A 72089-nucleotide genomic window follows, 5' to 3' on the forward strand; every position below is an offset into this window, starting at 1 on the left:
TAGCAAGGGCCAAGCGCCTGTATCTGATGAACCATGTGAATCATGAGATGTGGCATTATATCAAAAAAAGCAGGAGGTAAACACATCTCCAGTTGGTTTTGTGTCTCCACCATAAATTCATGTAGGTCACTCAGCTCTTCCTTGCCAATCGTCTTCTGTGAGATCTTCGAAAAGAAGTAGCACATGCGGGTGATGGCCATTTTTAAGAACTCTAGCTTTATAGCCCTGATTACAATAGGTAGAAACACTGTCAGCATCACATGGCAATCGTGAGCCTTGCAGTGTGTTATTGACAAGTCCTTCATCGACACTAGCTTCTTCACATTTGCTGAAAACCCAGTCGGGACTTTGATCCCCCTCAGGAAAGTGCATATAGCTCTCTTCTCGTCTGGTGTTAGGTTGAAGCACGCCGCAGGCAGAGTGTATTTTCCATTAGCCTCAAGTACCGGGTGAAGCTATGGCATCACGTTTAGCTGCACCATGTCTTTCCGTGCTTTCAGACCATCCTTTGACTTGTCTGTGTCCATCAAGGTAGCAATGAGACTCTCAAAGACATTCTTCTGCATGTGCATAGCATCAATGGCATGGGGGACCTCCAAGTCTGGCCAATAAGGCAGATACTGAAAGAAGATCGATTGTTTCTTGAAAGGTACGCCTTCGACAGGAGGTGTGCTTCTATCTCTATTGGTCCCATCCAGATTCTTCTTTCCATAGACGATGCGTATGTTTTTCACCATTCTGTACACATGTTCTCCGTTATGACGTCTCTCCGGAGGGGGTTCAATCTTCGGGGCGTTGTCATAAAATCTAAAGAACAATTTGCTGCGGTACTTGTGACTTGTCTTTAAGAAGCGTTGGTTCCTTAGGTAAACTATCTTCTTGGATGCATCCAGGTACATTTATGTAGTACCATCCAAGCAAACCAAGCATCCCATCTTCCCTTTGATCTATCCAGACAAAGCAAACAGCGTGGGGTAATCATTGGTAGTAACAAATATTATTGCTCTACATATGAAGTCCTCCTTTCAGAACGCATCGTACATCTGCTCCCCATGCCTCCATAGCCTCTCCATTTCTTGCATCAAAGGCTCGAGGAACACGTCTATATCAATGCCTGGTTGTTTAGGGTCAGAAATAAGAATAGTCAGGAGAAGGTACTTTCTCTTCTGACACAACCATGTTGGAATGTTGTACATGGTCAAGATCACTGGCCATGTGCTGTGGTTGCTCATCCTCTCATTGAAGGGATTCATTCCATCAGTGCTCAGGCCAAACCGTACATTCCTTAGGTCATCGCTGAATTCTTTATCCTTCTCATCAAACCTTTACCACTGACTACAATCAGCTAGGTGTGCAATCTTATCATCATCCACCTTGCGCTCATCATCCCATCATGTCATGAGTGCGGCTTCTTTAGGGTTTAGGAACATACGTCTCAAGCGGTCGGTCACTGGCAGGTACCACATTACCAGGGCAGGAATTCTTCTCTACTTTGCATCATTGCCTAATGGAGTGTCCTCTGGGGGCTGAGATTCTTGTACCATCTTTTTTGTACCCTTCTTATTCCTCTTTTCCCCCATGGATGGTTCGTCCCCACCGTAAAGGTCATTGTTCTTGTACCGGCTGGCCCCACACCGGGGACATTTATCTACTGACTTGAACGTTTCGCCACGAAAAAGTATACAGTGGTTGGGGCATGCATGTATTTTTTCAACCCCCATTGTCAATGGACTTATGACCTTCTTCGCTTGGTACGTGTTGGCGGGAACTGAGTTTGGTTGTGGCAGCACCCATGACAGGAGATGCAATAGATCATTGAAACTACAGTCTGACCAGCCGTACTTAGCCTTCAGGATGAGCAGCTCAAGCACAAAACGTAGTAATGTCCAATGTGTTGGACAACCCTTTTCAACACCATACACAGTCTCCTTCGATGCTTTTGTCACTCTTTCCAAATTTTCTAGACCTTTCGGGCTATTTAGTAAAATCTCTGGTCTAAGGGTTCGAATCATGTCATCTAAATCATCTTCAACTCCGACACGTGCTCCACCATCATTATTGGCACCACATTCGTCGTTACCATCCCAACCACCAGCATCACCACCTTGTTCATTGCCAAACTCAAAATCCATTCGTGCATCGAGCTCTGCTGAATATTGGGACAGGGATTCTATGGTTTCGTCGTCGTATTCCTCCTCATCCTCGTCGTTAACAATAACCGTTTCACCATGATGAATCCACACTGTGTAGTCCTCAACAAATCCTCGCATAATCAAATGTGATCTGATGATAGTCACATCTGTCCGTGCCATACGGTTCTTGCAATCTTTACAGGGGCAAATAATTGTATCCTTATTCTCTTTCAATGTCGTTGCATGCTTCGTTGCGGCTTCAATAAATTTATCCACCTCTTCACGGAAACCTGCCTTGAACCTTAACGAACCATACATCCAAGAGTTTCTGTACTCCATCTTTTACAACAACAACAAAACAAACATTAAATGACTACTTATTCAGATATATATAAAAATGAATCAAAGTAATAATTATTTGAGAATAATTATATATACCTCAGATATATATGAATATAAATCTAATATAATTACATGAAGCATACAAACACACCATGGTAGAGAAAAATTAATTAATGGCCCATTTATCCATAAATAATTAAAATACATATTTATTGATTACAATAAACCATTTCAAAGACAACAATTAACAATAATTATACTTTACCCAATATCTTTCATACAAACCCTAGTCCAATTTTATCAAACATAAATTTACAAAAACGAAATTAATAAAAAAACCAAACCCTAGATCTAGATCACATGCACATGAAACATCCATAAAACTAACTAATGGTTCACTAAAATCAAGAAACATGGACCAAATAAGGGTATGATCTTGTTCCCCTCCCTAATTTACCCTAGTACATTTAAAAGTTGGGTCTAATTTGCTCATAAATAGCTCAAGCACCATAGAAGAGAGAGAAAAACAAAACTCTAATTACTCATTAACCAACCATTAAAACTTCAAAAAAAGTTTGGAATAGCATTTTCTTACCTTCTACAGCCTCTCCATCAAAGAATTTGAGACCAAAACATTCTCCCCTTAGTAGAGCAATTTTTGGGAGGTGCCCAAGGCCTCCCCACCTTTTTTTCACGAGTTAGAGTGAGTGATCCGAGGAGGAAGAAGGAGCTGCATCTGTTTTATATGGGGGGCATTTGTAGGGGCGGCTGGTGATTGAGCCGCCCCTACAAATCGGTGCTATAAATACGGGGCCATTTATAGGGGCGGCTCAATCACCAGCCGTCCCTACAAATACTATTTCTAGGGGCGGCTGGTAATTGAGCCGCCCCTACAAATCAGACCCCATTTGTAGGGGCGGCTCGTAACACCAGCTGCCCCTGCTGTTCCGTTTGTAGGGGCGGCTGGTGTCTGGGCACCCTAGCACGCCACTATAGGGGCGGCTCCATCACCAGCCGCCCCTACAAAAAAATCGAACCGTTGCTAAAAATCGTTTTCTACGTAGTGTAACGAAAACAATCATTGTTTTACGGAAGTTCATCAAGAACCACAGGATGTAATTTCCGGAATTCCAACTTGATCTACTGAAATTTGTGATAACTGCACTGAAATGCATCGAAACATCAAAAACTCACATACCTAATCATGTCCAACCATACAGCCTAGCCGCAATCCAATCACGTATGCCAATATCGTTATCGGCAGTTGCCTCTAGCCAATCTGCTGCTTCACTATTTTGTTCATCTGCCCAACAAAGGTACGTGCCTCTAGTGGCCTCCATCTATATAGGTATTTATATATAGAATATCATATGATATGATAGGATAGGATGGGGTACTGCTTTAAATATATCATATGAGAAGTCTTTCCTCTCCCCCACATTCTCTCATGTCAATTTTAATTTTTTCTTCAATTTAAGGACCCTTGATTTTCATCCATTTAATAGTTTGATCTATTTAGAATTTCTCTTGGTGTTCGATTGCCTATGCAATTAACTTCTTGGTTCATCATCAAAACCAAGATTTTCTTTCATCCTTTAAAATTTTCTTCTTTAGTGATTCTTGAGGTGTTTTGACAATTACATTTTAAGAATTTTTATAGGTACTGAGTGTCATGCATAGTTAATTTGTATTATTTTCTTCGCTTTTTAATTTTAATATGTTTTAAGGGCATGTGTGATTCGAGGGCTAACAGTTAGCCCCTAACTTTAGATGCCAAATTGAAGAGCTAAATGTGGGCTAATTATGGGCTAATAAGAGCTAATGGGGACCAATTTGTGGTTAGATTCTATTAGCCTTTATTAGTCCATTTAATTTTTAGCCTTAGGATCCAAACAGACTCTAAATTTAAATTAAACTATGTAAATATCCTTTTACTTAAGAGAAATGTTTCTTTGACTAGCTAATTACTATTGACAAACATTGGGATTGCCCATAAAAAAGACATTGAGATAGCGTATAATCAACACAATGTTGTTTGTTTATCTACTTCTAGGTTAGCTTGGTAGAGCTCTTCCTACTTCAGATTTTCTTGGAAGCTAATTCTCGGTGACAAAGTGATTCTCTGATTGAAATTGATTTTCTATAATTCTCTACAATAAACTCTGTGCATATAGTGATTATGTGCGTGATCTGAATTAGGAGAAATTATTTTTCAGCTCTCAGCTCCTAGTTCATTTTAGAGAACCATCTCACAGAACCAACAAAGAATTACTTCACAGTAAAAATATGTTTGATAGAGCTTCTACTGAAATCAACCTGCAAGCTGCTCTTGGAGCTTTGCCAAACTAGCCCTCTGTACCTGAATCTACATGCCCCCACTGCTTTTGTAAATCGAAATCAAGGGTCGGATATCTGCAGCCTGATCTTTTTCTTAACAACCACATGATTAGTCTATCGTCACTTATCACTACCGGAGGCGGCTTCTTTGCCGAGTGCCTGAGGCATTCGGCAAAGGGCGCTCGGTAAACAGTTTATCGGTAAAGACCTCTTTGCCGAGTGTACTTTATCGGGCACTCGGCAAAGAAAAGTGGCCATGACGGCGGCTTTGCCGAGTGTCAAGGTCAAGCACTCGGCAAAGGTACCCACTTTGCCGAGCGCCGTTGAAAGCTCTAGTTTGGTTTTGGTGAATTGATGAAACCCTAAGTGCTAACCTAGTTTATCAAGTGATCATGAGATAGGTAGCACATTTCAAGTGTGGAATGTGCTACCTATCTAGCCATTAGGACCTTTCACCCCCTCTAGCCATTAGGACCTTTCAGCCGTTGACTTAGACACTCGGCAAAGGTGGCCACTGTGCCGAGTGCCGCCGACAAGACACTCGGCAAATAGGCGACCTTTGCCGAGTGCCTGGCCCGTGGCACTCGGCAAATCTGTGATGTTTGCCGAGTGCAATGGCCATTGCACTCGGCAAAGCATGTTCCCAGGTAGTTCCCAGGTAGTCACTTTACCGAGTGTCATGGCCATTGCACTCGGCAAAGTGACTGAAAACAGCCTTTTTATTTGTTTTTTACATCCCATCCAAACAAACAGAAGATATATATAACAAACATCACCAACATCACATATATATCATCAACAACACATATATATCACCAACACCACATATATATCACAAACGTCACATGTCTCACAATGTATCACAAATAAGTTCACAAGTAATCCAAGTGCTCCATCATCTTCAACCACAATTGCAAATAGAAGTACCATTAAGAACCACAAGTATCATCACTGATTTGGTGAAGGATTCGCTGAAGCATGAGGACCGTTCGATGCCACCGATTGATTCTGCACAAAGAAGAAGAGATTGCATGTGTGAGACAAGATAAATATATACCATACATGAATAAAACTTTCATACTCTACTAGGTTTGACCGTAAGCATGAACATACAAACTAAAACATTTATACTCATAGGAGTAGAATATTGAGGAGGTGGAGGTGGAGGTGGAGGTGGAGCGAATAGCGAAGGTGGCAGAACTACACCCGTAGCGGCGCCAAGACTTTGCATCTACTGAAGAATCTCCGCCATCCTCCGCTACTCGGCCTCCCGCTCGGCCTCCACCCTCTCCATCTTTGCCTGCATCTGCTCTCGTATCCTCCTCTCTTGTTCCAGCTGGGCCTACAATATATTCACCCCAATGTTACAATAATGCAAAGAAAAGGTATGAAAAAACCAATGAACGACGAATAAACTAGGAATAACCTCGAGTGCTTCCACCCAGTGGTGTGAAGTGTCCTACCGAGGTCATATGGCTGGGCTCCTGCTCGTGCTGCTTGCTTGAATATGGGAGAGACTGGGAGTAGCGGCCGAGTCGATTGCGCCGTCGCCAATAAAGTACCGCCCATGCTTCTTGCCTCCTCCCACCCTCATGATGACTTCTCCATCAAGGTCCTCGGTGCTTGGATCGTACTGTGGTCCATGGACCTCCCTTGCCATCGATGTGTACTCACTGAGGCGGTTGTGGATGGTCGCATTGCTGTACGCCTCGGGCCCGTCCTCCGGGTTGTAGTCGACATCGGACGTCGCCTTGCCCTTGTGGGCCATAGCAAATGCCTTGAAGATGGAGCAAGGCTGGCCACCATGTGACGCCGACTGTGAGAAAAACAGCAAGATGATTAGAAATCATGCAGAATTGAGCGTTAGAATAAATAAATAAATTCGCGTACCCATGTTTCTGCGTATCCGCTAAGGCTGCGGCTGCCTTGATGGTGTGCTACACCTGGCATCATTAAACGCCGCTTCCGGCACAAGTTGTGCGTCTCCTCCCACTCGCGTGAGCACCACTTGTCCACCATCTGTTCCTAGCACTGGGGATGCGCGGCGCACCAATAAGGAATCATCTATAGGCCATCAAGTACATGACATATCAGAAGATGAAATTAAGCCCACTTAATCTCAAAAGGAATCAGTATTAATGTTCTGTATTTACCTGCAGGTACTGGTCCTGGGTCAGCGTCATGCTCCTTGCGTCCCTTTTGGTGACCTTCGTTCCAAGGACGGTCCCATGGTAAGTTACGACGGCCTGGATGCGCGCCTCGTAATGCATGTCCACGACGAGTTTTTTACAGCATTTGGTAGCCACCGTATCCGCCCTGGCCTCATGTCCGTCCTAGCATCTAAAGAAATCCTGCATACAAACACGATATATCCATTCATTATTTCAAGAATGTCCAATGAATGCGATGTATTGAGTAATGTAGTGCAAGGAGGACTTACCCACAGCTCTTGCTTCACCCGCTCCGCCTTGTTGTTGAATACCCTACGAGCCCGATCTGCAGCATCGGAGGCGGCGGCGTAGTGGTCAAACGAGTAGGCCGGCACCGTCACTCTGGCGTACTCAACCAGGCCAGTGAAGTGCTCCTTGCACAGAAGACCGAGGATGCCATTGACTTGGCGTGTGTGCAGGCAGACCCGTAGTGGCGAGGAAGGCGATAGGGGTCACCGAGGTACTCTGGCTCCGCTCCGACGGGCTCTTCTCTATAAAAAAAGAAACATAAAACTGTCAATACAAAATTTCTGCAGTACCTCCCCTGCACGGTGAGGTTTCCAAAACCTACAAGAAAACCAATGGCACGATGACCGACATGCACATATATATGAACGGCACGATGGCCGACATGCACAAGATTATGTAAGGAACACCTAGCAACGTAATCAGGATAAGCAAGGATCAGGGATTACAAATTCAGGATCTGTATCCCATTACTAATATATTCCATAAGCTATATTAATTTATGACAAACATCAATCCATGCATCCAAAATTCCATCCATGCTAAACCTCAGATTTGCAACTATGCACCAAAACCAGCGTCCATGAAGGCATCCTAACCAGGACATCTTAATCTATTCATGCATCCACATCCATTAGGCGGAGACGGCATAGGGGCACACCACTGTAGAATGGCGACCGAGATGGACGGATGCGGGTTGCCGTTGCTGCGGGGCCGCGCCGCACCCCGACGACGTTGCTACGGCGCCGCTGCAGGAGCGTGCGAGGGCGAAGGCGATGTTGCTTCGGCGGCCTCCTTCTCTTCCTCCTTCTTCCTCCTCTCCTCCTCTCCTCCTCCTCCTCTCTTTCTCCTCCTCCTCCAGCGGCGCGGCGCGAGGGGCGGCGCTGGCGTGGGCGCGTGGGCTCGCGGGCAGCGGCGGCGCCAGCGCTGGCGGCGTGGGCGCGGGCGAGGGCGTGTGTGCGGGCCGGCCCTGCGGCGGGGTTAAATCTTCCTTTGCCAAGTGCCCCCGATTTGGCACTCGGCCAAAGTTTTTTAAATTTTTTTTACTTCTTTGCCGAGTGCCACCTGCCCTGGCACTCGGCAAAGAGGGTTTTTTTAAAAAAAAATCTTTGCCGAGTGGCCCCGATCTGGCACTCAACAAAGTATTTTTTAATTTTTTAAAATTGTTTGCCGAGTACCGACCGGACTGGCACTCGCAAAGATGGGGTTTTTTAAAAATTTTAAAAAATTTTGTCGAGTGCCAGCCGTCCTGACACTCGGCAAAGAGGCTCCTTTGCCGAGTGTCATTTTTTGACACTCGGCAAACCATATTTTTTTCACTTTTGACCTCCAAACTTTTTCTGTAGTCCTCATACAATACCTGATACGGAACAATGTGGCACATTTCTCTGACTTTTTCTATATTTCTTTACTTTATTTCATTTAATTGAATTTTCTTAGATAATTCAAATTATAACTGCTAGTCATTCGAATAATGAAAAAAATAAATGGAAAAATGATATTCATGTTATTTAGTATAATGTGAGGCCGTATTCAGGAATAGACCACCAATTTCGAACATCTTGTTCACGAAACATGACCATGAACTTGGGGTCGAGTTGTTTTTAAATTCTATAAAAAGCAAACAAAGTCCGAAAATCATGAAACTTGTCAAAATGTCAAGATATCAAATGTGGAGGCTGTGATAAAAAATTGAAGAGGTTTCACACAAGTTTATCACGTACGATGCTTAACACCTCATCGGCCTCTTTACGAAATCATGAAACTTCTTCGGAGATTCTTCGGTTTGCAAGCATCGTACGTCATAACTTGCGCGAAACCTTCTCAATTTTTTATCACAGCCTCCACATATTATATCATGACATCTTGACAAGTTTCATGATTTTCGGACTTCGTTTGCTTTTTATAGAATTTAAAAACAACTCGACCGCAAGTTCGTGGTCATGTTTCGTAAACAAGATGTTCAAAATTGGTGGTATGTTCCTAGATACGGCCTCACATTATACTAAATAACATTAATATCATTTTTCCATTCATTTTTTTTCATTATTCGAATGACTAGTAGTTATAATTTGAATTATCCAAGAAAATTCAATTAAATGAAATAAATTAAAGAAATATAGAAAAAAGTCCGAGAAATGTGCCACGTTAGAACATGGAGTACCAGGTATTGTATGAGGACCGTAGAAAAAGTTTGAAGGTCAAAAGTAAAAAAAAATGATTTGCCGAGTATAAAAAAATGACACTCGGCAAATGAGCCTCTTTGCCGAGTGTCAGGATAAGACACTCGGCAAATGATTAACGGCGCCTGCCGGCCGTTAACGGATGCGGCCCTTTGCCGAGTGTCAAGCCGTCCTGACACTCCAAACCACTCCTTTGCCGAGTGTTATTGTTTGCCAAGTGTTATTGTTTGCTGAGTGCTTGCTGGGCACTCGGCAAACCACCTCTTTGCCGAGTGCCAATTGTTTGCTGGGTGCTTTATCTCTGACACTTGGCAAACAGCCTCTTTGTCGAGTGCTCGATAAAAAGCGCTCGGTAAAGTTTGGGACACTCGGCAAAGAAGCCGTCTCCGGTAGTGTATATTAGGTATAAACTAGCTTGTAGAAGACTGGTGCAGGAGATATTTGAAGATATTTATGATAACTGTAACACATTGGAAGCCATCTTTCCCTGATCCGTAAAAAGGGAAAAACAGACAATACACAGCATGCATCAATCTCTGCTCAGAAACCCTATAAAAGCTAGTGGTTAGTGGGTTACAAATACAAATATAGCAGATGCGCCACCAACAACACAATTCACTTTATCTCATCTCAACAATGGCAATGTTCCTACTCCTCTCTGGAATTATTCTCCTTCCTCTCTTACTGCTGGTAACCACCTCCAAGAATCGCAAGCCATACTGCAATGGAAACTCGCTCCCTCCTTCACCATGGCCATGTCTCCCGCTCATAGGCAATCTCTTCTTCCACCCTCCCACTATCACCTCCCTCACTGAGGTTCTTCGTCGTCTCCACGCTGCTCATGGACCGGTCGTCTCCCTCTGGGTCGGCAGCAAGCCAGCCATATTCATCTCCTGCCATGATCTCGCGCACCGCGCCGTCGTGCACATGGGCACCACCTTCGCGCACCGCCCGACATCATGGTACAGCGGACTGAACAGCCATGGTGTGAACAGCGCCACCTACGGCAGCCGCTGGGGCCTCCTCCGCCGCCAGAACCTCAGCCCGTACCTCGGGGCAGCGCATGTCAAGGATGTGCTCCGGTCGTCCGGCGATAGGCTCGTCAAGGTCCTCGAGTCGGCAGCAGCAGGGGAGGACGGCGGCGGTGGTGTCGTTGTCCCATTGGAGACGTTCCGGCATGACGTCTTCGGCTTCTTCGCCACGCTTTGCTTCGGCGACGGGGTCGAGGAAGACATGGTCGGACGTCTGCGAGACCTGCATGCCGAGATCATACCGCTCATCGTTGAGCTAGACGCGTGCCTGCATTCCTCCAGGTCGTATGCTATTTTCCCAGGTGGCGGAAGCTCTTGAACGCTCAAAGGAGGCACCATGTTCTCGTGACCACTATCATCAGTGCTTGCCGAACAAGGAGAGAGGAGGCTGTTGGACATGACGCAGCAGACCCTCGATGCTACGTGGATACCCTTCTAGGGCGTGAACTAGGAGAAGATAAGATGGTGAGCCTGTGCTGGGAGTACATGAACGCCGCGGTAAAGACCACGACAACGGCACTCGAGTGAATCATGGCACGCCTTGTCCTCCATCAGGTAACAAAGTAACAAACGTCTACTGAAAAGATAGAAGATGTCATTTTGATTATGCATGATACAAGCATCTTCGTTCCAATAGGACATCCAGCAAAAGCTGCGAAACGACATCGCTAGGCGAGCCAGCGGCAACCACCACATGACATGTGGTGAGCAGCAGAGGCCATTCGTGGAGGCCGTAGTGCTCGAAGCCCTTCGTCTTCACCCGCCGGCGCACTACCTCTTGGCACACACCACGGACAAGGACGTCTCCCTTGACAGATGGCTATCATTGGGCGGGATGCAGCTTCGTGGACTGACCCCGACGTGTTCAGGCCTGAGCGGTTCATGGAAGGTGGAGAAGGCTCCGGCGTCCATTGTACCAGCGGTGGCAGCAGCAGACCGGAGACGATGAAGATGATACCCTTTGGTGCCGGGCGGAGGGCGTGTCCAGGCGCTGCGGTTGCTATGACGGTGTTGCAGTCGTTTGTTGAGGATCTGGTCATGCGGTTCGAGTGGAAACGGGCTACAGCTGGTGCCGTGGGAGAATCTCTCGACATGACAGAGAAACTCGGGAGATTATAACCGAGATGAAGGTGCCATTACAAACTCACTTGGTTGTCAGACAAAATTGGGTTGGCTCAAATATATAAACGAACAACGGTAGGTAGGCTACAAACCCGTGCACATACCACTGTTCGTTTATTATTATTTTTCTCTGTTGGTGTTCTTGAAAAAAAAGTGTTATGTGCATAGGTTGTAGACTGACAATAATTGTAATTGGGTTGTTAATTATTATGCACTTATATATGTTTTGGTTGTACTCTATAGTATCCCAAATGCTACCTACCTAGCAGGTGGAGCATGCACACTGTGCCCACTTTCCCATTAAGAGCCCGTTTGATAGAGCTCCAGCTCTTTAAAACAGCTTCACCTGCTATGACTTCTCGAATGATTTTTTTTTGCTTCAGCTTCTCTATTTGGAGAAACGATAGCTCCTCGTGCTAGATGAAAACGGTAAAATGTCTTCAGTACCCTTCTCACCTTATCTTTACCGAACGCCCATCCTCGGTCTCATCTCTTCTCTCGACGGCTCACCTCCCTCACCTGATCTCAGACTTGCCTCTGCGTCAAATGGACGACACCGTCTCGGGCTCGCCTATGCTCCGATGACGTCAACGCTCGGGCCCATCTTCTCCACTGTGCAAGCCATGCGGTCGGACACTGAACTTTGCGCACACATTGAGGCTTCTCCACTGCGCAAGTTCTGTTGCCGTGCCAAGGAACGGCGTCGTTCCACGTTGAGAGATGGACAACGCTCAGGCCAGCCTCCACCTCTCCCTCCGCCCATGTCGAGGGAAATTTCGCCCTAGGCCCACAGATCGAGGATGAAGCGAGGCGAAGCCACAATTTTTAGCTTCGCATCCCACCTGTTGCTTCTCTCTGCGCCTCTTGGGCCTCGGGCCTATTTCCTAAAACGCCCAGCTTCGTAAATCCATTTTAGGAGGCATGCATCTTTCGACCGCCTTTGTAAATAAGACGTCTGCCTCCAAAAATCCTAAGGTATTTAGGAGATGGTTGGATTTTTTGACCACCTGCATTAATCATTGGACAGTGTATCACGAAATCATTTATGTACTGGTGCTGATTTGGAGCTAACACTGCAAATAACCCGCTGTTTAGCTCTCTTCTTCCCATGTTGAGCATTAATGGAAAATCCACTCACCTTCTTCCTGAGCTCCGGACTTGGTGGATCCGTGCAGGGTGGAGTTCCACAACTTGAGGTGTTTAGATCCAGGGGCTAAAGTTTAGTCCGTGTCACATCGGATGTTCCAATGCTAACTAGGAAGACTAAATATGAACTAATTATGTGTCGGGTTCATAAACCCGGGATCCCTCGATTCCACGCTCGGGCTCGGCCCAGGAAAACAATATATATTTCATCGGCCGGCCCAAAAAACTAAAACACAGCAGGACAGAAGGGAAGACCGGTCGTCGACCGGAAGGTCTACCCTTAAGAACAGGCGCCCGCTCGTCAACTTCTTTGGCCCACCTCTCCGACCGGAGCACTCGCTTCAGGCACTAGCCGTCTCCAAGCAGTCTCTCCAATCGGAAGGCTTGGCCCAAAATGCTGCTTCCTACTCTGACCCCGCGACTCCGACCCCACGACCGGGGCTCGTGGGAAGCCTGCTCACCGCTCTTCTTCGACCGACGCACTGAGAGCCTACTGGAGTCATCCGACCGGGGGCATCGATCGCGGTATGGGCTCCAGGATTTGCCATACCGGGTGAACATAGCGTGGCTCCTCACATGCCACTAGGCATCCAAAAGTATTTGCAGGTACCGACGTCCATCCTTCCTGAAGAAGATAGCTCGACCCCCGTGCACATCTGACATCCTACAACGACATCGACAGTATTGGGGGCTTCAACCATTATCCAGTTTTTATCACCGTATCCCCGCCGGGCCCTCACGCGAAGACCCCCGAGCTCACACGTGAGCACGAGGAGGATCTACGACGACAGTGGCCGCATCAGCCACCAACTGCACCAACGCGCTCGGCGCACCACACTGCGCCCCGTGCGCATAGACCTGCGAGCGGCGCTCGGGGTCGCGCCCGTCAGCCCCAGCGCAATGCTCCGGTTCGGGGGACCGACCCCCCACAGTTCGCTCGGGCCAGTCAGAACGTTGCCGCTGGCCGGCAATGCTCCTGCGTGACCTGCCCGAGCCGAACGACCCTCGTGGACGGGCAATCCACCAGGACCTCCGGGCACTGTTGGAGACCGCCGTCGTTCAACAGACGGAGTACTCCATATCGCGACGCCGACTCACGACCTCGCTCCCTGTCCGGGGAACAGGGACGCAGCAGATGGGGCACTACACCCTGTCATCGTCTCAACCACCGATTGCGGCACAAGAAGCCACAACCGCTCCTCGTCTTGACTTGACGACCGCCCCGTGCCGACAGCCTATCTACGCGCGGCTCGGGCCGAACCAAGACGCGCGCAGCGTCGACCGGGGTCCCAGCCCTGACAGCCTGGAACCACGGACCTTTGTCCAACACCCCCAGCAAGCGCCTTTTCTGCCGCGCTTCAACGGGGGCTGCGACAAAGGTAAGGCCAAGCGCCAGGATCAAGACGAGGGCCCCTCCACGCAGAGGGGAAAAAGAACAGAAAGGATCGCCGCCAACCGGCTAACTTTGCGTCGGTCGCCGCGGCCGATCACATGGGCACGCAGCCCCAGCAAGACCCTCCGGGCCACTTCCACGATCTCATGGAGAGCCCGTGCACCAACCACAACTTTTCGAGATCTACACTTTTAGTTTAGGAAGTTTTTCCATCCGAGGTCGTTTACAGAATTTGAATTTTAAAATTTGGAAATTCAAACGCAGTTTTGCATGACAAGATGTTTTCAAATAAAAAAGTTGCCAACTACAATGTTTCATAACTTTTCGAGATCCACAGAGTTTATTTTGGTTGTTTTTCCATCCGAGGTCGTTTGAAAAGTTCGAATTTTAAAATTTTGAAAATCAAACACAGTTTTGCATGACAAGATGATTTCAAATCAAAAAGTTGCCAACTACAATGTTTCACAACATTTTGAGATCTACAAAGTTTATTTTGGTTGTTTGGTCATCTGTTCATCCGACATGGTCGTTCTAACATTGTTCACAAATCTTATATATCTCTCTTGTAGTTTCATAAACTACAATAGAGATATGTTAGATTTGTGAACAAATTTACTTTCACTTTGTCATATGAAGAAAAGACCAAAACAAACATTGTACATCTTGTTGAGTTGTACAACTTTGTAGTTGAAAACTTTTTCATTTGAATTAATTTACTGCTTCAAAATATGCTTTGAAATTTTCTTTGCCGAGTGTCAAAAAAAAATCACTCGGCAAAGAAGCGTCTTTGCCGAGTGTCAAAAAAAAACACTCGACAAAGAGCTTCTTTGCCGAGTGTCAAAAAAAACACTCGGCAAAGGCGTCTTTGTCGAGTGCCCGAAAAACAACACTCGGCAAACCACTTGGCACTCGGCAAAGAGCCGGTCTCCGGTAGTGACAATGCTGTTTGTTTATCTACTTCTAGGTTAGTTTGGTAGAGCTCTTCCTGCTTCAGATTTTCTTGGAAGCTAATTCTCGGTGACAAAGTGATTCTCTGATTGAAATTGATTTTCTATAATTCTCTACAATAAACTCTGTGCATATAGTGATTATGTGCGTGATCTGAATCAGGAGAAGTTATTTTTCAGCTCTCAGCTCCTAGTTTATTTTAGAGAACCACCTCATAGAACCAACAAAGAATTACTTCTCAGTAAAAATCTGTTTGATAGAGCTTCTACTGAAATCAACCTGCAAGCTGCTCTTGGAGCTTTGCCAAACTAGCCCTCTGTACCTGAATCTACATGCCCCCACTGCTTTTGTAAATCGAAATCAAGGGTGGGATATCTTCAGCCTGATCTTTTTCTTAACAACCACATGATTAGTCTATCGTCACTTATATTAGGTATAAACTAGCTTGTAGAAGACTGGTGCAGGAGATATTTGAAGATATTTATGATAACTGTAACACATTGGAAGCCATCTTTCCCTGATCCGTAAAAAGGGAAAAAACAGACAATACACAGCATGCATCAATCTCTGCTCAGAAACCCTATAAAAGCTAGTGGGTTACAAATACAAATATAGCAGATGCGCCACCAACAACACAATTCACTTTATCTCATCTCAACAATGGCAATGTTCCTACTCCTCTCTGGAATTATTCTCCTTCCTCTCTTACTGCTGGTAACCACCTCCAAGAATCGCAAGCCATACTGCAATGGAAACTCGCTCCCTCCTTCACCATGGCCATGTCTCCCGCTCATAGGCAATCTCTTCTTCCACCCTCCCACTATCACTTCTCTCACCGAGGTTCTTCGTCGTCTCCACGCTGCTCATGGACCGGTCGTCTCCCTCTGGGTCGGCAGCAAGCCAGCCATATTCATCTCCTGCCATGATCTCGCGCACCGCGCCCTCGTGCACATGGTGACATGGGCACCACCTTCGCGCACCGCCCGACATCATGGTACAGCGGACTGAACAGCCATGGTGTGAACAGCGCCACCTACGGGCAGCCGCTGGGGCCTCCTCCGCCAGAACCTCAGCCCGTACCTCGGGGCAGCGCATGTCAAGGATGTGCTCCGGTCGTCCGGCGATAGGCTCGTCATGGTCCTCGAGTCGGCAGCAGCAGGGGAGGACGGCGGCGGCGGTGTCGTTGTCCCATTGGAGACGTTCCGGCATGACGTCTTCGGCTTCTTCGCCACGCTTTGCTTCGGCGACGGGGTCGAGGAAGACATGCTCGGACGTCTGCGAGACCTGCATGCCGAGATCATACCGCTCATCGTTGAGCTAGACGCGTGCCTGCATTCCTCCAGGTCGTATGCTATTTTCCCAGGTGGCGGAAGCTCTTGAACGCTCAAAGGAGGCACCATGTTCTGGTGACCACTATCATCAGTGCTTGCCGAACAAGGAGAGAGGAGGTTGTTGGACATGACGCAGCAGACCCTCGATGCTACGTGGATACCCTTCTAGGGCTTGAACTAGGAGAAGATGAGATGGTGAGCCTGTGCTGGGAGTACATGAACGCCGCGGTAAAGACCACGACAACGGCACTCGAGTGAATCATGGCACGCCTTGTCCTCCATCAGGTAACAAAGTAACAAACGTCTACTGAAAAGATAGAAGATGTCATTTTGATTATGCATGATACAAGCATCTTCGTTCCAATAGGACATCCAGCAAAAGCTGCGAAACGACATCGCTGGGCGAGCCAGCAGCAACCACCACATGACATGTGGTGAGCAGCAGAAGCCATTCGTGGAGGCCGTAGTGCTCGAAGCCCTTCGTCTTCACCCGCCGGGCGCACTACCTCTTGGCACACACCACGGACAAGGACGTCTCCCTTGACAGATATGTGATACCCAAGGGGTCCGTTGTGAACTTCGGTGTGGCTATCATTGGGCGGGATGCAGCTTCGTGGACTGACCCCGACGTGTTCAGGCCTGAGCGGTTCATGGAAGGTGGAGAAGGCTCCGGCGTCCATTGTACCAGCGGTGGCAGCAGCAGACCGGAGACGATGAAGATTATACCCTTTGGTGCCGGGCGCAGGGCGTGTCCAGGCGCTGCGGTTGCTATGACGGTGTTGCAGTCGTTTGTTGAGGATCTGGTCATGCGGTTCGAGTGGAAACGGGCTACAGCTGGTGCCGTGGGAGAATCTCTCGACATGACAGAGAAACTCGGGAGATTATAACCGATATGAAGGTGCCATTACAAACTCACTTGGTTGTCAGACAAAATTCGGTTGGCTCAAATATATAAACGAACAACGGTAGGTAGGCTACAAACCCGTGCACATACCACTGTTCGTTTATTATTATTTTTCTCTGTTGGTGTTCTTGAAAAAAAAAAGTGTTATGTGCATAGGTTGTAGACTGACAATAATTGTAATTGCGTCGTTAATTGTCATGCACTTATATATGTTTTGGTTGTACTCTATAGTATCCCAAATGCTACCTACCTAGCAGGTGGAGCATGCACAGTGTGCCCACTATCCCATTGAGAGCACGTTTGATAGAGCTCCAACTCTTTAAAACAGCTTCATCTGCTATGACTTCTCGAATGAAATAATTTTTTTTTGCTTCAGCTTCTCTATTTGGAGAAATGATAGCTCCTCGTGCTAGATGAAAACGGTAAAATGTCTTCAGTACCCTTCTCTCTACCTTATCTTTACCGAACGCCCATCCTTGGTCTCATCTCTTCTCTCGACGGCTCACCTCCCTCACCTGATCTCAGACTTGCCTCTGCATCAAATGGACGACACCGTCTCGGGCTCGCCTATGCTCCGACGACGTCAACGCTCAGGCCCATCTTCTCCACTGTGCAAGCCATGCGGTCGGACACTGAACTTTGCGCATGCATTGAGGCTTCTCCACTGCGCAAGTTCTATTGCCGTGCCAAGGAACGGCATCGTTCCACGTTGAGAGATGGACAACGCTCAGGCCAGCCTCCACCTCGTTCCACGTTGAGAGATGGACAACGCTCAGGCCAGCCTCCACGCCCTAGGCCCACAGATCGAGGATGAAGCGAGGCGAAGCCACAATTTTTAGCTTCGCATCCCACCTGTTGCTTCTCTCTGCGCCTCTTGGGCCTCAGGCCTATTTCCTAAAACGCCCAGCTTCATAAATCCATTTTAGGAGGCAGGCATCTTTCGACCGCCTTTGTAAATAAGACGTCTGCCTCCGAAAATCCTAAGGTATTTTGCATTAATCATTGGGTAGTGTATCACGAAATCATTTATGTACTGGTGCTGATTTGGAGCTAACACTGCAAATAACCCGCTGTTTAGCTCTCTTCTTCCCATGTTGAGCATTAATGGAAAATCCACTCACCTTCTTCCTGAGCTCTTGACTTGGGGGATCCGTGCAGGGTGGAGTTCCACGACTTGAGGTGTTTGGATCCAGAGGCTAAAGTTTAATCCGTGTCACATCGAATGATCGGATGCTAACTAGGAAGACTAAATATGAGCTAATTATAAAACTAATTGTAGAAGCCGTGGCTAATTAGCGAGATGAATCTATTAAGGCTAATTATTCTATGATTAGCACATGTTTACTGTAGCACAACATTGTCAAATCATGAACTAATTAGGCTTAATAGATTCGTCTCGTAAATTAGTCTCAAATTGTGCAATTACTTTTTGTAATTAGTCTATATTTAATACTCCAAATTAATATCTAAATATTCAATGTAATAGGGACTAAAGTTTACTAGCAGTAACGAAGCCCTGTTTGGTGTTGGCACCAGACAAGGGGGCCCTAGGTCCAGTTGAGCTAGCTGCGGCATATCATCCTTTGTGCACCTCATCAAGGCACTGAAGCTTGGTGTAAGCGGGCGACACCGTAGAGCTCTAAGACTATCTTCAACAACATCACCTAAAATACAAGACACATTTCATATTTGGGTAGCGCTATAGGTAAATGGTTTAATATTTTTTTTTGTCTTCTCCAGCAACAGGACCCAAAAGAGAACTCTTTCTGCAAATGAGTTTTCAGAAGACAGGATACTCATATTTAAGTTGTGTCTCTGCTATAATCCAAAATAGGTCTCACATATAGATATTCTGTCGTAGGTTGATATAGTACCATCCATGACCTATTTTTTATTTGGGTCTCCATATGGATCATTGAAGACAGAGTCAAAGGCGAGGTGGTGGAACCAGTCAATGTGGGATACGGCGAGGCTGCACTGCAGACCACTGGCAAGAGCTGCGAGTTTTATTTATTTGGTCCGCAGTGCCTTCTGGTTCAGTTCGGTATTCATCTTGCCTTTCTTGTTTTTTTTTCTTTTCTTATTTTTTTTATTTCTCTCCTTTTTCTCCTCACGCATCTCTCTTTTCCCTTGTTATCCGCTCGTGAGCCTCGTCTGTGTAAGCGACCCCGCCGAGCACTCGACCTTCGCCTCCGTGTCTCTCTTCTCCGTCTCCGGCGTGCCCAAGCACACGAAGCCACGGCGGAGCCCTGTGCCCGCGCGCATGGAGGAGCCATGGAGGGCCCACGCCCGTGACGACGTGAATATTGTATAGATTTATAGGTTACTTGATGCCGTCGCGGCCTGCCCTCGCGACTGGACGCCGCCTCTCCGTCGCAGCCTGCTCTCGCGACTCGACGCCACCTTGCCGTCACTGCCCCGCGCCCTCGCCTTGGCTCGGCTTGACATCGACATTGACCGCCGATGGAGAAGGGGTATTTCGCCTCGTCTCTTGGACATTGAGGTGTTCTGGTGATAGATTGGACGAGGATCGAGACGATGTGGGTGCCGAGTCGACTGTTTATAGGATGAGGCATGACGAGGGTGGATCTGTGGGTTCGTGTTCATGTTGCCAGACAAAAAAAAAGTCCAGACTAAAAATAAGGTAGAAATTTTACCTCTTTATTATTATTATAGGGATAGATTTCATGAAACGAACATTCTTTTAGTGCTAGAACCAATTTTCCCATTAAAGATCCCTAGTCATTGCTACTTGTGTGGCTTCAATTTCTTTCCATGGACATGTTCTGATAGAGATTTTAAAACATCAGAAATAAAGTAAATATATTATATTTTATCATCCATAAAAACTTCAACATATTCTAAATATAGAAAAAATAATCAAAATTGATGCAAAACATAAATATCTAGAATGCAAATCCATGTTGATGTTCTTCTGTACATCGTGAGCAACACCTTTACTTTTTCAACCAAAACAATCCCTTTATTCAAAACATGGAAGATTTCAAATGCATTGCACGGATGTAGGATGAAACTCGTGAAACAAACTTCAAGAGTTAGGCCCACAATACACGCATACATGCATGAATGCCCAGATAAGAGGTTTGACTGGATGACCTAAACCTCATTTATTCACCTAGTTCCAAAGCTAGCTCACAGATAATTCAAATTATAGAAAAAGACAAAACCATTAAACTTGCAACAACTAGTCCCAAGTGAAGACAAGACCACTAATATTGCTTCCTACATCACCCCCAGCAGAGCTTTCTCTAGCAAAAGAGGATTCAGACATAACCCTATTGGAGCCATCACCTTGTGGAGGTCTCATGGACGTTGGTGGAAGGATGCTTGGGAAGGAGCACATGGAGAATAATTTGGTGGCATTGCCACATATGAAGGCATTGAGTGCCACCAAGTAGGCTGAAAAAGTGGTGGAGCTTGTAGGTGACCGTTGGCTTCTACTCGATTCTCATGGAGGAGCAAAGGTAAGCAATAGATCATTGATCGCTTGCTTGATCCTTGAGAGCTCACGATACATCTCAAAGAGATCATGGGCATCAAGATCCTCTATGCTACCATAAACAAACTTGGAAAACCTTGAGGTCTCCTGGATCTCTTTAGCCCGTGCCATGTTCTCATCCTTCCTAGCTCTTATCCTCCATGGCCTTGGCTTTCTCCACCTAGAACAACTCATTTTGTAAGCTAGTGATTCTTGCATTGTCTTCTTCACTGGTGTCAGAATCTATTGGTGCATTCCCTGAAACAAAAGAGTCAACAATGGGGGCACCCTTTGGGGTGCCGAAAGAGGAAAACTTTCTAGTTTCGGACTCCAACACCATGACAACCTTCGCACCGGTGAGGGCGGAGAGGTCAGAAGCAGCCTTGAAAAGCCTAGAGCGTCGCTTGAAGAATGTAAGACTACAATCTCTATCATCCTCAATGAACCTCACCCCTGACCTTGTTGCCCTCCTCGGCATCCTAGAACAAAGAACAACAAGATGTTATAGCCAGTATGTGAGCAAGCAAGGAATGTATTTCTTGCTAGAGCGAATGTGTTTCGGTGAGAATGAAGTTGCGCTACCCATCCCTTATATAGAAGAAATTTAGGGGGGAAAGGGGAAAGAAATCTCGTGAGATTCGAATGCATGAAATATATTACACATCAAGTCTTACCACAAGTCACTGAACTATGGGGCACTCTTTTGTGTGGGAAAAGATGGACCTAGTTGTTAGTCACCATTAGAAAGCGTGTAAAGAAAATTATGCGTGAACAACAAAATTATTTTCAATTGAAATAGCTATGCACATCTATTTGATGATTATTAGTTGAATATTTATTGGTTTGTGAAAAAAATATTGTATAGTTATTGGGACCCTTAGTTATCAAATTAAATATTTAAGCAGGTATTTATTAGCATCCATTTTTAGTCTCCAGCTAAGATTATCTTATACCAATGTAAAATACTAAAATATTTTGGCAATAATACTTTTCAAATACATCTTATTATACATTAATCATTAATTAATAAATCCTTTGAGTGCAATCTTATATATGGATTCACTTCTAATATTATGCTATTCCTTAGCCGTTGCAGTTTTTATTGAGCAATATGATAAATCAAACTTCTAGTTGGATACAATACAACATACTAAACATGCCACCTTTAGGATAATAGAACATCAAGTGCAAAAAACACGTGCTCCCTCACTCTATGAGTGTATTACACGAGATATGAGCAATATTTCAACTGTAAGTTCACAAGTGTTGGCATATATTGAATCCCGTCTCAATCTTTAACTTCTTGGTAAAAGAAGTGTGTTGGCGATCATTCTAAACCGTTTCGATCGCCACATCTCGATGATGAATGGAGGAACTTAAGCTAGTTAGAAGATATAATTTAATTTAGACTTAACATTTACACAAGTTTTGTGCTACAACATGTTTGTAAGGAATATCTATAATTTGGTGCACAAATACCATCAATGACTAAGGAGCAATTTTAAACATCTCAATGTGTATAAAGTGATGAAGCAAAGGGTTGACATTGTGAAAGACTAATTCCAATCACATATTTGGCTGCACCTTGTTGAAGAGCTGGTCGGGACGATCAAAATGGAGTTTTGGTTCACTCAATTTGGATCTAGGTGCAAAAGTTATGCAATTTGGAAGATCATGGCACTAGTTGAGGCAAGCAACTAGTCGGTTGGCCATGGCAAGGCCAGGCGGCATAAGTTATGCAACTTGCAAGATCTAGTGTCGACGAAGGACCAGTAAGAGTTTGGTCTGTCAGATCTGTTGTTTTTCTTCAGATCTTGGCTTTTGGTGTGCTTATCAAAGAAAGCAATTGGTTGGCTTTCGATGTGGCGACCTCAAACTCTTCTTTTGGTATGTTAGTCAGCAAAGTTCGACATCTTCAACACGCTATTCTGATGGTGAAGGATTGTAAGCCTGCGTCCTTTGGAGGTTACCTCCACCTGATGTTCTTCCAGTGGGTACTAAATCTCATTGTCAGCGACGTGTGGCTTTTTCGGTCTTCAAAGCCTTTTTTGGCGAGGGTATTTGCAGGTGTCCCTTTTCTTTGTTGTCTTCACAGTGCGATCTTCAAACTCCGGCAGGCAGTGAACGTTCGAACAAAGAAGATGACCGATTTGGTTTTTGATGCACTCTTATTTTTAGAGGTCCTTTTTATGTCTTATTGTTCGTCTTTTGTACCCGCCTTTGTTTTCCTTGAGATGTTTCAGACGTGGCATGATGTCCCCACGGTCATTGATGGCTACCTCGCCTTCCACTCCGCCCTACAGTACTACTACTACCCCATCATCGTCTCCTACCTCCTTAACGCCACCGTGCTTGCCATAGCCGTCCCTGTCGCCTGCCTGATCGAGGACTCACGGCTCTCCTCGTCTCGGTCCCTGCGCCTACACCAACGCGCGGTACTACTAGCACAGCATGTCCAACGTCACGCCTACACCAATGTGGGGTATTACTAGCACAACATGTCCAACATCATCCAGTTCGATGACGAGACCTACTCCACCATCGCTATTCGCTAACAATATGTACCAGTGGCTCGCCACCTGCCAGACGCTCATGGTGCACAATCCCACCCATGACAGCCTCGATCTTTGTCCCATCCTCTCTCTCACTGTGCCGCCCAGGTGCGTGTGCCCATCGGCGTGCAGGCCGTGACCACGCGTGAGGTACCTTGTGACCTACTTCCTTGGGTGGGGCGACGACTCCAACACTGTGGCTGAACGCTTCCGTGCTAACTATCAGGCTGCTTGGCAGTGCCAGGATGCCAGCGCTCAGCAACAAATACTCTTAGTTAATGTTTGGTTGAGAGACATCGTGGGATGGGATGGTTCCGTCTCAGTTTCCAGAGACGGGACAATCCCATATGTTGTTTGGTTGAGGAGGGACGGGACGATGTTTTTTGTTTGGTGGAGCAGGCGGCGGCAACAGTGGAACATGGTGGAAGCAGGAAAATAAAGTAGAGAGAGAAAAAAAATGAGCAGTCTAGATGTTTCCGCCTGCAAGCACACGTGCTAGTAGAGTCGTTAACAAGGAGTAGCGTTCATATTTAGCAAATAATCCAATCTTTTTAGAATGTTCTATCTAGATTGTTGTAATGGTTTGTTGTGCGGTTTGTTCCTTTCATTTTTGTTCCTTCTCATCTTTCTTGTTTGTCCTTTCTGGTCTTTATTTAGTAGCACTTTTTCTAGTTTCTTACGACGAGTTATGTTTGAGGTAACCTAATCCAAACACCGCACTAGTTTGTTTTTACCCCCTTTTCCTTCTTACATATCTAGTATATATAAAATCTCATGGCAACACACTTATTGCTCAGTTGTGAAAAAAGGCAGACTAACTTTTGTTTCTCACTATTTGATTGATGGAGCCTGATTGGCAGTTGGCACAACTCCGACGACATCCATGTGGGATTTTGATTTTGTGTAATGGTTTAAACTTTAAACATATGTGTATTTTAATTATTAAATAATGTTAGACTATAAAATCTCATGGCAATACACTTATTTCAATGCACCGACAACTGGATTCTTGAATTGTGGATCTGGGCTCTTCATCGTCCTCTCCTATTTTTTCTATATATAAGAGGTGGTCTTCTATAAAATAAAAATTCAGATTGGAGGGAGAAATTTTTTCCGGAAAACGCAGTTAAATCGAGAGGGGACTGTCCAAACTTGCACGGTTTTGATAACGAAGTTCATTGAACCAAACCCTATTTGATCGTGTGTAACTCATACTATTAGTCTCATGAATGCTGAACAAGCTAGCAAAGTTAGCACTTTGCAAGTTGAGCAGCAACCTGTTGGTTGCGGCGAATGATGCTATATATACTCCCGTATATGTTTTTTTTTGAGGGATATATGTTTGTTTGCCGAATATACCAACATGATTGTGCACGTGAGATTATTATTTTTTCACATCAAGTAAAAACAATTAACTGGACAAATGAACGAGTCTTTGTGAGAACAAATGAGACAAGGAATCTATATCTCTTATAAAAATAAACCCCACTAGCAATTTATCTTGCCATACAAAATGACCAAATCAATATCCACTAGAACATCCCACTAGCACATTCAACTATCTCATCATGCAAAGTGTCAACATCAGCATCTACTAGCACATCCAACTAACGCATGCCATTATCACTCTGTTCGCTTGATCGTATCAGCCATGATATAATATTTTTATCTCACAACAAAACAGCATCAGCCGACTTATAAGCAACAGAAACGATCAAGCGAACAAGGTGTATGTCTTCATTCAGCTATGTTCACATTAGCAAACCACATAATTTACTAACATATATTCAGTTGTCCACGTCAGAATACTAAAAATCACCAACTAACATGTATTATGATATTTATTCAATCATATTAGTAAATATAAGTAGTATAATTTCACCAGTGATTCCCACCCCAACGCGCGAGGCGTTCTTCTAGTTTATTTTTTCATTAGTATTAACCAAGCAAAAACAATCAACTAGAGAAATGAAAGAGCCGAAGGCCTAGCTCTGAAAACTATCCAGAACGAAAAACATTTGGCAAGCATTTATATATCCCACATTATTCGTGCAGAACATTTAAGAGCAAGATCGAACCCCCACGCGCAATCAGCCTCAATGAATCAATCGAACACGGCTAGCTTCTCGTACTCCTTGCCTGCGATCGCTTGGGCCATGACAGCCTCCGGGCTCACCACGCCATCGTTCTCCAAGAAGAGCTTGACCAGGCACTCTTAGAGAACATATTTTAGAATATGTCCGAATTTGGTATTAGTCTCGGTATTTTTTTTTTCTCCTGGGACTAAAGGATCCTTTAGTCCCGGTTGGTAATACCAACTAGGACTAAAGGTTCCTATCCAACGGTCGTTCGCGGGGCAGGGATCTTTAGTCCCGGTTTGGGTGATGTCCCAGGAATAAAGATTAATCTTTAGTCCCGGTTTGGCCCCCTAATCGGGACTAATTATCCCAGCCTATAGACCAGCTCATTTCTTCCTCCCCGAGCCCGAACCGTTCCATTCAAACTCACTGCCTCTGTTCTTCAGTTTGATGTTGTTCTTGCTCTCTCCCCCTCTATTGGTGTTGCTCTTCGATTTTGGAGGTAACAAACTTAATCCTCTTATGTTTTATCAGTAGCTTATCTCATTTTGCGATGTAGATGCATGTGTAACTTTATATGTTGGACTTTATTATGATTTTATATGTCATTTTTAGCTCAAAATCACATGATGATTTGCATATATGTTTGGATAAACAAAAGTTAAATTAGTTCATCAAAATCACGCCTCGCTCGTCCTCGTTGGAGCACGCGCCATCCTCGTCCCCGGCGGCTTACGTGATCTTATAATTAATTTTTCCATGAAATGAAAAACTTAGAAAATAGTTAGAAAATTGTAGAAAATCCGTACTAGTTGAACTTGCGGACCGTGTTCAGCTCGGCGAGCATGTTCTCTGTCGAGCGGTAACGGACGTCAAGGAGGAGCTTTGATTTTATGAGGGAGAGCGGCAACGGTCGTGGAAGACCGTGTTCCCTTCCTCGTAGAATCGGAGCTCTTCCTTGGTCAAGTACAGTGCCGTCCAGTGGAGAAATATTCGCCGAGATGATCACGTAAGCAAGGCCAACTAGTACGGATGGTTATTTATTGAAACATGTTTTTGAGCTATAATTTGATGGATATTTGATAACTTTAGACCTACAAATGTCATATACAAATGTTACTATCCTCGGCAACCTAAACGCCCGCGAGCTCGCCGATATCGAGCAGGTCACTTAGAATTATTTTTTCCATAAAATGAAATACTTAGAAATCATGCCTTTTATTTTTTAGAATTAAATTTTCCATGAAATGAAAAACTTAGAAAATAGTTAGAAAATTATAGAAAATCCGTACTAGTTGAACTTGCGGACCATGTTCATCTCGGCGAGCATGTTCTCTGCCGAGCGGTAACGGACGTCAAGGAGGAGCTTTGATTCTACGAGGGAGAGCGGCAACGGTCGTGGAAGACCGTGTTTCCTTCCTCGTATAATCAGAGCTCTTTCTTGGCCAAGTACGGTGCCGTCCGGTGGAGAAATGCTCGCCGAGATGATCACGTAAGCAAGGTCAACTAGTACGGATGGTTATTTATTGAAACATGTTTTTGAGCTATGTGATTTCTATGTCATTTTTAGCTCAAAATCACATGATGATTTACAATAGTAAAATCACTTGATAGTTTGGTATTTTACTATTATACATAGTACATATTTCATGGTTTAGTTAGATAAATAAATAATTTTAGTTTTGTTTAAATATATTATTTTAGAAAATGTGAAATTTACACTAGTTTGCAAAAATAAGTATAGAAAGTAGATGACAACTGGTACCGGATCATCGGCCTCTCGTTCGGTTGCGAAACGACTGAGGCCAGAACTCCCTCTCATTATCTGCGGCAAGTGTAAGCAGAAGATTGTAATGGAGTACCGAGTCAAGAGACAGGGACCCAACAAGGGTCGTGTTTTCTACAAGTGCCCGGATCGCGATGTGAGTTTCTTACGCATTTGATTATTATGGCTAATTGACCTGCTTTTCTTGAATATTTTTGACTAAATATTTTTTGGCTTTAATTTCAGTGGGAGGGCAATGGATGCGATGGTTGGTACTGGGAGGAAGATTATGCTACATACGTGCAGAATTCGGGTGCGCTTGAGGTAGTGGCTGCTGATGATGAGGCAGTGAGCCAGCAGGAGAAGCTTATTGATATTCAACAGACGAATGATTTGTCTGTTTTAGTTGCGTACGGTCACGAAATAATTATGTTACTGAAGTGCATTGTAGTTTTAGTTTGTTTAGTGATAGTTGGGATTGCTTACGTTGTAGCCAGGCTTAGTTAATTAATCAATTGTGTGTGTCATCTATGTTGTGTAATAAAATACTTAATTATGTTTAAGGTTTTCATAATTTATCGTGTAATGCAGATTATGTCACGCCATTGGATGTACAATGCTGATCGCCGCTCCCAAGACTTTATTGAGGGCGTGAACTATTTCTTAGGTATGGCTGAGGCAAATAAGCGGGATGGTTTCATATGCTGTCCATGTGCCATATGTAAGAATTTAAAGGAATATTCAAACCCAATGAGCCTTCATTCACATTTGCTTAAGTCAGGTTTCATGTCAAACTATATATGTTGGACTAAGCATGGAGAAAGCGGGGTCATGATGGAAGAAGGTGAAGGAGAAGATTTAGACATTGATGACATTATTGCTCAGTATGGTGCCTTTGATGATACTACAATGGGGGGAGATGAAGAAGAGGTAGCGGCAGAAGATGATCTCGGTGATGCTCTTGGCGATGCCATTCGTGATGCATAACAAGAATGTGAAAGTGAAAAAGAGAAAGTTAAGTTCGAACGCATGCTTGAGGATCATAGGAAGTTGCTATACCCGACGGCTGAAGAGGGGCAAAAAAAAGTTGGGTACAACACTGGAATTGCTACAGTGGAAGGCAAAGAATGGTGTATCCGACAAGGCATTTGGGAATTTATTGAACCTCATAAAGAAGATGCTTTCGAAGCCAAATGAATTATCCACCACTACGTATGAAGTAAAAAAGGTTGTCTGCCCTTTAGGATTAAAAATCCAAAAGATACATGCATGTCCTAATGACTGCATCCTCTACCATGGCAATGAATACGAGAATTTGGATGAATGCCCGGTATGTAAAGCAACGCGGTATAATATCAGGCGCGATGATCCTGGTGACGTCGAGGGTGAACAACGTCCTAGAAAGAAAATCCCTGCCTAGGTTATGTGGTATGCTCCTATAATACCACACTTAAAACGTTTGTTCAGAAATAAAGACCATGCAAAGTTATTGCGGTGGCATAAAGAAGACCGTAAGGTAGACAATATGCTGAGACACCCAGCTGATGGGTCCCAGTGGAGAGCGATAGATAGGGAATTTCCAGAGTTTGCAAATGAGGCTAGAAACTTAAGGTTCGCCTTAAGTACAGATGGTATGAATCCTTTTGGGGAGCAGAGCACTAGTCATAGCACTTGGCCAGTTACTCTATGTATCTACAACCTTCCTCCATGGTTATGCATGAAGCGGAAGTTCATTATGATGCCGATCCTCATCCAAGGTCCGAGGCAACCTGGCAACGACATTGATGTCTATCTGAAGCCATTAGTTGAAAAACTTCTAGTTTTATGGAACAAACCAGGTGTACGTGTCTGGGATGAGTACAAACAAGAACACTTTGACCTACGAGCAATGTTGTTCATAACAATCAATGATTGGCCTGCTTTAAGTAATCTTTCAGGTCAGACAAACAAAGGATATAATGCATGCACACATTGTTTTGATGACCTTGACAGTATATATTTGAAAAGATGTCGAAAGGTCGTGTACCTTGGCCATCGCCGATTCCTTCCTTTGAATCACCAAGTAAGAAAGAAAGGTAAGCATTTTAAAGATAAGCCAGACCACCGGAAGAAGCCTCATAACCGAACCGGGGAAGATATACTCGCAATGGTCAAGGATGTGAAAGTAGTATTTGGAAAGGGACAAGGCAGCGAATCTGTTCCCAAAGATGCTAAGGGACACACACCCATGTGGAAAAAGAAGTCCATCTTTTAGGAGCTACCCTATTGGCAAGTCCTAGAGGTCCATAACGCAATCGACGTGATGCACCTGACAAAGAATCTTTGTGTGAACCTGTTAGGATTCATGGGTGTGTACGGGAAGCCAAAGGATTCACTTGAAGCACGCCAGGACTTGCAGGGCATAAAAGAACGAGACAACATTCATCCAGAGAAGACAGATGATGGACGTCATTACTTAAGTCCTGCTAGCTACACGCTTAGCAAAGAAGAGAGGGACAGCATATTCGAATGTCTAAGCAGCATCAAGGTCCCATCGGGATTCTCCTCCAATATAAAGGGTATAATAAATGTGCCAGAGAAGAAATTCCTAAACTTAAAGTCCCACGACTACCACGTGCTTATGACGCAATTGCTTCCAATTGCTTTAAGAGGAATTCTACCTCCACATGTACGTCTAGCCACCGTGAAGCTATGTGCATTCCTCAATGCAATTTCTTAGAAGGCAATCAATCTAGTGGAACTAGCTACTCTACAGAATGATGTGGTTCAATGTCTTGTTAGCTTTGAGTTGGTGTTCCTTCCATCCTTCTTTAATATCATGACACACCTCCTAGTTCATTTGGTGAAGGAGATTAGTATTTTTGGACTTGTGTTCTTACATAACATGTTCCCCTTCGAGAGGTTTATGGGAGTCTTGAAGAAATATGTGAAAGTCCGTTCTAAGTCTGAAGAAAGCATCGCCTAGGGCTATGGAACAGAGGAGGTCATTGAGTTTTATGTTGACTTTATTCCTGACCTTGCCCCGATTGGCTTTCCCGAATCGCGACACGAGAGGAGACTCAGTGGTAAAGAAACTTTAGGGAAGAAAACATATATTGGCATGGAAGACGATTATTTCAATAAAGCACACTACATAGTTCTTCAAAACTCGTCATTGGTGCATCCGTACATCGAGATACATAAGGAGTTCTTACGATCCAAGTTTCCAGGGAAGACTGAAGCTTGGATTAGGCGTCAGCACATGGAAAGTTTCAGTGGTTGGTTGCGAAAAGAATGTCAAGGCGATGACAATATTGATGAGCAACTGTATTTGTTGGCTAGGCAACCATCGTGGCATATCCTCACGTACCAAGGGTACGAGATAAATGTGAATACATTTTACACAGTTGCCCAAGATAAAAGGAGCACCAATCAAAATAGCGGTGTTCGCATAGATGGTACAGATCTAAATGGGAATATACAAACATATTATGGCCGCATAGAAGATATATGGGAACTAGACTACGCACCTAATTTTAAAGTCCCTTTGTTCCGGTGCCAATGGGTGAAGCTGACCGAAGGAGGGGTAACAGTCGACAAAGAGTATGGAATGACAACAGTAGACCTCAACAATATTGGGTACAAAGACGAACCATTCGTCCTTGCTGCCGATGTGAGTCAGATGTTCTATGTGAAAGACATGTCTACAAAATCAAAGAGAGGAAAAAACGAAGACATCAACTCAATGATCAATAAGCCAAAGCGCCACATAGTTCTTTCTGGGAAAATAAATATAGTAGGAATTGAAGACAAGTCAGACATGTCAGAAGATTATAAAAGAAATGTCCGAATTCCACCCTTCATAGTGAAGAAAGATCCAAGCATCATGTTAAATGATGAAGACACTCTATGGTTACGACAAGATCATAACCAAGGGTCATACATCAAGAAGAAATTCACTGTTGTGCCCGCATGATACAACGATGCACTGTTGTGACATAGTTTTAGAAAGTCTATATGAGATTCAAGAATTTATGACTAGTGTTTGATAAAACTTTCTCAAATAGGAAAATGAGCTATGTAACAATTGTAGATCTTGCTGAGATGATCAAACTTGGTATTCAGAGTTTTTTCATCTGAGGTCATTTAGTGTCTCATTTGAGCAAGTTTGACCAAGTCAAATTTGGTCAAATGAAAATACAACACTTTGACTCTAGTATTATGGACTCTAAATGACTTCAAATTAAAAAGTTTTGAATACCAAGTTTGTCAAACTCATCAAGATCTACAATTGTTGTTTTGGTCAACTTTCCATTTGAGATAGCTTGGATGGTTCAAATTTGTGATTTTTAAATTTCTACGCCTACAAACTATTTTTCGGAACCCTAGATTGTCTCAAATTGAAAAGTTTTGAATACCAAGTTTGTTGATCTCATCAAGATATACAATTGTTGTTTTGGTCAACTTTCCATTTGAGAAAGTTTATATGGTTCAAATTTGTGATTTTTAAATTTCGACGCCTACAAACTAGTTTTCGGAACCCTAGATTGTCTCAAATTGAAAAGTTTTGAATATTAAGTTTGTTCAAATCATCAAGATCTACAATCCTTATATAGGCCATTTTTCATTTGAAAAAGTTGTAGAACAAAAATACTACATTTTCTTTATTTTTATAGGTTCAACAAAAATTTCCTGTCATTTTGGTAAAAAAACCGAGAAAAAATTGAAACATTGACGTTACAATATTGTGATAATAAATTTCCTACCGAATAATATTAGTTTTATTAATTTTAAGTTACAAATATATTTTTGCATTAACAAAATACTTAGTATTAGTAACATTTATATTCTATATTCATAAAAGAAATTAAAAACTTTATGTTACAAAATTTTCCTATTTATAATAAATAATTAGTTAATCAATAGTATTTTTTAAAATAAATATTGCAAAGTATTGAAGTTGCTATAGAATTAATTAGTATTAAACAAGGAGAACAAAATCAAAATCCTAGACCTTTCCAATTACTCTGGCGGGCTGCCAAAATTTTCAGGCCTTCAGTCCCGGCCCAGGCCAAGAACCGGGACTAAAGGGTAGGCGGAATTGCCAGTCCAAAAATACCTTTAGTCCCGGCTGATAACACCAACCGGGACTAAAGATCCTTTAGTCCCGGCTGGTAAGCCGAGCCGAGACTAAAGGATGTTTAGTCCCGGTTGGTGTTACCAGCCGGGACTAAAGGGTCTCGGCCTATATATATCGAACGGTTCCTCTGTTCATCGTCTACTTTTCGATCTACAACGTCGATCTCGTCTCTGCCGCGCCCGGCCACGTCGAGCTCTGCCGTGCCACCGTCGTACGTCGTCTACCCCCGCCCGGCCTCATCGTCGAGCCCCGCCCGGCGGCCGTCGAGCTCGTCTCCGCCGTACGCCGGCCAGCACGCCCGCCATCCGCCCGCCTGCTAGCTATAGCTCGGCCATATTTTTTTAGATAGTTTTTAGATAGTTTTTTAGTTTGTTTTAGATAGTTTTTGATATATGTTAATTAGATTTAAATGTATTAAAATTTAATTAGTACTTTATTTAGATAGTTTTTAGATAGTTTTTTATTATAGTTTTTGATATATTTAGTAATTATTATTCTATCTCTCTATATATGTGTTAGATTTAATTTTGATTTAGTAATTCTATCTATGTATATATGTTAGGTTTAATTAGATTTAGTAATTAATTCTATCTAGATATATGTGTGTTATTTTATTTAATTGGATTTAGTAATTATATTCTATCTCTCTATATATATGTTAGATTTAATTTTGTTTTAGTAATTGACACATGCATATTTTATTAGTAATTCTATCTCTATATCACATGCATATTTTATTTCAGTAATTCTATCTATATATCACTTGGATATTTTATTAGTAATTCTATCTATATCACATGTATCTAGAGAGAGATTCTATATGTATTATCACTTATTTCCATGTTTTTGGATCGAAAGTGTTTTTGATTCGATTCCAAAGCCTATACTTATTATTGTTTATCCTTATGAAATATTATGTGTTATTATATTTAATTAGATTTAGTAATTCTATATGTGTTATCACATGTACTTATGTTATGTGACATAGTAATTCTATCTATGTGTTATCTTGAAGATACAAATGGCTGCTTCGGATGATAACTTGAATGATGACATAATGGCGGATATTATCAACGCCGGCACCAATGCGAATGTAGATGACACGAGTCAGTACTTTGCTAATTATGAGGATATCCTAAATATCCCGGTGGTTGAAGATCAACAAATTGTCGCGCAAGAAAATACTGGCGAGATATATTCGATTATCTATCATCTCTTATAGATGCATGCGTACGTATATTTGTTGTTAGTCGTTGTGTTTCTACTCATGTAGCCGGTCTCTGGATCTACATCAACCACCGGCAAGAGTAGGAAAGTCCGAGGGCCAAAAAAGCCATTAGAGGGCCGTTTCATAATATCAGAATTCGACACCGACACCGGCAAACCATTGGGACCACATGCTCAAACATATGTCAATCAATATGGGTTCATTGTAAGAGATAGGATCCCAGTTAGTGCTCATGAATGGAAGCAGAAGATATCCGCTCTTAATGTTAGTTTTGTATCTGATCGTGACAAGGACCTAGCTTGGAGAGATATCACTCAGCATTTCACATTACAAGCAGATGATGCTTTGAAGGAGCTAGTGAGGGATTGGACAATGAAGAAGATGGCAACATTGTTCCAGAGTTGAAAGAAGACATTGTATAAAAAGTTTATCTTGAAGAATGAAACGCCGGATTTCAATGCTAAGGCGTTTGTCAAGTTGGAGTCCCATTGGGATGACTTCGTACAATACAAGACATCTCAAGAGAGTGAGGAACATGTGATGAGGAATCAGCAGAATGCCCAACAGAAGCAATACCATCATCGCATGGGATCAGGTGGTTATAGGAGTGCTATTCCCAAGTGGCAGAACCTAGAAGCAGAGATTACTGCCAAGGGAATCATACCTGAAACAATAGAGAAGAACTGGCCTCAATGCACGAAGAATTGGTTCTACGCTCATGGGAGAAGCCTAGACCCAGACACTGGCAAGCTAATTTTCGGCCAAAAAATTGAGAGAGCAACATAGAGACTAGCTCGTGCTAGGGAAGAAGCGGATAGTGGTGTTTTCAAGCTCAACAGAGAAAAGGATGAATTGACATATGCCCTAGAGAATCCCGAACACGGTGGTCGAACAAGAGGCTATGGGGCGGTTCCATGGCTACAAGCATTTCCAGTAGACAAGGATACCTACAGAAGCCGCCAGAGAAAGAAGGATGAGGAGGCAGACCGAATTCGTGTATTGGAGCAATTTGTTAATGAGTCACGACAAGCATTGCTTGAATCACGTGAACGAGAAAAATCTCTTGAGGCAAGAATGCAGGAGGAGATCAAGAGGCAAGTGCAGCTAGCAATGAGTCAAATGCAATCGCAATCAACGCCGGGAGTTACCATTAGCCCCGTTGGTCAGATGAAAAGCAGTTGTGCTTCCACAGAGTTGCCAGTTATTCAAGATGACACTGGGTTGCGCTTCCCTGTTGATGACATTACCGAGCCTCTAACAACATGTGAGCTGCACATTCCAGATGGTAATAATGCATCAATCATGGTGGTTGTCGGGGTTGTATCTCCAATAGACCGAACGAAGACACCAAGAATCCATGGGTCAGTTATTCAACCTGGATATGCTAGCGTCTTGGTCGATAGAGTGCTCAAAGGTTACAGCAATGTTCCTCTTGACATTGAAGGCGGTGATGGGGAGAAGACACTAGGAGAAGCAGAGAAGACATTTATTCAATGGCGCAAATGCTTCATCATCATTCCTGGGGCACCACCGCTTCCCCTACCTCACCCTAGGTACGAATGAAAGTGAATGAAATATTATTTTCCATTAATTTTATATTGGCTTCAAAAAATAATTGACCCACAACTTGTTTTTGTAGCAGGGTCTCCCCCCAGCCTAGCCCAATCATTCATTCCCCATCTCATCATAGCATCGCGGGGGGCGAGACGACTTCATCCCCACGGCGATCTCCAACTCCTACACCGGCCCCATCGCCTCCACAATGATCTCCAACTCCTACACCGGCCCCACCGCTTCCACAACGATCTCCAACGCCTCCATGCCGGACTCCAACACCGACCTCATTGCCTCCACGCCGGTCTCCAACACCACCCCCACCCCCTCCACAGCAACGCACTACAAAGACGTCTAAGGTCCCGGCGGCAAAGAAGACCCCGAAAAAAGAGTTATTTCTCAAGAAATACTTCCTAAAAAGACTGATGAGCAAATAGCAGCTGAAGAAGACAAAAAAGTGAAAGATTTTTTTATAGATATCCAAAAGCAGAGGCAAGCGAAGCTTAAGGAGAAGTCGTACTTTTACATACCACGAGATTAGCTGAGGCAGAAGGTCGAAGCTCACAAGAAAAAGATGCTTGAAGTTCGTAAGCCTCCGCCACTATCAGACTATGACCGCTCCCTCGTGAAGTCACATGATGCACATAAGAAAAGGAAAAGAGCATCAGGGAAGGATGTCCCACAGCTCGGACAACAGAAGCAACCAATGCAAAATCTTGTTGTTGCTAATGAATATGGTTCCAACATAGAAGTCTATCGACCAGACAACTCTGGAGAAGTGTCGGTTCAAGACCTTAATGCTTTTATTGAACTAACTGGTTTAACCTTGGATCAATTGATGGGCAAAGCTCCAATCCAGAACCTGGAAGTTGATACCTGGAAGACTTATAAATCTAGCAAAAGTCTGTACAACCCTGCGGCTCTGAATGAATTGGGTACGCAAATGTACTTGCTCAACAAGTGGTACATGTAGGCGTGTGGCAGGGGTGAGCAGTGGATCTTTGTCAGATTTAGAGACCATCATTATTTCCGTGGCGATGACATCTTACATATTAGTTTCGAAGAATTGCATCAACTATACCACTTGGACGCTCTGGACAAATCAATCATTAGCTCCTTTTGTTTGTAAGTGATTCTTACTTTTATTTAATAAACTCACTTCCATGCGTACGTGTATAGAATTATCCTCACATGTAACTTATATTTATAGACACATTCCAGATGTCAGAGCTCCAAAGAATACAAGACACCAGTGTTGGCTTCATTGATCCTTATATCGTATTCAAAACTGATATTATTGTCAAGGAGCACTGGGTATCTGAAGCACAGACGAATATCATGAAGTTCTTCATGAAGCAGCACGACAAGACAACAATACTTTTCCTGTACAACTTTGAGTAAGTGTTAATAATAATGTAGTCTACACATTTTATGTAATATCAATACAACTTATATGCATGTGTGTGTGTGTATAAACCAATGCAGGTTTCACTGGATACTCATTGTCATTGAGTTAAACTCAAGTCGGTTAGTAATCTTGGACTCATTGAGAAAAGAGCGGGCACTATACCAAGATATGATAGACATTATCCAGGGGTAATTTCGATCTCTCACGTACAACTATTATTGAATAGACTTTGCCATAATTTATTAACGATCGTACATTATTGGTCGCACAGGGTTTGGAAAGAGTTTATTCGGCAACACCGCAAGGATTGCAAGGCACCACTTAATGTAGTTAAAATACCAGTAAGTTGTACTATATATACTTTCCCACATGTTTAATTACTATCTCGTACTTCAATTTACGTGTGAGATGATAAGAATAATCTTCTTCTCATACAGTGGTGTTTGCGGCAGCAACCAGGTAATAACTTGTGTGGATACTACGTTTGTGAATTTATCACTACACACATAAGAAGAACTCCTAAAGATGTCCTCAGAGTACGTATATATCAATTTTTTATTTATTTTTAAATGAATATATATATATGTATTAATACTTTTCCTTTTATTTTAAATGCAAGACTGAATGGTTGAAACGAAGGGTCATGCAAAAAGACCATCTGAAAGCAGTTCAAGAGTCAATAGCAGGATATCTTCTAGAAAAAGTGCTAAATCCCAACGGCGAGTTCTACTTTGATCCTAAGGAACTAATGATGTAAATTAAATGTTTATTGATATCGTTATTTTCGAGAACAAGATTATGAAAGTGTTGTATATATACATATATATCTATAATATATATAGTTTCATACTTTATTCGAATATAATAATGCTTGAGATGAGAATTAGATGTAATTATATGTGTGCGTGTATTTATATTAGCAGTGTAGAATACGTACATAAAAACATATTATATATTAAACAAATATGTGTAACTGAACTGAAAACAAATTAAACAAAAAAAAAGAAAAAGAAAAGGAACCTTTAGTCCCGGTTGGGGTTACCAACCGGGACTAAAGGGTGCGGCCATGTTTGCTCGGCTAGAGGGCCTTTAGTCCTGGTTGGTAACACCAACCGGGACTAAAGGTCCCTCTTTAGTCCCGGCTCGATGACCCGGGACTGAAGGTTCCACCTTTAGTCCCGGGATCGTTGTCCTGGCGTGGTAACCAGGACTAAAGGCCGTTACCGCCTGGGACAACAAGTCCATCCTGTAGTAGTGAGGTTCTTCGAGAATCTGCTCACCATCGCAACCCCTGGCTACGTCGATGTCACCGGCGTGGAGCGTGAGTCTCGTAGGTTCTAGAACACGATCTGTGGCACCACGTCGCCATACCCAGCATCCCAGAACTTGCGGTTGATGGCCTCATAGTCAGTCTCCCACCGGTTCGCCGAAGCCTCGTCGAACTCCATGTCGCTCAAGACGAATACAGTCCTGATCATCTTCTCCCGTGCCAGCCGAGCGTCCACCGCCGTGCGGAGGATGCGATCGAACACCACTTGGAAGTCGGTGTTGCCTCCCTAATCCATTCTTTCAACGAAACTATACTTGTCCTTGAGGGTTTTCCCCTTGACCATGTGGATTTCTGGGCGGCGGCTGAACGTGATCACCCTGCCCACCCACGGTTCCTCGCTGAGCTCCGAGATGAGCAAGCCTAGGGCGATGCAAACCTCCATCGGGTACACCCATGCTACCGGACACATCGCAGACGGCGATGCAGTTGCTCAGTGATCCCTTCTTGCGGAGGTCGTCCACCATGCGGCGCCACTGCAGCTCCAACACGGCATCAGCCTCGCCATGGTAGACCGCGGCCGCGATCTTGGCCTTCCCCGCCTCCACGTCTTCCAGGTACTTGCCGAAGCGCGCCTCGTCATGCTTCTTGAACAGGGACTTGTAGCGCCTCATGGCCACGGATGCCACACGGGTGTAGGGGAGCTCGGACCACCTCTGGGCGCTCATTTACACCTCGGGGACCTTGAGGACCTTCCACAGCGGCACCAACACATCGCGGCGGAGATGATGGAGCAGCTGTAGGCGTAGTGCTCCTCCGAAAGGTCGGCGTAGTTGGGGTTGGAGTCGCGCGGGAAGAGGCGGCATGTGATGGCCTTGCAGAGCAGTGTCGTCCGGTCGAACGACGAGCCTGGCGTGGGGCACCACTTGGCGGCGAGCCCGATCTTCTTCTTCTTGCCACCGGGGGCGAGCTGCTTGAGGTTAGAGGCGAGGAGGTCGGCGAAGAACTTGGCGACGCAGTCGAACATGAAGCGGTAGGTGCGATCGCTGTAGTACGTCTCCAGCGCCTTCACGGCGAGCCTGGCCACCTTGGGCACCTTCTTCTTGGCCTTCTTCTTCGTGGCGGCCTCCTCCTGCGGTTGTGGTGGCGCAGATGCCTCCTGAGGCGCCTTGGGTTTCTGCTCCACCTCCATCGCCTCACGTTTAGGTTCCTGCTCCACCTCCATCGCCTGATCAGGCTCCTCCGCGTCCACCGAGGCCACGGCCGCCGCTTTTCTGCTTCGCTTGGGCTTGGACTTGGTCCTTGCGAGTGTGGCGGTGAAGTAGTCGGTGAGCGTGGGCTTGCTTGGGATCATGGTGGTGGCTACGATGGTGAAGTAGTCGGCCAGCTTCGCGACGCGAACCTTCATGGCCCTGCACGCCTTATCGGCGTCCGCCTTGGCCTTGGCGACCTTGCGGATGTCAGGCCCATGGATGAGGTAGTACAGCAGCTCGAGGAAGTCCTTGAGGTAGCCGAACTTGACGAGCGCGGGGATGTTGCAGGCGAGCGTGCGTGGGTGGTGCTCGTGCACCCAGAGCGTGACGGCGTAGAAGCCATCCTTGTCGGATTTGCCCGTGCCACGGTCGCCGTGGAGGTTGGCGACGAGCTTGAGCACGGTGAGCGCGTCGCGGTCCCAGGCAGCGGCGAGGAGCGCGCACGTGGGCGGGCGGCGTGTCGGGGACCACCTAGAAGAAGAGGTCAAGGCAGGGGTTCCCGGAGCTAGCGTAGGTGGCAGAATTGTTCTCGGTGCGCGCCTTGCGCTGCGGCTCAGCGCCCGTGGCCTTGGCGTCGGGGTCGGGTGCGTTGAAGCCGGCATCGAGGAGGTCGAGGAAGGGGTGAGAGGCGGGGGCCTCGGCGACGGCGATGGCCGAGGGCGTTGGGCATGCCCTGTGGATGGCGGGTGGGCCGAGGACACAGGGGCCATGGTGGAGTCGATGCAATTGAATAGAAGCGATTAGGGTTTAGGGATGGATGGATGGATTGGTTCGTTCGATCTGGATGGGAATTGCGCTGCGATGCGACGTGGTCGGGTGCCCTTTTTTTAATTAAACGTACCTGTATTACTGGATAAGGAAAACGTACAAATATGCATATAAATATAGATATGCTCGAGGAGGATACTTGGACAGCTCTCCCAGCCATCTTACACAAAGGCCCCTAAAAAGGTACAAAATACATTGAGGTCCTAGGACCCTGTGCTTTCCGAGAATGCCAGAAGTCTCCACCGACCGCCATCATCGATCCTGAAAGCATCTAGGCCCCTAGCTGGATTTCGGTGATTAATGACAATATGTGATTACTGTGACTAAGGTGTGTTTTGCAGATACAATGAAGTTAGGTCATGGTAATGACAATTGATTGGGCAATCATGGTTGTCATGCCCCTACGATGGAAATCGTTTTGGTTTTCAAAGGATGGACGACAAGGTTAAGGATGGACTAGTTCTAAGTGTCGTTTGGAGTTGAAGAGACACTTAGAGTAGTTTAGGACTTTGTTTTTTTTCCTTTGGCCTACTATAAAGGGGGGTATGGACGGGTAGCTTGACCTAGGTGAGTCTAGTGGGTTAGGTGTGGTGCACACTTGTCAAATCTAGCACTAGGTAGCTCCTAAAAAGCCCTTAGATCAATTGGAGCAAACTTCATTCACATATGATTGCGAGATGGAAGTGAATGGAGGGTCAAATGCTGACTGGACGCTGGTTCCGGTGTGACCGGACGTTGGCACAGAGTCCAGTCAGTTCATTTGATCAAGGTGAAATCATCTAGCGTGAACGGACGCTGAGAGGTGAGTGACCGGACGCTGGGTGCTAGTGTCCGCTCGACTCCCGTAAGGTTCTAGAGAGGGAAAATCGTGACCGGACGCGTCCGATCACAACTTAAACACTGGGTTTCAGGGAGAACTGACCGGAGCGTCCGGTCAACTTGACCGGAGCGTTCGGTCACCCCACAGAGGCACATAACAGTTCATTTTGAATGAGGGGTTATAAATACTTCCTCTATTCACTCAAGGGATCACTTTTGCTCATTCCAATAGCTGAGAAACATCCTTGAGAGTGCCAAGAAGAGCAAGGTCCTAGTGAGGTGATTGAGATTTGAGAATCCAAGAGTGATACCTCATTAGTGAAAGCAAAAGTAGCAAAGTATGCATCCACCCTTCTCATTAGGCTTGTCGTGGTCAAGTGAGAGTTCGTGCTTATTACTCTTGGTGATTGCCATCACCTAGACGGCTTGGTGGTGATTGGGAGCTTGGTGATCATCCGGCGGAGCTTGTGGATAACCCAATTCAAGTTGTGAGCGGTTGTGGGTGATTCACCGCGATGGAGTGTCAAAGAATCAACCCGTAGAGAACACTTGATCCTTGCATGGATCAAGGGGGAGCTACACCCTTGTGCGGGTGCTCCAACGAGGACTAGTGAGGAGTGGCGACTCTTTGATACATCGACAAAACATCACCGCGTTCCTCTTTCTCTCTTTACTTTGAGCATTTACTTTGAGAAATTCAATTCTTGTCTTTACATTCATAGAATTGTCGTGCTAGAGTAGGATTGGAACTTAGGTTACAAGACTTTTTGTGCGGTAGAACATTAGAAACACTTTCTAGGCACAAGGGGTGAAGTTGGGCTAACCATAGGGTTTAATTATTGCAAAGAAATTTAGAATTAGCCCAATTCACTCCCCTCTTGGGCATCTTGATCCTTTCAATTGGTATCGGAGCCTCGTGCTCACGTATTTAGGCTTAACCGCCTAGAGAAAGATGTCTCACGGGGATAGTCGTCCTCCTATCTTTGAGGGGTTTGATTTTCCATATTGTAAAATCTACATGGAGGCATATTTAGAAGCTCTAGATGTTGGAATACTTAGAGCCGCCTCACAAGGCTTCCCAAAACCTCAGGATGCTACACACCTACAAGGCGATGAGGTGAATTATGAAAAATGGAATGCAAAGGCTCGAAACACCATCTTTAGAGGCCTTTGCAAAGATGTGTTTAACCGGGTGAGGAACCACAAAGACGCCCATGCACTATGGTCGGATATTTGTGCGCTCCATGAGGGAACTAAGAGCGAGCGTGAGGAACGATATCATCTTGTTATGAAAAAGCTAAATTCATTTGAGATGCTTCCCAAAGAGAGTGCTAATAAAATGTACTCACGCTTGAATGTTCTTATAGAGGAAGTCAATGGGCTTGGACTTACTCAAATGCAACCATCCGATGTTGTAAGAAAGATCTTGAGTGTCCTCCTCATTGATAAATATGGGCATATTATGACCGTGCTTCATCAATGTTATCTTTCCACCGCTACACCAACACAAATCTTGGAAAAGATCAATGTTCATGAGATGTACATGCACATCACACCACAAGATGGCTCATCCTCTACTAAGAAGAAAGAAAAAGACTTAGCATTCAAAGCTAGCCAAGAGAAGGACAAATCAAGAATTGAGTATGAAAGCTCAAGTGATGATGAAGTAGATGATGCAAGTCTTGCTCTCATGGTGAGAAGAACCGCCAAGATGCTAAAGAAGCTCAACAAGAGTGGCATCAAGTTTGACGAGAAGAAAAAGAAGTTCATCACTAGCTCTAGAAGGAAGCCAATCTCGGAGATGGATTGCTACAATTGTGGAGAACTTGGTCATCTAGCACACTAATGCACAAAGCCCAAGAAAGAAAAGTACAAGAACAAGTACAAGGGCAAGAAAGATGACTCAAGTAATGAAGAAGAAGATGAGAATAAAAAAACAAGCCATACAGGAAGAAGGATGGCAAGAAGGAATTCCACAAGAAGAAGAAAAGTGGGAAGGCATACATCGTCGGTGATTGGCTCACGGACATTGATTCATCAAGTTGCTCATTCGATGATGATAGTGATAATGAGAAGGTGGCCACCATTGTGATTGACTCTTCATCATCTTCACCAACACCACCACTATCATCCTCTACACACCTATGCCTTATGGCCAAGGGTGAACGAAAGGTATCAAATGATGATGATAGTAGTAGTGATGATCATGCTAACAATGATGATTGTGATAGTGATAGTGATGATGATGAATTTGAATCACCTTCATATGATGAACTTGTCAAATTGCTAAACAAATATACTAGAATCATTAGAAAGACTAGAGCTAAGAATGACAAGCTAGAAGCTAAGAATGATTCTCTTTTAGCTAAATGTGATATAGCTGAAAAGGCTAGTGTTGAGCTTAGAGAAGCAAATGATGATATATCATCCAAACTCAAGGAGCTCAAATCTTCTAAGAAAGAGCTTAAAGAAAAACATGATAAACTTGAGAGGATACATAATGAGCTCATCACTAGCCATAATATGCTAAAAGATGAATATATAACTCTCAAGATTAATCATGATAATCTTGTCATTGCTCAAGAATATTTATCCAATGAGCCACATGATGCTACTAACGATGTTGTTAAGATTGATATAGCTACATCATGTGATAATTTGATCATTGAGAGCATTGAGCAAAGTTCTAGTAGCAAGGGCAAGCAAGTGGTTGAGACCAATAATTATGATGAGTATGTCAAGTTCAAGAATGATAATGAAAAGCTCAAGAAAGATCTTGAAGAGCTCAAAACCACCAACACGATAGTGCTAGAAACTCTTGATTATGATGGTGATTTGATTCTATAGAATGAGAAGCTCAAAGAAGAGAACAAGAAGCTCAAGGAAGAGAAAAATAATGATGCACTCAAGGAAGAGAACAAGAAGCTCAAGTTGGAAAAAGAGCATCTTAAGATTGAATTGAGCAAGTTCACAAGAGGCAAGCATCTTCAAAATGAGCTACTAATGAACACTATCATGAAGATGGATAGAAGTGGCATTGGGTACTTGGCAAACCAAGAGAAGAAGGCTCAAGCTCAACAACAACACAAGTCAAAGCCAAAGCCAAAGAGATGTTTTGAGTATGGACAAGAAGGCCACTTTGCCCATGAGTGTCAAACTCCACCACCACAACCCTTGCCCAAGCATGCTAGACCCTTTGCTTTTAATGCTCATTACATGCTTAGAAAGAACTCTAGTGGAAAGATGAAAGTCATGTTCTTAGAACCTCCAAACAAGAATAGGCCTAAGAAAATTTGGGTTGCAAATTCACTTGTTGAGAAGGTGAAGGGCTCTCAACAAGTTTGGGTTCCTAAAGCTTGATCTCTTGTGTGTAGGTGAACTACAAGACTGGTGGAAGTCATTGGGTAATTGATAGTGGGTGCTAGGGATGAAAACGGATCAGATACGGACGGATATCACCGATATTACATTTGTTTTCATATTTTTGTCCGGATTCGGATTCGAATACGGATAGTGTCAACTATGTCGGATAGGATACGATTAGATATCGACATCATAAATATGCGATTTGAGTATTTGGATACGGATATGGTATCGGATGTTGGATATCCGGACTCGGATACGGACAGATCTCAACCCCTCTAAATGGATTCGGTTTCGAACACGGTCGGAAAATATCCATACCATTTTCATCCCTAGTGGGTGCACACAACATATGACCGGTGATCCTCGTATGTTCATCTCACTAGATGAAGAAGTGGATGGACAAGAAAGAATCATATTTGGAGATAATTCAAAGAGAAAAGTCAAAGGATTGGTCAAAGTGGCAACATCAAATGATCATTCAATCTCAAATGTACTATATTTTGCTTCATTGAGCTTCAACTTGCTATCCGTTGGACAATTGTGTGATCTTGGCTTCCAATGCTTATTTACCGAGAAGAAAGTTGTTGTATCTAAGAAGGGTGATGATCAAGTGATATTCAAAGGATTTAGATACAACAACCTATATTTAGTGGATTTCACCTCCGAAGATGCTAACTTGAAGACATGCCTATTCACCAAAACGACACTTGAGTGGCTATGGCATAGAAGACTTGCTTATGTTAGGATGAGCTCACTCAAGAAGCTAATGAAGAATGATTTGGTGAGAGGGTTGAAGGATGTGAAGTTTGAAAAGGACAAGCTTTGTAGTGCATGTCAAGCCAGCAAGCAAGTTGCAAATACTCATCCAACAAAAGCTTTCATGTCAACCACAAGAGTGCTAGAACTCCTTCACATGGACTTATTTGGACCTACAACATACAAGAGTTTGAGAGGAAATCTTTATTGTTTTGTGATTGTTGATGACTATTCAAGATACACATGGGTATTCTTCCTTTATGACAAATCCGAAGTTGCATCATGCTTCAAGAAGTTTGCCAAGAGAGCACAAAATGAGTTTGAAGTGAAGCTCAAGAAGATTAGGAGTGACAACGGTAAATAATTTGACAACACAAACATAGAAGCCTATTGTCATGAAGTTGGAATCAAGCATGACGTCTCCACAACATATACTCAACAAAATGGTGTAGTTGAGAGAAAGAACCGGACATTGATCACTCTTGCAAGAACAATGTTTGATGAGTACAATACTCCCGAAGCTCTATGGGCGGAAGCTATCAACACCGCTTGCTATGCATCCAACCGCCTATTCCTTCAAAAGTTTTTTGGCAAGATACCTTATGAGTTGCTCAATGGGAAGAAGCCAGACGTCTCCTTTAGGGTGTTTGGTTGCAAATGCTACATCTACAAGAAGTGGCAACACCTAGAAAAGTTTCAAAGACGTTGTGATATTAGTTTTCTTATTGGTTACTCATCAAAGTCCAAAGCATATAGAGTATTTAATCAAGCCACTGGCTTGGTTGAAGAAACATATGATGTGGAATTTGATGAATCTAATGGCTCCCAAGGAGCACATGAGAATCTTGATGATGTAGGTGATGAACCATTAAGGGAGGCCATGAAGAATATTTCAGTTGGAGACATCAAGCCTAATGATGATGAAGATGATGTACAAGTGATCAATCCACCTTCTTCATCAAGTGTGCCACAAGATGGTGAAAAAGATGGGAGAGTATAAAATGAAGACACTCATGTCTCCCATGAGCAAATGGTGGTACAAGCACAAGATGCTGATGCTCCACAACCTCCCCCTCAAGTGGTTGATAGAAGAAATTCACCTCTACTACAAGCACATCCACAAGATCTCATCATAGGGAGTCCATCAAAGGGAGTAATGACTCGCTCTCAAAAGCTTGTTTCGTTTATTGAACATCACTCTTTTGTCTCTTGTTTTGAACCTACTAAGGTAGAAGAAGCTCTTCAAGATCCGGATTGGATAAATGCCATGCATGAAGAGTTGAACAACTTCACCCGTAATGAAGTTTGGACTCTTGAAGAGTGACCACAAGGCATAAGAGTCATTGGAACAAAGTGGGTATTCCGCAACAAGCAAGATGATCAAGGCGTTGTTGTGAGGAACAAGGCAAGACTAGTTGCAAAGGGGTTCTCTCAAGTTGAAGGGTTAGATTTTGGAGAGACCTTTGCACCGGTTGCAAGACTAGAAGTCATTCGTATCCTCATTGCATATGCATCACATCATGAAATTAAATTATATCAAATGGATGTAAAAAGTGCATTTTCAAATGACTTTATTAATGAACTAGTCTATGTTGATCAACCTTCCGGGTTTGAAGACCCTAGATATCCTAATCATGTTTATAGGTTGTCCAAGGCGTTATATGGGCTTAAGCAAGCCCCAAGAGCTTGGTATGAGCACCTTTGGGACTTCCTCATTGAGAAGGGCTTCACCATTGGGAAGGTCAACACCACACTATTCACCAAGAAGCTTGATGGACATATCTTCATTTGTCTAGTATATGTGGATGATATCATCTTTGGATCATCAAATGAAGATTCTTGCAAAGAGTTTGGTGAATTGATGTCGAAGGAGTTCGAGATGTCAATGATTGGAGTGCTTACATTCTTTCTTGGTTTTCAAGTCAAGCAAATGAGAGAAGGGATTTTCATCTCTCAAGATAAATATACAAATGATCTTCTCAAGAGATTCAAGATGGATGAATGTAAGCCAATCAAAACACTAATGCCAACTAATGGACATCTCGACCTAGATGAGGGAGGTAACATGGTTGATCAAACTCTCTACCGCTCTATGATTGGTAGCTTGTTATATTTAACCGCATCTAGGCCTAACATTATGTTTAGTGTGTGTATGTGTGCTGGATTTCAAGCTAATCCTAAGGAAACTCATTTGATTGCCATAAAAAGAATCCTTTGGTATCTTAAGCACACACCAAGCATTGGCCTTTGGTATCCTAAAGGAGCTATATTTGAATTAGTTGGCTATTCCGATTCAGATTATGCCGGTTGCAAAGTTGATAGAAAAAGCACATCCGAAGGGTGCCATTTGCTTGGTAGATCACTTGTGTCTTGGTCCTCCAAGAAACAAAATAGTGTGGCTTTGTCCACCGCCGAAGTGGAATACATTGTTGTGGGTGCTTGTTGTACACAACTTTGCTAGACTATGGTGTAGTTCTAGAAAAAGTACCTCTTTTGTGTGACAATGAAAGTGCGGTAAAACTTGCAAATAATCTGGTTCAACACTCTCACACCAAGCACATAGATATGCGCCATCACTTTCTTAGAGTTCATGTTGCAAAGAATGATATATCACTAGAAGGTGTAAGGACCGAGGATCAATTGGCAGATATCTTCACTAAACCGCTAGATGAGGCGACTTTTTGTCGATTGTGAAATGAGCTCAATGTTCTTGATTTTAGCAACTTCACTAGAAAATAAGCTTGTGTTGTCCCTTGCATTGCATTGTAATATACAACATGTTTAATCTTTGGTAATGCATATAGGACTTGTCTAACATGGTTAAGATAACCATCGAAAAGTGAGTGAAGAAGCTTAACCTTGGATCAAACTTGACAAGCAACTAGATTTACTTTCAAGTATTGCATTACATATGCATGAATGTTGCTTTGTCGTTTCTTTTCAATTACCCTCTTATTGCCTATTTTCTTAAAAAAGAATTATAGCCTAAGGCAAAATAGTTTGAAAAATTTGAGGGTTTGAGAGAGGTCACTCACATCAGTCCTAATTGGTGTTTATTTGGGTCTTATTGAAGTTGGGACTTTATTGGTAACAGGTAGCATGAAGGAACTTTGAAGATTTGCTGGAAAAGAGTGACCGGACGCTGCATCGGACTCTGAAGTCCAGCGTTCGGTCAGTTCACAGGAGGTGAACCTTGCTGCGAAGGTGTGACCGGATTATGCTGTCCAGCGTCCGATCAGAGGGCGTTCCTGCGTCTGATCGAGCAAAGGAGACAAGTTGGACCGGACTCTGGCAACGTCCGATCAGTGGTGATCGGACGCATCTAGTCACGATTCCAGGGGTTTTGGACCTCTCTGGAATCGACCAGACTCTAGGTGGCAGCGTCCGGTCATTGCCACCGGAGCGTCTGGTTAGTAGAAAACATGCAGGTTCCGAACTCTTACTCGATTCCTTTTCTATCCATCGAGGGCCACCATAAATCGCGCCGCGCCGTGACCTATCCGCATCTATCGTGCTGACTTCGCCGCTCCTGCCCGCACCACGCCTGTGCCCTAGCTGCGCCACGGTGCCATCTTCTCTAGTGCCACCTCATGTGCTACCATGCTGCGCCATCCATGCCCGCGCCTCAGCTCCACTCGTGCCACGCCGCTCCCGCAACAGCACCACCCTGCTGCGCCAACCTCGCCGTGCCACCGTGCCCGCATTCACCATGAGCCCGTGCCTGAGCGCCGCCGACTGATCCTCATTGGAGTCCCTTCTTCCTTCACCAGTGCCTCCAGTGCCTACATTGCATCTTCCCTGTCGCCGATCCACGCCGACCAACGAACCCTAACCCTAGCTTCACAAGTGTTGATCCGGTGGTTCCCCAATTCGTTCCTCTTCTCGTCGATTCACCGGTTCGTCAGGTAGCAAGCCCTCGTTTCCAATTTCGTATCTATTGCTTGCTTCTTAGGGTTTCGTATCTCTAGATATATTGTAATTATCTGATCTATTCTAACGTGCAGCGAGTCGGTGTTTCTAAGGTCATCTTGGCAGTTGTTAGTCAACTCGAGGCCAAGCTCGCGAGTACAGATCGAGGCCAAGCCTCGGAAGTGACAGTTGGTAGTTGATCTTTGTCAGAGGCAGCAGTTCATTTCAGATGGCCCGTGTCAAGAATGCCGATGGTGGTCCAGGTGATGAGGATCCGAGGCGTCCACCTCGCTTGCCTACTGATGCAAAAGGCAAGGCGACGAAGAACCTTGCAACGAAGAAGCGCAAGTATCTAGATGCTGACACAGCGAGAGTAGCCGCAGTTGTAGCCACCGTAGAGCGTGTAGAGGCAAGAGGTGCTAGGAGTGGTGTAGTGATTGCAGAGCGGCTTTCTCTAGCTCAGAGGGTCGCTGTCTAGGAGGTTGAGCATCATCATGGTGGTCCAGCTAGGACAGCCATGGTTGGAGGACGATGTGTCGCTATTGATGAGAGTCAGCCTTAGGGGGAGTCACAGCAGGAGCCACAGCCAGCAGAGTAGACTCAGGAGGGAGTGGAGTTCGAGGAGACAGAGCCGGCACCTTAGCCACAGTTATGTAGCTCTGGTCGTACTCATACCCAGGTGAAAGGTCCTAATGGCTAGAGGGGGTGAATAGCCTATTAAAAAATTCTACAACAACACTTAACAAACTAGTTAGACAATTATGAGGCGAAGCAAGTGTTGCACTAGCCTACTAAAAATAGCATGCCACCTACCACAATTCTAGTTTATATAGTTTCTATCCACATAATAGCTATGTCACTACACTAAGTTAGTGTGCTCTCAAAGGCTAACTAAAGAGCCACACTAACCAAACTAACAAGCTCTCACAACTGGCTACACTAAAGAGCTTGACAACTAGTATGCGGTAATGTAAAGAGAGTGAGCAATTTGTTTATACCACCATGTCGAGGAAGGAGCCAATCAATCACAAGAATGAATACCAATGAAAACCAATCACATTGGAATCAAATGATGAACACAATGATTTTTTACCGAGGTTCACTTGCTTGCCGGCAAGCTACTCCTCGTTGTGACGATTCACTCACTTGGAGGTTCACGTGCTAATTGGCATCACATGTCAAACCCTCAATAGGATGCCGCACAACCAACATAAGAAGAGGATCACACAAGCCACGAGCAATCCACTAGAGTACCTTTTGGCTCTCCGTCGGGAAAAGGTCAAGAACCCCTCACAATCACCATGATCGAAGCCAGAGACAATCACCACCCTCCGCTAGACGATGCTCGCTGCTCCAAGCCATCTAGGTGGCAGCAACCACGAAGAGTAACAAGCGAATCCCACAGCGAAACACGAACACCAAGTGCCTCTAGATGCAAACACTCAAGCAATGCACTTGGATTCTTTCCCAATCTCACAAAGATGATGAATCAATGATGGAGATGAGTGGGAGGGCTTTGGCTAAGCTCACAAGGTTGCTATGTCAATGCAAATGGACAAGAGAGTGAGCTTGAGCTGGCCATGGGGCTTAAATAGAAGCCCCCATGAAATAGAGACGTTGGGCTCCTCACTGCACAGAACACGGGCCGACCAGACGCACCTGTTAGATTGACCGGACGCTGGACCTCAGCGTCCGATCGCGCGATGCAAGCCACGTGTCCCCTCTCTTCAAATACTGAGCGCTCGATCCCAACGATCAAGTGATGACCGGACGCACTGCTGTGAAGTGATCGGACGCTGGACCATAGCGTCCGGTCGTTTCTAGTAAGCAACCAGAAACGATTTTTCACGACCGGACGTGTTCGGTCGTGCTCGACTGGACACACCCAGCATTCGGTCACACGGCGACTCCCCTGTGCGCTGCCATGTCAACAGGACCGGACGCACCCTATCAGCGTCCGGTCACTAAGTGACCCAACATCCGATCAGAGACCGACGCTGTGCGCCCTCTGCTGCCACTGACCGAACACACCGGTCCAACCGAGATCAGCGGCCGGTCACTTACAGTGACCTCCGTCTTTTCTGTCTAGGGCGCCAATGGCACCGTCGGACTATCCACACTCTATGGGCAGACACTCTGTCGGTGAAATTTCTAACCATTGCTCACATGTGCCAACCACCAAGTGTATCACCTTGTGCATATGTGTTAGCATATTTTCACAAACATTTTCAAGGGCGTTAGCACTCCACTAGATCCTAAATGCATATGCAATGAGTTAGAGCATCTAGTGGCACGATGTTAACCGCATTTCGATACGAGTTTCACCCCTCTTAATAGTACGGCTATCAAACCTAAATATGATCACACTCTCTAAGTGTCTTGATCACCAAAACAAAATAGCACCTACCATTTATACCTTTGCCTTGAGCCTTTTGTTTTTCTCTTTCTTCTTTTCAAGTCCAAGCGCTTGATCATCACCATGGCATCGCCATCATCATGTCATGGTCTTCATTTGCTTCATCACTTGGAATGTGCTACCTATCTCATGATCACTTGATAAACTAGGTTAGCGCTTAGGGTTTCATCAATTCACCAAAACCAAACTAGAGCTTACACCAGGTGACACCGAGGGCAGAGACACAGCGGAGGGGTTCTCGCTCGCCACCTAGACCATAGGGTCCACCTCTAGTGACTCACTTGGATTTGAGGGCCGCCACGGCCAAGTAGGTGCAGCAGCTCAGGTTTGTTCAGTTTGAGGAGTGGTTTCCGCCAAGGCAGGATGAGCATGCATCAGGGAGCTTCTACACACCACTGCAGGAGGATTTTTATCATGCATATCTTAACAGTGGGGCTATATTCAGATCGCATAGGGTGTGCAACATTGAGTCCATTGTAGCAGCAGCTGGAGAGCATATTCACCCTTACCTATCCTACTTGCCAGGGCTGATAGACTTACTCGGATGGAGAGGCTTATATGTTCTATCTTGGGTCCGTGAGTTCTATGCTACACTTTGGATTGACCCGCAGCATAGATTTATACATTTTGCTTTCAGAGGCAGAGACTATAGGCTAATGAGCTTTAGGGTCAGAGAGATACTTAGGCTTTAGGAGCAGCCCATCCGGCTACATGAGGTGTGCTATGGACAGACAGAGCCTCCCAAATGCCCTCACAGCGGTCTGGTACCCCCTACAGATCTAGTCCATCATTGCTTCACAGAGCCTTTCGGCGAGGGGTCGAGCAGGACTCCTAGAGACCTCACTCCTACAGCTAGAGTGCTTGATGCTATTATGAGAAGGATCCTGCTTCCGAGGATGGGATATCGCGAGGGCCTGACTCACATACAGTTATGGCTTCTGAACTCTTTGATTCAATAGACTGTATTTGATATTTGAGATCTCCTTCTATCAGAGATGGAGGATACTATTGTAGAGGGGTTCAGAGGTCACCGATAGTTGCCCTATGCCCACTACAATGAGTTAGAGCATCTAGTGGCTCTTTGATAACCGCATTCCGATACGAGTTTCACCCCTCTTAATAGTACGGCTATCAAATCTAAATATGATCGCACTCTCTAAGTGTCTTGATCACCAAAACAAAATAGCTCCTACTATTTATACCTTTGCCTTAAGCCTTTTGTTTTTCTCTTTCTTCTTTTCAAGTCCAAGCGCTTGATCATCACCATGGCATCACCATCATCATGTCATGGTCTTCATTTGCTTCATCAAATGGAATGTGCTACCTATCTCATGATCACTTGATAAAATAGGTTAGCGCTTAGGGTTTTGTCAATTCACCAAAACCAAACTAGAGCTTACAATCTCCCCCTTTTCGGTAATTGATGACCACCCTTTTACAAAGATATGAATTGAATCCATGTTGCTTGTCCAAGTATATTTACCATGTGTAAAAGGATATGGACAAGTTTCATGAACCCCAAATGGTAGCAATTGCTCCCCCTACATATGTGCTAAGAGTTTGGATTGTAGCTTGCACATATGCTTAGCTAGGAGATATAGGAGACAATGTCTACCAAATGATGCTACGGTATAAAAGATGGACCTTTGAAGCGTGATACCAATCAGAGTGCACCATTATACCATCCTTAGCACCATGGTTAGCTCGATACCACTTGGAAACACTTGGAAATGAAATCACTAGATAAACTTATGCATGCTAGATTTTCATTTCATCATTCAAACCTACAACTAGCATACACCACACAAGCATGGATATTGAAATTTAAACTTGTGCCATGCAAGCAAACATATGAAATTCACATTCAAATGCACCATACAAGTTCATGAGCTTGCTCCCCCTACTTGTGTGCTCGTTAATTGATCCTTTTCCTTTGTCATATCTCTCCCCCTATGTTAAGTTCTCCCCCTTGGTTGTCTTTTCATAATCTTAGTACACTAATATATTTGTTTTTTCTCCCCATGTACTAATATCTTTGTTTTTCTCCCCCTTTGTCATCAATGACCACAAAGGTTCAAAATGTAGATAGGTTGAGATTATCAATGTCAATCAATGGGGTGAGGATCATATTCCCAAATTTGGTCCAATCTAGATCATTTGCCAAAGATATTTAACTCGGTTTGATCCAAGGACAAGCTTCTTCACACCTTCGAATAAGGGTTATCTTGTACCATGTTGAGTTAAACACTTATAGCGTATTTTCTAGATCAAACACTAGGTTTACAAGCCCACAAACATGTCATATGCTACCACTAGATCAAGTCAAGCATAGAAGCAATAGTGGTACCATACAAACATCAAATTCATTTGATTTTCATGAATGAGCCTATTAAATGTGAAAAATGTCTAGATGCACTAAATATGTCCTTAGCAAGGATGTATGTCATGCCAATCAACTTTTACCTTAGTTTGCTCGAAGGAGAGGCATGTCATATAAGTGGGGGGGTGCATCAACACATATTTGAGAAATCCAATATGTTCAACTCATTCCTTAGCTTGCAAAACCTTTTCTCATCCAATGGCTTGGTGAATATATCGGCAAGTTGATCTTCGGTGCCTACACTCTCAATGCAAATGTCCCTTTTTGTTGGTGACCTCTTATGAAATGGTGGCGGACATCAATGTGCTTTGTTCTTGCATGTTGAACCGGATTGTTGGTCAACTTGATTGCACTCTCATTGTCACATAGCAATGACACTTTCTTGAACTTGATTCCAAAGTCACTCAAAGTGGCCTTCATCCAAAGTACTTGTGCACAACAACTACCGGCGGATATGTATTCAGCTTCGGCGGTTGATAATGTAACACTATTTTGCTTCTTTGATGACCATGAGACAAGTGATCTTCTCAACAATTGACATGTGCCCGAGGTGCTCTTCCTTTCAACTTTGCATCCCGTATAATCCAAGTCGAAGTAACCAACTAGCTCAAACTTTGCTCATTTGGGATACCACAAACCAACATTTGGTGTATGCTTCAAGTACCTCAATATTCTCTTTGTAGCCTTCAAATGACTTTCTCTTGGTGAGGCTTGAAATCTTGCACACATGCATACACTAAACATGACATCCGGCCTTGATGCAGTCACATAGAGTAGGCTTCCAATCATAGACCGATACAATTTTTTATCCACCATATTTCCACTTGCGGCACTATCCAAGTTGTCATTTGTTCCCATTGGTGTACTAATGGCTTTACTATCACTTATGCCAAACTTCTTGATCATGTCCTTGATATACTTGCCTTGACTCACAAAAGTTCCATTCTTCAATTGCTTGATTTGAAGACCAAGGAAGTAACTTAACTCTCCAATCATGGACATCTCAAACTCACTAGCCATCATTTTTCCAAACTCATCACAAAAGTCTTAATTGGTTGATCCAAATATGATGTCATCAACATAGATTTGCAACATAAATAAATCTTTTCCAATCTTCTTGATAAATCTTTGCCCATTATGAACCCTTTAGAGAGTAGGAAGTCCCTCAATCTCTCATACCATGCTTTAGGTGCTTACTTCAAGCCATATAATGCCTTCTTCAACTTGTACACATGGTCAGGCTTCTTATCATCTTCAAAACCAGGAGGTTGCTCAACATATACTTCTTCATTGATGTAACCATTGAGAAATGCACTCTTGACATCCATTTTATAGAGTTTGATATTGTGAGAACAAGCATAGGCTAGTAAGATCCTAATTGCTTCCAATCTAGCAACCGGGGCATATGTTTCTCTAAAGTCAAGACCTTCAACTTGTGTATAGCCTTGAGCTACCAATCTTGCTTTGTTCCTTACTACTATCCCATCTTAATCTTGCTTGTTTCTAAAGACCCATTTGGTTCCAATCACATTGTGTCCCTTTGGTCTCTCTACTAATTCCCATACTTGATTTCTTGTGAAGTTATTCAATTCTTCATGCATAGCATTCACCTAATCAACATCCTTCAATGCTTCATCTATCTTCTTTGGTTCAATGGATGACACAAATGAGAAATGCTCACAAAATAAAGCCAATCTTGATCTTGTTTGTACACCTCTAGAAATATCACCAATTATAGTGTCCAATGGACGATCCCTTGCAATATTGGTTGGTTGGAGGATTAGAACTTGATTGCTTACACTTGCTTGATCATTGAGTTGAGATAATGTACTAGCCACTTGATCTTGTTTATTATCATAAGAGCCACTTGTATTAGCTTGATTTGTATCATCTTGCACATTTGAGTTAGAGAGCACTTACACTTGTTCATCTTCATCATCATTCACTTGCCTAGGCCTCAATTCACCAATATCCATGTTCTTCATGGCATTTGAAAGTTGAATGCCTCTAACATCTTTCAAGTTCTCATTCTCTACTTGTGAACCCTTGGTTTCATCAAATTCTACATCATGAACTTCCTCAAGAGTACCACTATCCAAATTCCAAACTCTATATGCTTTGCTTGTAGTGGAATAACCAAGTAGGAATCCTTCATCACATTTCTTATCAAACTTGCTCAATCTAGTGCCTTTCTTCAAGATATAGCATTTGCAACCAAAGACCTGAAAATATACAATGTTGGGCTTTCTATCATTCAAGAGCTCATATGGTGTCTTCTCTTTGGGTGACAATAGAGGCGGTTGCTACAATAGCAAGCCATGTTGATAGCTTTGGCCCAAAAAGATTAACTCACATTGTACTCACTAAGCATATACCTTGCCATATCAATGAGTGTTCTATTCTTCCTCTCAACAAGGTCATTTGATTGTCGAGTGTACTTGACCAAGAATTGATGTCTAATTCCAAATTCATCACACAACTCATCAATTCTAGTGTTCTTGAACTCACTACCATTGTCATTTCTAACTCTCTTGATAGTTGTTTCAAACTCATTGTGAATGCCCTTGACAAATGATTTGAATATTGCAAACACATCACTTTTATCCACTAGAAAGAATACCCATGTGTATCTAGTATAATCATCCACTATCACAAAGCCATATTTGTTACTACTGATGCTAGTGTATTGTGTTGGCCCAAACAAATCCATGTGCAATAACTCAAATGCTTTAGTAGTGCTCATCATGTTTTTCTTGGGATGGATGTTTCTAACTTGTTTTCTAGCTTGACAAGAGCTACAAAGCTTATCCTTTTCAAACACGACATATTTCAAGCCTCTAACCAAGTCATGCTTAACCAATCTATTCAATTGTTTCATTCCAACATGACCAAGCCTTCTATGCCATAACCAACCCATGCTAGACTTAGTGAACAAGCATGTAGATAATTTAGCTTCACTAGCATTGAAATCAACCAAGTATAGATTCTCATATCTAAAGCCTTTGAAGATCAAATTAGGGCCATCTACACTTATGATCTCTACATCATCTATCCCAAATATGTATTTGAATCCAAGATCACACAATTGAGCCACAGATAGCAAATGGAAGTTCAAGCTCTCTACTAGCAACACATTGGAAATTCTCATGTCATTGGATATTGCAATCTTACCAAGCCCTTTGACCTTGCCTTTGCTATTGTCACCAAATGTGATACTATCATAACCATCATTGCCATTGGTGTTGATTGAGTTGAACATTCTTGCATCATCGGTCATGTGTTGAGTGCACCCACTATCAAGAACCCAATGCCTTCCTCTGGCTTTGTAATTGACCTACAAAAGAAGATCAATTCTTATTAGGTACCTAAACTTGCTTGGGTCCTTGAAGATTAGTCACTAAGCTCTTTGGTACCCAAATGGCTTTCTTCTTTGAGCCCATCCATGGTTTACCAATGAACTTAGCCTTTACACCAATTGCACCCTTGGTAAGCATATAGAAAGAATCAAGCTTAATGGAGGATACATTAGCATTTTTGCTCTTGTTGTTGCATTCATGCTCTTTATGACCAACTTGCTTGCAACTAGTGCAAAACCGACCATTATTCTTCACAAAACTAGTCTTGTGAGGAGAAAAGGCCGCCTTGCCTTTCTTGGGGGTATAGCCCAATCCCTCTTTATAGAGAGAAGCTCTTTAGCTACCCAAGCACATAAGCAAGCGGTCCTCACCACCATAGGCCTTAGCCAAGGTGTGAGTGAGCTTATTGACCTCCTTCTTGAGGTTCTCATTCTCAACCATTAGTGAGGCATCACAAGTGAAAACATCACTACTAGATGAGGTGGAAGTAGAAGTACTACAAGAAGGGTTAGCAGGAGCAACAATGATAGGCATAGATAATGATTCATCAATTATATCACAAGTTATGCCTATATTGCAAGTCTCAACATGCTTCTTTTTATTTTGCTCATCAAGAAAAGAGGAATGAGCCTTTTCAAGCTTTTTGTGAGCCTTGCCAAGCTTCTCATGGGCTTCCTCTAGCCTCTCATGAGATGCATTGAGCTCATCAAAGACTTGCTTAAGGGTTTTTAGTTCCTTACGCAAGCTTTTGCATTCCCTTCTCTTAATACCAAAGTATTCTTTTGCATCTTCTAGCATGTCAAATAGTTCATCCTTAGTAGGTTCATCATCATCACTATCACTATCATTTTCATTTTCATGTTCCTCATCACTTCCATCATCATAAATTTGTACCTTAGTGGCCTTAGCCATGAAGCATGATGGAGTGTCAAAGAGAGAAGGCTTCTCATTGATAGCAATGCTTGCAAGTGCCTTCTTCTTGGTGGTCTTGTCATGATCACTATCATCATCATCATCACTTGAGGAAGCATCACTATCCCAAGTGACTACATATGAACCACCTTTCTTCTTTTTGAAGGTCACCTTGTCCTTCTTCTCTTTCTTTTCCTTCTTGTCCTTCTTCTTGTTTTTCTTGTCATCATCTTTGTCGCTATTGTATGGGTATTGAGCAACAAGATGATCTTTGCTTCCACAATTGAAGCATCTTCTTGTCTCTTCCTTGTTCTTGGATGAAGACTTCTTTCTTCTAGCACGGTAGCCCTTCTTCATCATGAATTTGCCAAATCTCTTCACAAAGAGAGCCATCTTCTCATCATCATCATCATCATCCCATGAACCATTATCTTCACTTGATGATTCTTGCTTTGCCTTGCCCTTGGATGATGTGGCCTTGAATGCCACACTCTTCTTCTTCTCATCCTTCTTCTCATCTTTCTTCTCCTTCTTTTCTACCTTCTCATCATCATCTCTATATGTATCATCGGTCATTATATCTCCCAACACTTGGTTTGGTGTCATGGTGTCCAAACCACTCCTCACTAGAATAGTGACCAATGTGCCAAATCTTAAAGGCAAACATCTCAAGAACTTGTGGGAGAAATCCTTGTCCTTCACCTCTTCTCCAAGTGCTTTGAGATCATTGACAAGCACTTGAAGCCTATGGAACATCTCCAGCACACTCTCATCCTCCTTCATCTTGAAGCTTGTAAACTTCTCTTTGAGAATATATGCCTTTGCACCCTTCACAGCTTGAGTGCCTTCAAATGATTCTTCCAAGCCTCATGAGCCATCTCAATATTCTTGATTTGCTCAAATGTTCTCTCATCAATTGCATCATAAATGGCACTTATAGCAATGTCATTGTTTTGGAGAAGCACTTCTTTGGCCACGGTGGGATTCTCTGGATCACCAATCTTAATTTTGGTTTCTACCACCTTCCACACTTTTCTATTGATTGACTTGATATGTGTGGCCATCTTTGATTTTCAATACGGATACTTTGTGCCATCACATTGGGGTGGATTCTTGGTGTTGTTGATTTGAGCCATTTTTACACCGAAGGTTGTTAAGCCTCAAATCACGGTGACCTCGGCTCTGATACCACTTGAAAGGTCCTAATGGCTAGAGGGGGGTGAATAGTCTATTAAAAAATTCTATAACAACACTTAACAAACCGGTTAGACAATTATGAGGCGAAGCAAGTGTTGCGCTAGCCTACTAAAAATAGCAAGCCACCTACCACAATTCTAGTTTATATAGTTTCTATCCACACAATAGCTATGTCACTACACTAAGTTAGTGTGCTCTCAAAGGCTAACTAAAGAGCCACACTAACCAAACTAACAATCTCTCACAACTGGTTACACTAAAGAGCTTGACAACTAGTTTGCGGTAATGTAAAAAGAGTGAGCAATTTGTTTATACCACCGTGTCGAGGAAGGAGCCAATCAATCACAAGAATGAATACCAATGAAGACCAATCACCTCGGAATCAAATGATGAACACAATGATTTTTTACTAAGGTTCACTTGCTTGTCGGCAAGCTACTCATTGTGGTGATTCACTCACTTGGAGGTTCACGCGCTAATTGGCATCACACGCCAAACTCTCAATAGGGTGCCGCACAACCAACACAAGAAGAGGATCACACAAGCCACGAGCAATCTACTAGAGTACATTTTGGCTCTCCACCGGGGAAAGATCAAGAACTCCTCACAATCACCACGATCGGAGCTGGAGACAATCACCACCCTCCGCTAGACGATCCTCGCTGCTCCAAGCCATCTAGGTGGTAGCAACCACCAAGAGTAACAAGCGAATCCCATAGCGAAACACAGACACCAAGTGCCTTTAGATGCAAACACTCAAGCAATGCACTTGGATTCTTTCCCAATCTCACAAAGATGATGAATCGATGATGGAGATGAGTGGGAGGGCTTTGGCTAAGCTCACAAGGTTGCTATGTCAATGCAAATGGCCAAGAGAGTGAGCTTGAGCTGGCCATGGGGCTTAAATAGAGGCCCCCATGAAATAGAGCCATTGGGCTCCTCACTGCACAGAACACGGGCCGATCGGACGCACCGGTCAGATTGACCGGACGCTGGACCTCAACGTCCGGTCGCACGATGCACGCCACATGTCCCCTCTCTTCAAATACTGAGCGCTCGATCCCAATGGTCAAGTGATGACCAGACGCGCTGCTGTGAAGTGACCGGACGCTGGACCACAGCGTCCGATCATTTCCTGTAAGCATCCAAAAACAATTTTTCACGACCGGACGTGTCTGGTCATGCTGGACCAGACACACCCAGCATCCGGTCACACGGCGACTCCCTTGTGCGCTGCCACGTCAGCTGGACCGGACGCACCCTATCAGCGTCCAGTCACTAAGTGACCCAGCGTCCGGTCAGAGACCGACGCTGTGCGCCCTCTACTGCCACTGAATTTTTTACAATTTAGCACTTTTTTGAAAGTTTCTCACAAATAGACCCCTGGCGGAAAGAATTCAGAAAATGGACCCTTAGCTTGGCGCCATTGATGCTGGCACCGAGGTAGGCACCAGCGTCTCTGGCGCTGAGCTCCTAGGCATGGTGGATGACATGGCAGGGAGCTTGGCGCCAGTCACTCTGGCGCTAAGCTTGGCGCCATAGTGACTGGCGCCGAGCTCCCTGCATTTAACCCCAGCCCAACCTTCCTGTCCGAGCGTTCTTCCTCTTCTTTCCCCTCCCTCTTGGGTTTTTTCTCTCCCCACTTCACCCTACCTCACGAATCGGCATATTGGACCTTGAAAACCTTGATTTGATCCATAGATCTTCGAGAGCAAGGTATCCTCGCTCCCCTCCTAGTTTTTTTTCGCATCGATTCGGTATATATTAGTCAGATTTTTCAACCTAAGAATTGTCATCACTTAGGGTTTCATTATATCCCTCAATATATATATTATACAACCGTTGGATGATGCCAAGGCGTGGAAAAAACTAGCAAACCTAGGCGCATGTAGTTATGTTATGGGTTCATTGTTGTGCATCAAATGTGAAACCCTAGGTTTAGGGTTTAATGTTAACTACTTTCGTTTCTTAGAACGAAATTGGTTGTATTGTAGTTATGGTTCTCATTGACATTTATTTGTGATGTTTTGATTTATGTTTGTTAAATTACATCCATTTTGTTAGATGCAAGAAATGTTTTGGGAGGAGTTTTGGTGAAAACGGGGTCATCCTCGAGAATTATACCCTGACACGTCTAGCAAAGATGCCCCCATCCCTCCTGACCTCCCTGTCCCTAACTGTGACTGTGGTTTCCTGGCCCATGTTTTCCAATCGAAACATCTGGACACAGCGACGCGTTGCTTCTACACATGCAGTCGTTTTAATGTAAGAAATTGTTTCCACTATCTTTTTTCTTTATTTGTGTAAGTATGCTACTAATATTTTGTTGGAATCTCATTGTGTAGGACCATAAGAGGTGCTTTTTCTTTTAGTGGATCGATGGTGCAGACAAGTTTGATCCTAGGTACCTTCTTTTCGACGATTGGTTTAGAGGGAGACATCCACGTGAGCACTTCAAGCGGTGGGTTCCACCCCCCCTAACCCTCCGCCAATGATGGCTAAGGAGAAGCACCTAGCCACAGTTAGACGACTCGAGGAACCTCCTCTGTGCGATTGCGGAGATCGAGCTGTGATAAACCCTGAGAATACGTTGGAGTTTGTGTGTCCAAACAAGCATGAAGTAAGTGCAAAGTGTATATGTTCAAATCTTGAGCTATATGTGTTCATATACTAATGTCTCATTATTTAGGTGTTTTCAATGGCAAAGTGTCGTTTCAAGGAATGGTTGTATGGTCCTAAGAACCAATGGCCGGAAGAACCGTGGAGGGTTAAGGAAAAGAAGAAAGAAAGGGTAATCTACAAAGCACCTCCTGTCATGTGCGAATGTGGTGTCAAATCCAACTATGGCATAGTCCCTTCGGAGCTTGGAATAGGCCATTATTATGGCCATATGATTGAGTATGATGAGGTTCGTTATTTTTGTGGTAAACATGGAATCGTATTTTGTTTCTTTTGCTAAGACATATATGATATAACATTTCTTTTGAACAGAGCACTAGAAAATGCAGGTGGGAATGTTATGATGGTCAAGCTAAGTTCTTGGATGAACTGAAAAAAGAGGCAACTAATTACATGGAAGAGGGGATATGGATCTGACTACGTCAACCTATTCGTTAAACATCACAAAGAAAAGATGTGTGAGTTTGCTAGACAGCGTGGTATTTGCAACCCGATCGATGTTGGTCTTAACAAATGGGGATTGGAGAGGCGGATGACATTAGAGGAGGAGAGGGCAAGGAATGAGGCAAGGGAGGAGACAAGAGTATAGATGCAGGTCTTGAATGAGCATGTTGCTACATTATGTGCCAGTGAGTGCTTGAAAGCCTTTTTTGTTGCCTGATTTTAAATGTAATATAATCGCGTTGCTAACTGATTGCATTTTATACATGAAGGGATTGGTTGCAACGAGGAACATGCTATAGAGGTGGCTCGTGCAAGGTATGAGGAGAAGAAGTTAGATGAGCATAGATCGCGAGCTGGTCGCACCGTTCAATCACCGATCGTGTTGTCTGATGAGGGGGACGAGGATGAGGACGACACTGGCAGACTGAGCGAGCTCATTGCTCTAGCAGAGGTGGGCATGCAGACGAAGGAGGCTGAGGACAACACTGGCAGACTGAGCGAGCTCATCGCTCTAGCAGAGATGGGCATGCAGGCGAAGGAGGTTGAGGACGACACTGGCAGACTGAGGGAGCTCATCGCTCTAGCAGAGGCAGGCTTACAGGCGGAGGAGGATGACGATGCATTCTTCACTCAGGCCGCAGTGGCCGTAGATGAAGTGGAGGCCTCTTACTATAGGCGACAGGCAGGTCAGAGCAATGTAGGTGATCCTAGCCACAGCAACAGGGTTGTGGTAGAGGACTGGTACTCGAATGATGAGTTGCTTACTCAGTACGTTTCAGACTGAGGATTTGAAAGTGCATTTGCCCTATGTCTACTGTCGACACGTACTTCTAGTATTTATATGTTGTGTAATGTGGCATAGTATTGAACTTTTTATTATGTTGTTGTTTTCATTATTTATGGTCTTAATATTCCGCTTAATGATACGGACGTATTGAAATGTGAACACTTGCTGCAAAAAAACCTAACGACGTATGGCATTATATAAATCAACACACGAAACACATGAAATGGCATGTGACTACATGTACCGAACCTAGGTACAGAGTTTCCTTTGACTAAACCTAACATGCCTTAGGTAATTAAACCAAACAACAAATACATAGATGTGGTATGTGAAAAAGATAAAGTCATCATAGTAGTGTGGCCACATAGCAAATTATGTTGCACCTTCTCCATAGTAGCCTCCCGTTGTTGTTGGTGGTGGTAGCGGGGGTGACAGGGGAGGCCCCTTGTTGTTGTGGTTAGGGCAGGTGCAATATGGATCATTGCAGAGTGCCTCCTGTGAATTGGCACCATTGTTGTTGTCGTCCTGTCCGTCGCCCTTGTAACCGCTGTTAACTTCCCTTTCTAGATCAAAGATATGGTCCTGTAGGTAGTAGATGTACTCCGCATATGGATAAATAGGTCGAGGATCGACCCACGTACTGAACCCACAGTTTTCTTCGGCCAAGGAAGACTACAATAAGTATGTCGTGTAAGTTATATACAAGAGAAACATATTGAAGAAACAAAAAGTAATAGCAATTACCCATGTTCGTGGGCATTTGAAGAAACGACGACCTCCATCTATTCCCTCGGTGAACATCTGCACTAGGCAGTCCTCACCATGCATGCATTTTGGCCACTCTTCTTTCCTTTCATCGTATCCTCTTAGTGGTGCCTCTTTGGTGAAATCACTTTTGCTCTCAACTGGGAACCTCTCATAAAGAGCTTCCTCAAAGAAATCAGGACCAAGAGGACCCTCCCACCCTCAGGTAGTTCCCTTCCCCTTTCCTCTCCCTTTGAACGACCCTCCAGACATTGGTACTGCAACAAAAGAAAATGTTGAGGAGTGTTCTTCTTCCTTGTGTGTGTGAATGAGAGGGAGTGAGTGGTTATTTATAGGTTGAGAGGAGGAATGGAGGCCTCTCAGTGTGCCATGTCAGCGATCCGTGTGCCTCTTCACCTAAGCCCTTGGATCAAACAATAATAAGATGGATGGTGGAGATAGAGTGGAGTTGTGCTTCCTTGCATGCCAGTACTATGTCAGTGATGTGATAAATCGCTGTTGTCCCTATATCTGAAAAGTCTATTTTTATTATCTGAAAAGCATAGAATCATTCACTGTTGCTTGGTAACCCTAGATTCATCTACAAAGCGTATATACGATACGTTTGGATTATACACTTTCTAATAAATTTATAGTTAATCTGTGTACTACATTTGTGCCTTTTTAGCAGTGTAGTATGATTATTGTTTCACGGAAAAATTCATAAGTGTTTCCCTTGTTTTAGGAGCATCCACAGTTACAAACAGAGACATCATTATATATTCCAAACATTTAATCATCCAAGGAGCAAAATGCAACCACAACGAACATCACAACCAACATAATATGTCCTGCGCAATCCAAATAGTCCACAATGTCCATACAGCCCTAAATAGTTATAGAAAAGTAAATACAAAATCAATAATAGTGCATACTAACAACTACCACATCCCTCACTGCCTCCTACTCTTGCCCTTACCCTTGTGACCGAGAGCGCTCGTACCTAGAGTGTAAGGATCATGTGGACGGCATTGCCTAGTGCCTAGAGGCGGTGTAGGATGAGTCGAGGGAGCATCATGGAGCTAAGAGGGGCCAAGCTCCTCATGCCTCTTGTCCACGTCATCGTCGTCGTCGTCTTCCTCGTCCTTGTCCCCATCCCCTATAGCTGCTTGACTAGAGGAACCTAAGCCTCCTCTGCCTACGGAAGGAACGTACACGTCTTGCGTCGTGTCTATCCTGCAACCACAACGACCAGCCGCACGGCGTAGATGACATGACAGCCTCTGTTGTACAAAACTATGTTAACTGAAAGAATCTAACGTATTAATGATATGTTTGAAAGAATATTTTTAATCTTACGTCCAAGAAGCCAAGTATGTAGTCGTCATTGACTCTTGGCCGAACGCGCTCGATCTCTTCAACTGAGCATTTGAGTGTATTGCCCTGCAACAAAGTTCTCAATAATAATACTTCTGAACAGATAGCAATAGGTTTTGTTTTCTTTTGTACAAGAATCTAACATATTATAAGGGTTATACGGCTCGAAGGTTGCACTAACTACAATAGATAACTCCTAATGTCGGTCCAAGAACGCCTAATATATTGTTATGCAACTTAACGTACAAAAATAAGGCAATTGGCTTACCACTCTATCCAAGATCAGTCCTGCCTTCCTGCACGAGTCAACTGGTCGTACATCGTGTCTTCATCGTTGGAGGACTCAATGTTGGTGTAGTCAGCTTTGGTCCACTGTAGCCTCAGCCTGCACCGTGTCGCACGCTGGTACCAAGCTTGGTACCGCCTGAACTCACGGTTCGTGTGTGGCTTGTTGTTGTCATCCACGTTGTCGTGCATCTCCTCCCATTCCTCAATGAAGGACTAGTGGTGCCTCTCCTAGTAAAAAATCTTCTTGTTCCTCTGATGATCCAACCTGCACATATGTCATCGTTACTTGAATCCATATACATGTCACCATATTAATAGAAATGGACCATCATCATGAGACATTTGAAATATCAAAACACTTACTTGTGTAAGTCAACCCTAGTCGAGAACAGAGCCGTAGGCCAAAGCTGTCTCACTCCAAATTGGCATGCAACCCTATCTGGCAGATGGTACTCGACAGCATAGAAGCAGATTAGAGGCCACCTCATCCTATAGAAGTCATCGTCGGCCCCACAAACGTTGCTCAGCTGAAAAGGAAGTGCGTCCTCTCCACCGTACGGCTCCCACTCCTCCTACAACATGTCCAAACAAGATGTTAGATGGTATACTAATCCTTTTCAAACCAGCATGGGAAATAAAATTTACTTACACTAGACGTCATCAGCATGTCTAGCTCATTGGTGAACTCAATGTACGCCCGGTCTAACCTTGCGTATGGAACCCTAGCCTGGTCCCAAAGGTATGCCCACATCAGCTGCCATCTTGGAGGCTGACCTTGGAACCACTCACGATGATCCAGAACCTCAGGACGGCCAACTGGAAGACGAGCCCACATCCACAGCTGTAACAGGTACACGCATCCACCAAGTGACGGGTTTGACGAAGACCGACGACACCCCTCGCATAGCTATTGGTATAGAAAACACAAGACTGCAGAGCCCTAGCTGTAGTGACCCGCCTGGTCCTAGTCACCGAGGCAGTGGATCCACATCCAGGATGCACTGTCACCTGTGGCATTAGGGAAGAGAACACAGGCAAATAGCTGTAGGATCCACACCCTATAGTAGTACCCAACTATCGCCTCATCTACCTCCTCGAGGCACTGTGCGAACTCTTCCCATAGCCAGGAGATGGGAACTCTAGAAGTGCGAGCCACTTGCTCGCCAAACTCACGCCAAAGGAAGGCCTCCACTCATGCTCTCCAACCCTCTGATCTGCACTGCTCGGTGACTGGGTTGTCGTAAATCCTTAGGCCTAGCATCTTCTGACAGTCTTAGAGCGTGACTGTCATCTCCCCGAAAGGTAGGTGGAAGCTGTGAGTCTCCAGCCGCCACCTATATTTAAGACAAAGCAATATTAATTGTCAAAAAGTTAATCGCATGAACAAATGGCCATGAATGGAGGCAATGATTCAATTTAATACCAGTCAACCAGCGCAGTTTTGGCCGCTGAGTTGAACTTGGGCAACCCACGATGAACCTAAAAAGAGATGACATCCAGGCCAGCTCTTTGCAAGAAAGGAGTGTACCTGTCGTCGTACCGCATGTCCAAGAACCCACTGTGGGTTCTAGGACGAAGGAGCGGAAGGTCCTGCATCGAATAAAACATAGTCTCTTGTAACTTCACGAACACATGTACGTTCACCAAATTTTGAACAAAACTTATAGATTATTACCTACCCCAGCGCTATGAGACGTCCTCGGTGGGTCGCCTCGTACGTCGGGTCGAGCAGGTGGAATTGCTCCATCCTACAAAAAAAGTGAATGAATTAGAATTTCAATATACAATGAAACATGAACTTACAAATGTATAAGTAATTGACACAAATACAAGCACAAAAAGAGACATGCATAATTAATTAAATGAAGACGACAAATATAAAATAATAAAATGAACCAATAGTCGCACCTCACTAATCTGCCAATGGCAACTTTGTGAATTATGGCCAAGTCTACCGCACTTGTTGCACTCGTACTGCTCGGGGTCAATAACAAATGGAGTTCCTCTCCCACGCCTCGTTCTTCTGGGTATCTGATCCATAACCATCCTATGCCTCATCCTCTACCTTGATCCACGCTTATTCCAATGGTAAGCTAGATCCGCAATGTACTTTGGCCCATCATATGGAGGCCACTCTCTAGAGTCCCGGAAAGGCACGAAGCGAGGGCTCCATGTGTGCACAAGCGCGTCAACACTGAACTCATGAGGTATTCTCCTCTCGATATTATAGTTGCGATGCCTAGCTACTGCCACCAAATGAGAACATAGAAAGTGGTACTGCCTTAGTTTACCACAAGTGCACTTGAAATCTTGGAGGACAACCACATGTATCCTTGACTCTCAGACCTTGCCATTGGACGTTGTACCGCCCCTATGCTCAACCTGATAAGTCCCTGTGGCATGGTCAAAGCAAGCAACCTCATGTGTGCCAGCCCTTTCTCTTGCCTTCTCTAGGTGTGCCTTTGGTTTCGAAGCCCATATCTCTCCATCACTCCGCAACTGCAATGCATGGGCGTGTCTATCGTTGAACCAGGCAACAAGCTTATAGAAGGTGAGTTGAATGATTGCATTCATAGGCATACCACGTATCCCCAATAGCAACTTATTGAATGACTCTGCCATGTTGCTACACTAAAACTCGTACCTCCATCCACTGGTGTCATGAGCTCTCATCCATTTCTCCAAATCCCTCATCAAACTTGTGAGCCATTGTCTACCTTCTGCATTTGATGCGGTTCTGACCTGCTCCAACTTTTCCTTAAAGTACTTGTCCTCAAGCTGTCGAGCAGTCTCCTGGAACAGATCAAAGTTACCCTTGACACCATCCTTCCGGAGTAGATTCTCAGCAAGGTGCCGAGTACACCAACGATGGTGCAAAGGTGCATACCCCTCTATCTGCTCTCGCACAGCATTAAGTATGCCTTGATGCCTATCAGATATGACGCCAACCTCCCTGCCAGGCCTAACCACGTGTATCCAGACTAGCCTCAAGAACCATCCCCAGCTGTCATTGTTCTCCTTCTCAACCAAAGCAAATGCTAAAGGAACCAACTTATTGTTCGTGTCATAGGATATGGCTATAAGAAGTGTGCCTTGGTATTTGCCAATCAAGAATGTACCATCAATGGAGAAGACAGGACGATAGTGCCTAAAGGCCTCGACACACTGAGGGAAGCACCAGAAGGCACGGAAGAATATCTGCCTCCCATCCTTCCATGCATTAGGTTTTGGGATGTACTCATAGTGCATTCCTAGATTCACTGCTTTGATTGCATTGAAAAGAACTAGCAGCTGCTCATACCCATCCTCCCAGTCCCCATATATCATCTTCCATGCTCGCTGTTTAGCCCTCCATGCTTTACCATAAGTTATCACATATCCTCCATATAACGCCTCAACGGTCCTGATAATTGTTCTCACCTTCATGTTGGGTTCTCCCTGCAAAATTCCCATCAACCGCTTGGAAATGAGGGTAGATGTCAACTACAGATGCCTCAGTGTCAGCTCATGGTCAGCACAATTATGTGGCCCGACAACTTTTGTGATCTTCCATTTTCCGGTTACCTGTTGCTTCCTTGCACAAACCCTCCATGGGCAGCGTTCCTTGTCACACACAACTGTGTAATAGCGCTCTGCATATGAATGCAATACCCTATAAGGCCTCTTTTGTATCACTGCAAAAGCCTGCAACCACCTCTTCAAAGTAGGGAGGTCATTGAACACCCTCACATTCTCAATTACCATGTTAGGACCGGCCTCAGGAGCTTCTAGGAGCTCATCATCACGTCCTTCTACAAATGCCTGATCAGAATGAGCAAGATCACTGAACTCGTGAACTCTAGGATCATGGTGGCTAGGAAAGATACGCCTCATCATCTCAACATCACTCTCTGTTAGCTCTCTAATAGGGCGATCATCATCAGAATCAAGAGCCCTAGCCATCTCATATGGCTCCGAATCATGCATAATTTCAACACTATTGGAGCCACGGAATCCATCTCCAAAGTGCACTTGCGCAGCAATAGGGGGCACATCCACATTCTCAGGAATGTCTCCTGCAACATCAGTATAGAAATGAGGAAAGAATAAAAGAAATAGATGTAAGGAACGGGGTAAGCTCCCAAAAACCATGTGGTTAAGACACTTACTCGGATGATTCTGTGTCAAAGGGATCTCATAAGGAGGATCTGCCATGGAAACATGAGTCTAACAACCATCTACAAATACTAGATTGGGGGCAGATTGAGCATCAGGAACCGTAGGTGCAATCTGCATATGCAGGTAAGGTTCTAGAACGGGAGGGTCAATGTGTGCCTGATGATCCATTGCTGGGGTAAACCCATGACGGATGGGATCAACTAATACCCGACGCACAACCACATCCAAACATTACAGCTGGCTCTTCATAGCCGATCTCACATAGTTCTCCCACTGATCCACACAACCAATTGAGATCATTTGCCTAAAGATGTTCGGAGGAGAACCTAGGTGCAGTACACCATCAACTGCAATGTCATCATCTCCAAGGCAATGCAGCTCCTCCTGAGCATTTGCAACCATCTCACTAAATGAAGGCCTATTATTAAATAGCACAGGCACGCTTTGCATGTCAAGAAACTCAACATATCCATAGCGATCACTTTCAATGGTGCCTCCATGATATATGGTCACTAGGGTGTCCATCTAGTTCAAACACGTAACGAAACACATGTCCTTTAGTCAAAATTAGACGATAGATAGTACCTAACAAGTACTTTCTAGCTACAAACTAAGTAATCAAGATAATAACTACGTGTATATATACAATATACTCACTAAATAGCTAGATCATATGTAGTTAACTAAATATGTAACTACATATCTAAGTAGCTATCTAACTATATCTATGAACCTATATATTTATGTTACTATCTATCTACATATATATCTCACTAGATCACTAACTAAATCAACTACCTGAGTCATCACATTAACTAGTAAATAACAAATGCCAACTAAGTAGGTACATTGCATATTCATAATTTTTACCTTTCCAACGACTGCTCCACGGACGTCGATGGAGTCGCAGCGGATGATAGACTTGGGTCAGGCCGACGATACGGACCGGCGGTGGCACGGTCGGCCGCTGTAGGTGGCAGGGTCGATGGTGGCGTGGTCGACGACAGCGGTGGCGCCTGGCGGGCGCGGGATGCCCAAGGCTCCGCGCGGCAAGTCTAGCTCGACGGGCGCGGGAGGCACGTCGGCGCTGGACGGTGGCAAGGCGGGGCGAGGCCGGCAGTGGAGGGCGGCGCAGCCAAGGGGCGCGGGCCATCCGCTGGGCGCGTGGCGCGAGCGCGGCGTGGGCGAGGACGGCGGCGGCGACGGCGTAGCTCGGCTATCCTAGGGCGAGAGAGGGAGAAGAAGAGAGGAAAGGCGCGGGCCCAATAGGTATTAAAGGCTCGGCGCCATTCACGTTGGCGCCGAGCTCGGAGCCAAGATCTACGGCGCCGAGCTCCCTGCCAGGTCATCCACCGTGCCTAGGAGCTCGGTGCCAGAGATGCTGGCGCCTACCTCGGCGCCAGCATCAATGGCACCGAGCTAAGGGTCCATTTTCTAAATTCTTTCCGCCAGGGGTCTATTTTTGAGAAACTTTCAAAAAAGGACTAAATTGTAAAAAAATCGGCTGCTGCCATTGACCGGACATGCCGGTCCAACCGAGACCAGCGTCCGGTCACTTACAATGACCTCCGTCTTTTCTGTCTAGGGCGCTGGTGGCATCGTCGAACTATTCGCACTCTACGGGCAGACACTCCGCCGGTGAAATTTTTAACCCTTACTCAAATGTGCCAACCACCAAGTGTATCACCTTGTGCATATGTGTTAGCATATTTTCACAAATATTTTCAAGGGCGTTAGCACTCCACTAGATCCTAGATGCATATGCAATGAGTTAGAGCATCTAGTGGCACTTTGATAACCGCATTTCGATACGAGTTTCACCCCTCTTAATAGTACGGCTATCAAACCTAAATGTGATCACACTCTCTAAGTGTCTTGATCACCAAAACAAAATAGCTCCTACCATTTATACCTTTGCCTTGAGCTTTTTGTTTTTCTCTTTCTTCTTTTCAAGTCCAAGCGCTTGATCATCACCATGGCATCACCATCATCATGTCATGGTCTCCATTTGCTTCATCACATGGAATGTGCTACCTATCTCATGATCACTTGATAAACTAGGTTAGCACTTAGGGTTTCATCAATTCACCAAAACCAAACTAGAGCTTACACCAGGTGACACCAAGGGCAGAGACACAGCGGAGGGGTTCTCGCTGGCCACCTAGACCATAGGGTCCGCCTCTAGTGACTCACTTGGATTTGAGGGCCGTCACGACCAAGCAGGTGCAGCAGCTCAGGTTTGTTCAGTTTGAGGAGTGGTTTCCGCCGAGGCGGGATGAGCATGCGTCAGGGGGCTTCTACACACCACTGCAGGAGAATTTTTATCATGCATATCTTAACAGTGAGGCTATATTTAGATCACATAGGGTGTGCAACATTGAGTCCATTGTAGCAGCAGCTGGAGAGCATATTCGCCCTTACCTATCCTACTTGCCAGGGCTGACAGACTTACTCGGACGGACAGGCTTATATGTTCCATCTTAGGTCCGTGAGTTCTATGCTACACTTTGGATTGACCCGCAGCACAGATTTATACATTTTTCTTTTAGAGGTAGAGACTATAGGCTGATGAGCTTTAGGGCCAGAGAGATACTCAGGCTTTAGGAGCAGCCCATCCGGCTACATGAGGTGTGCTATGGACAGACAGAGCCTCCCAAACGCCCTCACGGCGGTCTTGTACCCCCT

General features: G+C 44.3%; 3 pseudogenes; 2 read left to right on the forward strand and 1 right to left on the reverse strand.

Annotated features, from left to right (window-relative positions):
* The first annotated feature begins 10092 nt into the window (after window positions 1-10092).
* On the forward strand, window positions 10093-11668 carry LOC136527078 (cytochrome P450 89A9-like; annotated as a pseudogene).
* A 4088-nt stretch (window positions 11669-15756) lies between these two features.
* LOC136527133 (cytochrome P450 89A2-like) lies at window positions 15757-17376 on the forward strand (annotated as a pseudogene).
* Window positions 17377-25480: 8104 nt separating this feature from the next.
* LOC136526314 (uncharacterized) lies at window positions 25481-40069 on the reverse strand (annotated as a pseudogene).
* Between the last annotated feature and the right edge of the window lie 32020 nt (window positions 40070-72089).

Source organism: Miscanthus floridulus, chromosome 19, assembly GCF_019320115.1.
Source record: "Miscanthus floridulus cultivar M001 chromosome 19, ASM1932011v1, whole genome shotgun sequence".
In the NCBI taxonomy this organism is placed as follows: Eukaryota; Viridiplantae; Streptophyta; class Magnoliopsida; order Poales; family Poaceae; genus Miscanthus; species Miscanthus floridulus.